Source organism: Arvicola amphibius, chromosome X, assembly GCF_903992535.2.
Source record: "Arvicola amphibius chromosome X, mArvAmp1.2, whole genome shotgun sequence".
In the NCBI taxonomy this organism is placed as follows: domain Eukaryota; kingdom Metazoa; phylum Chordata; class Mammalia; order Rodentia; family Cricetidae; genus Arvicola; species Arvicola amphibius.
Window position 1 is genome coordinate 20,984,361 of NC_052065.1, and position 72,089 is coordinate 21,056,449.

At 44.5% G+C, this 72,089-nt stretch overlaps 2 protein-coding genes across 5 annotated transcripts in view; one reads left to right on the forward strand and one right to left on the reverse strand.

The window, feature by feature from the left end:
- The window catches only part of Maged2 (MAGE family member D2), an 8,242-nt gene extending 6,233 nt beyond the window's left edge, over positions 1-2,009 (reverse strand). Inside the window, exons 1-2 of one of the 4 annotated variants that reach the window (XM_038316532.1) lie at positions 1,922-2,009; positions 366-438 (exon numbers count right to left, since the gene is read on the reverse strand). In XM_038316532.1, the coding sequence (XP_038172460.1) occupies positions 366-410 (45 nt within the window). In that variant the 5' untranslated portion in view covers positions 411-438; positions 1,922-2,009. Of the gene's footprint in view, positions 1-365; positions 439-768; positions 787-1,313; positions 1,398-1,913 lie in introns of those variants that run through there. The other 3 variants (XM_038316533.1, XM_038316530.1, XM_038316534.1) reach the window with 3 other exon arrangements.
- Positions 2,010-13,509: 11,500 nt separating this feature from the next.
- On the forward strand, positions 13,510-44,462 carry Itih6 (inter-alpha-trypsin inhibitor heavy chain family member 6). The gene is given in 14 exon segments (XM_038317536.1): positions 13,510-13,611; positions 14,686-14,840; positions 23,957-24,067; positions 26,820-27,067; positions 29,353-29,522; positions 33,130-33,246; positions 34,826-34,997; positions 35,735-37,608; positions 37,610-37,787; positions 39,600-39,692; positions 40,906-40,941; positions 41,220-41,333; positions 42,748-43,125; positions 44,251-44,462. Coding segments are annotated over 14 exon segments (3,960 nt in total).
- Positions 44,463-72,089: the final 27,627 nt, after the last annotated feature.

Genomic DNA, 72,089 nt, shown 5'->3' on the forward strand with positions numbered 1-72,089 from the left:
CTGCAAGGGAAAGCAGGAAAGTTCACTGACCTCGCCACTCTCAACTATGCAAATGGTCCCCAAATTTGGAGGCAACACTTCTCTGACCTGTAAAGACTCCTACCTGCAGTGTGCTCTGATCACCTCATCCTAAAAAGGCCTCCCCTTCCCCTTAGTCAAAAGTAATGACAGAACAAGGGCCCGCCCACCTCCCCCCCCCCTTCCTCCTGTCCTCCTGGCTTCCCCTCCACTGGGGAGAGGGGATGCACCCCGGCGAAGAAGTGGGTGGAGAATGACAATGATGGGAGGAGAAGCATCAAGGGTTTGGAGCAGAAGCGGCTGGAAAGGCAGAGCAGAAAGAAAGAGGGGACAAATGTCGGTCTTACCTGAAAGCGAGTTGGACCTGCACCACTCTCACTTGTTTCAGACATGTCTCAAGTTCACTCGGCAAAGCTGAGTCTGAAGAGAAGGCCTGGGTCAAGTGGGGAGCCCGCTGAACGTCTTATCCCTTGCTCTGCCTAGAAGCTGATTCTCACCTTCTCTAGGGCCCCAATGCCCAGCCCCTCCCCGAGCCCCAACCAGTATGCTCTCAGATACAGAAATGCAGTCTCTAGGTCTCAGTTCTCTGCAGCCGCACCCTCCCCTCCTCCAGGAAGATGTGCCAGCGCGGCAGCTCTGAGGACCCCGCCCCCTTTTCCCAGCGCACCCCCCCACCAGCCGCAGGCCGGGAATGCGCATGCGCGTCTGCTGCAGCGCCCTTTCAACCCCGCCTGCTTTCCCAGTACAAACCCGTTCTTTGAAGTCCACCGTGCACATGCGCATTCAGCAGCTGGCCCTGTCTCCGTGCGAGCCCTTCTCAACACGCCCCTTTTTAGCTATACATAAAGCGCCTGCGCAGTGGCCACGGTCTCAGTCCAGCACCCAGCCCCTACACACGCCCCTTTCTAGGTCCGCAATGCTGTTCGGCCCCGCCCCCTCCCCAACAAGTCTTCCTTCCAAATTGTCGCAGTGTCTGGTGGTCCCAGCCCCTCCCCTACTCACATCCACCCTATCAATTTCACAGAGCCTCCAAGTCCCGCCCTTTATCCTAACACGCCCCCCTCCAAACGGTAAAACCCAAATTGGTTTGGCTCCTTCCCTGTAACACCCCCTCCTCAACTCAGGACTGAACAAGTGATTCCATCTTGGGCCCAGCCTAACAGGGTCCAGTACCCTCCCTTCCTAGATGGATAGATTCGGTAAGATTTGGCTCTTAAGGCAGGTTTTCTCCAGATCCCAGAGGGTGGGGCCGACCCCTAACAGGCTCTCATCCAACGCTGGGGCCCATGGCTCACCTCCTCCTCCAATTCCCGAGTGCATCCACTTTCTTCAAGCCCCTCCGAAACTCAGATACTGCCCTCCCCACTAAAGGCCGGAAGTGGTCCCGCCCCTTTCCGCCTCCCTAGGGGGCCTCCGTCCCAGCCCGTCTGCCCTTCCCCCCCATCACTTCTTATCCCCCCCACCCCTTATTCACTCTGTCTAACTCCGGACTCCCTATTTCCCATCACGTTTCCTATTTACTCTACAAAAATCTCTTCCCATTCCTTACATCGTCCTCTGTATTACCTATGCACACACACCCCCAAATGTTCCTTAACCCGTCTCTGCATACCCTATTCTCTCTGGATCTCCTCTTCCTTCTCACATTGCCCCGTATTCCTCGTTCTCCTCCCAACATGCACAGTTCCCCTTTTTCTCTCCTCCACCTCCGCCAGTCTCTGCTGTCCAGTCCATACACAGCCTACTACTTTCTTGGTCGTTCTCTTTCCCACACCGCATTAAATGCAGCACCTCTGCTCCAGCTACAGTAGTGAAATAAGAATTGTCCACCTGCCCAGCTGTAGCTTTCAGGGGGTTAGAACCACCGTCTGGTCTCCAGGAAAGTCCAGTCTTACCCGCTCACCTTGTCCTCTAGGGAGTCTGGGATGCGTGTGACTGCTCTCAGTCCCTCTCGAGAAGTCTCAGCCTCCTGTACTAGAGCTGCAGACAGCCCAGCCCAGCCCAGCCCCTTTCCGCAGCCCCCTACCCCCGCCCTCGGGGGTGGGGCAATGGGGCCCTGCTCAATGCTGTCTGACGCCAAAGCCCATGTTTGTGCCTCTGTACCAGGCTCAGTCTGAAGCCCTTCCAACCCAAACTGCCCCACGAAAAAGATTCATTCATTGAATTTATTTATTTTATATCGCTGTTTTTTCTTACTACAAGTAGTATGTTGTGTAAAAATCAAAAAAAATGCGGAAATATGTAACGGACAATGAAAGACTGCCTTTAATCTCATTCCCCAGAAATAGTCATGATTAACGTTTTGATAGACATTCCTCCTATTTTTTTCTATTCATAGTCTGATTACTTGTGCTTTCTCTCCACACAGACTACATACTATACCTACTGTTATGTAACTCTTTTTTCAGTTATGGATTCAAACCTCTTTTCCTTGGTGCATATTTTTCTCAGTGGCGCACGTTTTCTTGTATAGGTGTCTTATAATTCATTTGTTTGATTCAGCTTGCATGTACTCCCTTTTTTCGCACCTTTACAAGCAATGCTACAAGAAACATCCTGGTATCTATATTGGACTCTTGCAGCTTTATAATATTTTGCTGTGTTGAATCATTTGGAAAAACGTCCATTTTCAGTGTAAGTTAATTATGCAAAGTAATGAGTTTTATTATGGCATTTTCATACTCACCCTCATTAACATTTCTAGTTTGAGATGGCACTTGTCACCTAATAAATTCACACAAAGAATTGGGTCTCTTCAAGAGAACAAGATAAAATATAAAAACAAAGAGAAGTAGACAAAATCATTATTAGGGATAGAGTATCTGAATGCTGACCCAGAAAACTGGAAAATGCAGACCTGGTAAAGTTTATTAGAGACTCTAATGTACTACGTGACAGAGAAGTAAAATTCAAGATCTTCCTCATGCATTGGTCTGCTTCATGAGGTCACCTTTACCTTTACTAAACAAAGCCCTGTGCTCCACAGACATTTGACTCACATCCATTTCACACACCACCAAGGCAGGCTTATGGACTCCTGTTTCATAGTTTGTGAACTGCTACTTCCCCAAAGTTTGTAATGTCGCACTACTGCTTTCTGGCCTCCTAGGCCCTCTCTCTGCTACTCACATTGGACCAGTCTCTCATCTTCTTCCAATTCTGGCACCCCAAATTCCTCTCCCTTCCAAATTATGACAAAGCTTCAATAACAAGATAATAAAGTTCCCAAACCTGACAGACAGTATCGACGGTCTTTTAAAGAGCCTTCCAGCTGGAAACAGCATGGGTGTTATAGGTGTGTTTTAGCGAGAAGGTCTTAGATGTTGTGTGGGGATTAAGTGTCTTCTTGGAAATAGAGAGCATAGCTATGACGTTGGAAGCCATCCAAGCAAGCAGTGCTTGTGGTTTGTCGTAGAGTGCTAGCAGGGAAGATAGTGGGGAGATGGGTGGGGTGGGGCTCACAGTAGGACTTGATGAGTCATTGGATTGTGTAGGGTTGGATTGGAAAGGAGAACATATTCAAATCTTAACAGATGGTGTGAATGGTGACCCCTTCACTAAGACATGGAGGAAATGAATGTTGGGTGTTTTTTTTTTTGAGGCACCCGTGGTACATCCAGGTGGAAAGGCAGTTGAATAAGCGTGTCTGAGACTCAAGAAAAAGACCTGAGTAGAGGCTGTCAATCTAGAAACTGTCATTATATAGATGGGTCTTTCATTCACAAGAAAGTGCACCCAGGAGGAAGAAATGCATCGAATTGGAAGATATTGTACACAGAAGTGAGTCCTGGAGTCCAGATCCATGTATGGATGGTATGGAGGAAGTAAAAGAAAAGCTGTAAGGAGTGACCAAGAAAAGACTGGATTTGAAAAGAATTTTTAAGATATGGTTCTCAACCTATGGGTCGAGAGGGTCGAAGGACCCCTTCACATGGGTCACCTATCAGATATCCTGCATATCAGATGTTTACGTTATGATTCATAACAGTAGCAAAATTACAGTTATAATATAGCAAGGAATATAGAATTGTGGTCGGGGTTACTACACCATGAGAAACTGTATTTAGGGTCACAACACTAAGAAGGCGGAGAACCACTGGTTTACGGGATAGAGAGGTTGGACTGGGGACAGTTTGAGTGTTAGAGCACTTGCCTAGCATGCATGGGGCCCTGGGGTTTCATCTCTATCACTGGTTTTTAAAAAATACATATATTGCTGATTTTTTAATAGCCAGGCGTGGTGTCATACAATGGTAATTCCAGAACGTAGGGGCCAAAGACAGTAGATTAACTAACCTGAGATACACAGGGGGAGAAGATGAGAAAAAGGGAGGGGGGGAATAAATGGGTTTATGATGTCAAATATTGCTGGAGTCTAGAAAAACAAAGCATAGAAAAAAGTCTGGGCATATTTACACGTAAATCTCTGGTGACCTTGGAAGGAATATCTTTTGCAGAGTCAATTGCTAAATGCATAACCTGATATCCACTCTCTTCATTTTCTCTAGTCATAAAACATCTCATTTTCGGACACATAAGCTCTGCCCCAGACAAAGGCCAAGAAGACTATGGTTCTACTTTAGGACGGCATCACAGTAAGTGAAAAGAACCTGGTTCCTGACAGCTTTGGGGAATGGACTCTGGCTTTCTTTTAATGAGATGAATGGTGTATATCTCATGTAGCCATTGTTTTCATATGTCTCATATAGCCATTGTTTCGTATGTATGTGTCATGTAGCTATTGTTATTTAGGAATCGATGTCGTGCAACAGTTCCCTGGTGTTTCTGAATGTCTGAATGTTTCATATACGGTATTCATGACAGTGAGTAAATTTTCAAGAAACACCTGAACTTGCCATCTATCCAATCTATTTGCCAGTCTTTTTTCTTCTGTTTTTTTTTAACTTCTGAAAAGTATATCCAGTTGCTTATATTCCAGTAAACAGAGCACTTCACTGTCAACTGACACTTTCTCTTGTCTGGGAACTTCTCATGTAACTGCTCCCCCATGCTCTGTCTACACTCTCGTTCAGTTTCCAACATTTCAAACTCCACATTGTCTCATCCATGATATCTAGAGGAACAGAATTAGAACCTTGCATGTTATTGAATTTAATGAAGTAAGCTAACTCTTGGTTCAAGTTCGTCAGAGAGGTAGGTAATGCCCTTCCTCAGTTTTACTGCTTTCCTAACACAATGCCATAAATGTCCTTATCTTAGGACATGGAGCTCAGAGAAGGGCGCTGGGGAGGGGGGCAAACTTAACTGAAGGGACAAAAAAAATTAGTTCCAAGTCTTTACCCTTTGACTAGGGAAGTTTCCTTCCATTTCCTTCTTATGTACTGTAGAATCTTCTGAGCATCACCATTGATCTATAAAATCTGAAGAACCTAAGTCATTATGCCCAAGGCCTGTTTCCAATACCTATAGACCATCAGAAAAATACCTGAGATTATGGTCAGCAGGCACACGCACTTGCCCTAAAGCGGATGACTCAAGTTTGATCCCAGGGTCCCACAAGGCAGAAAGAGAGAACAGATTCCAGAAAGTTGTCTTCTTACTTCCACATGTGCACCATGGTACACTCACATACACACACGCACAACACAATACACACATGCACACACTCTCACACACACTACAACACACTCTCACACACAACACACACACTCACACAGACCACAACATACACACAATGTGGAATAAAAATGTTTTAAAAGAAAAGAAAAAAATACCTGAGATTACATAGGGTCCCCCATACCAACTTGGGGGAAACATGAAAAGCTGATTTACCGTTAGACACTTCAATTGAGGAAATGCAGATGTCTGGCTCGATGAAACTGTCTTATGTCGGAACACTGAGGTTCCAGAGCCCTGAAACTGAAAGAGGGAATGCAAAATAGCCCTGCCGACAATCCTGCCTAGAAAACTCCTCTTCCCCTGAGCTGTAGGGAATCAGTGTTTATGAAGTTTGGAAAATTCAGAGACAATGCTGGAAAAGAGTGATAAAAATTCCTTCCAGAGCTACCTATTATTTCTACTGTCACCTAAGATGCACAGCAAACTATAAATTAGTGATCAGACATTCTCAGTCTTTGGACTCCACAGCGTCTTTCAGTACTGGGGAAAGCCATGCTTGGTGGGCCTTTTCTGTCCACTACCCTCATTGGCAGCTTACTCCTCTCCATTTCAAAGTCTCCCCCTCCCTCCCCCTCTCCCTCTGCCTCCCCTTGTCTCTCTTCCTCTCCCTATTCCCCAGTAAGGTTTCACTGTGTAGCACTAACTTTCCTGGCATTCAGTAAGTCGACCAGGCTGGTCTTGAACTCACAGACACCTCTGCCTGTATCTACTTCTAGAGTGCTGGGATTAAAGACATCACGACACCGCTGTTCTCTCTTTTGATCTCCTGGGCGAATCCTGTTGTAAGACAATTTAACTCACTCCGTGTTACTCTAAACTCTGAGGACTGTCTATGCAAAAGAAGAGAGAGGCAGACAGACTACCTTTTGTTAAATAAAAGGCAGATTACTCATATATAATGAAATCCTGATATCTACTTCTAGACTAATACCACTTCTCCCAGGTGCTTTATACAAAGAAGCCTCCTAAAAACAAACCTGTGAGAAAGGATTGGGCCATCGAAAAGAAAACGGGGACCAACTATCTACTAGGCACCATCACAAAGGTGACCCTTGCTCATAACAGGCTTACATTTGAGCAACTCGTTTTGAAGTCCTCTTCTGGCTACAGGGAGCTGTTTCTTTACTCCCCAGAAAACTTTGCAAAAGCATGAAGGCTTACATTTATACAGTGTGAGTACCAGCCTCATTGGATAGAGGACAGCATTGGGGGATGAGAAATATAACATACCAGAGGCAAATTATTATCTAATGGGTATGGAGCACAAAGGGGATATGGGCCCAGCTCAATGGATGTCAAATACCAGCATTTTAAGCATGACACTACATTGCCTGTGAGCTGTTAAGTCTCATATGCTTTCCAAGTACTGTGATTTGCTTTGTATGTTGTTTATCTCCCAAGGATTCATGTGCTGAAAGCTTGAGACTCGGTGGAATGATTTGATTAGTGGAATCTTTCAGAGATGGGGGCCCAGTAAAAAGCAACTATGTCACTGGGCTAATCCCTGTTGGGAGAAAATGGTGTCATTTTCTTGAGACTCAGATGAGTTTCTATAGTTGTGAATTGATATTAAAAGTCACACCTTACCATTTGACCGCTCCTTGTTTGTGCTTCCACCATGATGCTATTATTCGTGTTGAAATTCAGGCAAGGCTGCAAGAGATAGGTCCAACTCATCTTGGACTTTGAACGCGAAGCCTCAGGCACTTTGCTATAGCAATAGAAAACAAAATAAAACGCCAGCACCCTTCCTAAATATGTTAAAGGCATTACGGTATGATTTCCATATGTGGAGGCAAGTCTAACTGGATATTTCCATTTAGAAAGTGTCATGAGACATACTTTTCAAGCCAGGTTTGATGGTGGAAACCAGTAATCACCATGCTTGCGAGGCAGAGGCAGGATGATTCCTCACATTCCAGGCCAGCCTGGTTTACATAGTGAGTTCCAGGCCAGCCAAGGCCTACAGTGTGAGACCCTGATTCATGAGAGAAAATATTTTATTTCATTTATGAGGTCAACAATAATGTTTTTAACATTTTTATTCAATTCTGAGTGTAAATGGCAACAACTCAAACAAAAGAACGTTATAAAAAGGGTCCCACGCCTCAACCTTCCACATCTCCATTCTTTTGAAATGTTGTTTTCATACCAATGTATATTGTATTGTTGACCATATTTCCCTCCTCTTCTTATCCTCCTTTCCCTTAGCCCTCTTCGTTCTCCTAGGCACTTTCACTTCTGCTTATATATACATGATTTTATGTATCTATATAGAGTCTAAGAACCACAAGCAGGAGAAACTATATATGTCTTTCTGAGACAAGCTTAATTTGCGTAATAAAATATCATCTCCAGTTGAATCTGTTTTCCTAGAAACAATGTAACTTTGTTCTCAAAGCCACGTTTTTTTTGGTTTTATGTCCACCATTGGGTCTCTCTACAACTTTTGATAATGCTACTTCTTAGTTTATGAAATTGAGACAATATCCCCTTTACTCCCCAAGATGGTAATGAAGATACTCTTCGTGTACAGAGCTTACTTGTTTTTCTCTCTGCTCCTCTACAAGGGCTAGCATCAATACTTTTTGTTATTGTTTAATTTGTAGTCTAAAAAATATGTAGACCTCATTTTTCTATTTTGTATCTTTTACAATGATTTCAACTGCCTGCTTTTTATTTTAAAGTATTTTTTATTTTTTGAGATTATAATTACATCCTTCCCCCTTCCCTTTCCTCCATCCAATCCCCCCCACATACTCCTCCCTCACTTTCCTGTCAAATCCATTGCCTCTTTTTAAAAAATGTGGTTACATGTTTTCTATGAATGTATGTGTGTACATCTATATCCCTAAATATATAAATATAACCTGCTTAGTCATATTTCTATCTTCTAAAGGCTGACCATTGGTATGGAATAACCAGTGTGCTCTTCCTTGGTCAAGACTCTCTCCCAACCTTAGCATTCTTTAATTGCCTGCAGTCCTTTGACTAGGGTTAAGGTCTCATGACCTCTCCACCTTCTATGTTAGCATGTCTTTTGGGATCTTCCTTGTTCAGATCATGTTTAGGCAGCCATGTTGTTGAGAGCCTTTATGGGTCTAGCTTCTCTGACATTTCCAGGAGACACAAATCTTGCAACTTCTTGTCTGCAGTTTGGTTGATTGTGATCTTCTGGAATGATCTTTCTCTCCGTTGCAAGAAGTTTCCTTGAGGAAGGGTAAGAACTGTGCTTATCTATAAGTACCAGAAGGCACAATGCCAGCTTCAAAGGGAGGGAAGCAATCAGTACTACTACACATCCATGATGTCTGTGAACACACAGCTGACATGGCACTATAACGCATGCAATAGTAGCATGAACACATTAGCCGTCACCACCATCTCTCTGAGAAAACCATGCGTGGCACTGGAAACCTAGGTAGGGTCTTGTGAAGTCATGGATCTTGGAGGAGAACCTACAACCACCACTTTTCAAAGCCAGCGTTATTCCTAACTGCCTAAAAACGAAGATATTAGCCGCACATCACCCACCAGTGCCTTGCATTATCTCTTTGATCTTTCCTTTTACGTTATACATATTATTGACATTTGTGTTCTGTTCTGAAGTATTAACGAGATCTTCCTCTCTTTGTCTTCCAGGGTAGCTCTTAAACCTAAAAACCAATAAACAGTATTTACATTGTCTTGACTTTGTAAATATTTTTTTCCAAAATCCAGCTAAGTAGTGAGCCAAGAATACACTTCCTTCTTTACAAGTCCAGTGTCATAAACCATGGGCCTCTTAGAGGCGACTGTGTTCTAGCATTATGTTCTCTTATACTCCATTAGTTGCTTATAACCATATTTTATCTTATTTTATATTTGAATCACTACTTTCTTACACATATATAGACTTTGTAACAGGTTTTATTCTTCCATAAATGATGTGCTTTTATTATGTCAACTCATTGAACAAATATTTGTTGAGTGTCTGCTATGTGCTAGATGCTGTTCTGCGAGCTGGAGCCATAGCAGTGGAGAAGACAGACTCCAATACCTGCTTCTCATAGAGCTGCTATGGGAAAGAGAGGAAACAATCAGATCAAGAAATAAGATCTGAGCCAGACAGTGGTGGTGCATGCCTTTACTCCCAGCACTCGGGAGGCAGAAGCGGGAGGATCTCTGTGAGTCCAAGGCCAGCCTGGTCTACAAAAGCTAGTTCCAGGACAGGCTCCAATGCTACAGAGAAACCCTGTCTCAAAAAAAAACCATAAATAAAGAAAGAAAGAAAGAAAGAAAGAAAGAAAGAAAGAAAGAAAGAAAGAAAGAAAGAAAGAAAGAAATAAGATCTGTAACAACTTAAATAAAGTGCTATGGAGAAAATAAAATTCAGGTGTAATGGTGCACTCCTTAATTCCGGCATTCAGAAGCCTAAAGAAGGGAGAGCTGGAGTTTGAGACCAGGTTGAGTGCTATATGAGTTACATAGTAAAGCTCTATCGCATAGAAACAAGGAGCAGGGGGACAGGGAGGAACTAAAAAACCAGAGAGAGAGAGAGAGAGAGAGAGAGAGAGAGAGAGAGAGAGAGAGAGAGAGAGAGAGAGAGAGAGAGAGAGAGATCAGTGAAGAAATGAAGTTATTTCAGTTTTAAATAGGTTGGTCAAGAAGTTACTCCATGAAATGGCAAAATGTGAACAAATCTTACATAAAATGAGAGAGCTAAGTGGATATCTAGGAAAAGATTTTCCAAGCAGAAAGGTCAGTGCAAACACATACCCATGGCATCTTTGCCCATCCCTGGCATTTTGAAAGAACATGAAGCAATAGAAGGAGAAGGGAGAAAAGTAACAGGCTGAGTGATGAGAACGGAAATGAGGGCTTGCCTGCCTGGCCCCTCACATAGGCTCACTCAGTGAACCTTGGTGGCTTCCACCATTTTAACAGAGAGACAGAAGGATGCGGATTGGGTCTTAAGGGGACCTGGAAATACACTGGTGGAGGACAGAAGACGAGAACCAGCGTGGGAGCTGCTGCAGAGCTGAGACGGAGTCGCGGGCTTCTGGATTCACTGTTGGGCTGCCTACTCTAGACGTCCTTCTTCAGCTGTAGGAAATTAACGTCTAATACATTTTTATTTTGGTTTGGGGTAGAATTTCTCACTATGTAGTGCTGGCTAACTTGACACTCACTATGTAGACCAGACTGACCTCAGAGCTGCAGCAACCCTCCCCGGCCTTGCCAGTGCTGGGGTGGATGACAGCTATGCAGCACCATGCCCAGCTCCTGATACCTTTAAAAAACTTGTTTAAAATTTTTTCTACCCCTTTTCCTCATCCTGGGTCACCTTGTCCAGCCTTAATAGGAGGGGAGGTGTCTAGTACTACTGCAACTTAATATGCCAATTTGGTGGATAGCCATAGGAGACCTGCCCTTTCCTGAACAGAAACAGGAGGAGTGGATGCCGTAGGGGCAAAGGGAGGGGAGAGGGACTGGGAGGAAAGAAGGAAGGGGAAGTTGCAGTCTGGACATAAAAATAACAATTAAAAAACCCTTTTCCATACAATATATTTTGACTATATTCTTTCCCTTCCCCAAACTCCTTCCAGATCATCCCCACTCGGCTGCCCACCCAATTTCATGCTCTCTTTGTCTCTCTGTGTCTGTCTGTCTGTCTGTCTGTTTCTCCTCACAAAATCCAGGAAAAACAAAAAAATTAAGAAAACAGATTTTAAAAAAGGAAAAATCAATATGGAAAATATACCAAAACAAAATCAAAAACCACACACAATGTTTCATTAGTTTTCTTTTAGTCTGTAGCTCACTTCTCTGAACGTTATGTCTCTGCTATGTTGATCTGTGTCTTTGACATTTTTTCATATTTCCTGTTTGTTTTGTTGTTTCACTTTACATTCCAAGAGTTTTCCTCTATATTATTTTCCAATCTTTCTGTTGACATTTTTATTTCCAGCAACTTCTTTTCCATTTCTGAGGTGTATTTCTTTTCTCTGATCTTGTTTTGTAGTATCTAATTCTTGTTTCATACATGTCATATTTTCTTGAATGATTAGCAGGTATAATTTTTCTCCTGAAGTTCTCTTTTGTTAATCAAATTCCCGACTTTCTCTGAGTTCATTTGTTCTATTTGTTTGTTTTGGCTTCTTGCTTTTATGGTGCAGGTTTTCTTAATTTTCCTGGGAACCCTTGGCTATCTGTTTGTCTTTAAGAGAGAGTGGGCACCTGATGGAGTTTTCTCTGTTGCTATATAACAAAGCTTTTCTGAAGCTAGGACTGTCCCCTATGAGGAAAGTTTTTTCTTCTTCTGTTTTAAATAGATGGTCTCACATATTCTAGACTGTCCTTAAATTCCCTATGGGACTGAGGACGAACTTGAACTTCTGATCGTCCCGCCTCTACCTCTTGAGTGCTGAACTTAGAGATAAGCTACACTACATCCCATCTGCACAGGGCTGAAGACTGACCCAGCATTTCATGACTGTTAGGCAGGCATATTCTACTGACTGAGTTACATCCCTAATGCCTGCACCTGCACTGGGAAAACTGCAATGGGAAGCTTTGAGTGGGCTTGGATTAGGTGGCAACTAATAATATTTGGGACCCCCAAAGGCCAGAATGAGACTTTGTTGTGCAGTGTTGAATGTCATAGGGAAAATCCTGGTGTCTTTGTCATCTTTGTGCCAGTTTCTGAAAAGTCATCAAAGGCTTTTGCCCTTGTAGATAGATGCTGGATGTCTTGGGAATGTAATCTATGTTCATATAAGTGTAATAAAGGCTCTGATACATACTGATGGCCTCTGTACGGGGGACACTACTCAATCAGCTCTGCTTCGTTCTGCGCTTTCATGTCCCCAATGGGACAAGGAGCTTCCCATGCTCTTTTGTTGGTATTTTTGAGACAGGATCTCACTGTGTAGGCCAACTTGGCATGGAACTCACCATGCAGCATAGGCTGGCGTCAAATTCGTAGTTTTTCTGGAAAAGTTCCCCAAATGCTGGGCTTATAAATGTGTGGCACTATACCTAGCAGCTGTACTTCAATTTTTGCCATTCCTCATCCCAGCATGCACTCACTGAATACGTACCAGATTTCAAACATTTCCAAAGTGCCTGCTCAATGCTGACACTTTAGGAAATGACACTGTTATCCTCATTTCACAGATTAGGGGACTGAGGTAGCAGAGTGGTTAAGTTTCCTCACTGAATATTATGCAGCCAGGAAGCAGCCGAACTGCAATTCCAACCCAGATGTTGTCAGTCCCGAGCCTCTATTTTAAATGACGGAATGCTCTTCTTTCTCTTCTCCAGTGCAGCCCATCTTGACCTCTGGCTGTTCTTGAGATTGGAAATCGCATGTCTGGAACTCCTACACCGTTATAGTCCCTCCTGTGTCAAGACTAAAGTGAGCAACAGAAAAGACCAACATCGGGTACTTGTCTTTCCAACCCTTTTAAAAGGTTGCTACCTTTTTAAGATGATCAGTGCTCAGTGACCTTTCTCTGGCTCCAGTTATTGAGCTCCAGTGGATGTTTATAGGAAAGAAAAACCCCACCCTGAGCCAACATAGCAAACAGACAGACCCAGCACTCTGGTATGCTTAGTTTCCATTCATCTTACAGCTGGATGAAGGGGAAAAAGGAGGCACCGAGCTGGCCCTTCTCCAGGCAAGATGCCAGCCTAAGCTCTTGGACAATCCTGGTTTGTGTAGGCCTCAATGCCACATTCAGAGACTTCCCCACCCTTCAGCATGGTCCCTCCCTCTCAAGAGAAGGCTACCTGCAGATTTAAAAGAGGAAGGCCTTGGGATTCAGACATTCTGGATGAGAACAGCAGGCCCAGGCCAGAAGTGGCACCATGTCTGAATGGAGGTGCCTCGGCCGTGCCAGTGTTTTGCTGACCATTCTCCTAGACCTAACACACCAGGGACCCCATGGCTCTGCCTCGCCAACCAGCAAGGTCAGTTCTAGCATGAGACGACAGCGCTCTGGAGTGTGTGAGAAAGGTAGCTCCTTAGGGTGGGAGGAGCCGAAGTTTCACAGTCTGTTTCTGCAGGCTTGAGAAGCTAGGGCCAGAGAAAAGAGGTACTGATTGCTAAGTGCAGTGCAGGTGATGTGCCAGGAGGCTCGGTTGTTGCCGTGAGCCTTCGCAGCATCCCTGTGAGCCACACTCTCTTATCCCCATTAGAGAGAGGAGGAAACATAGGCTCAGGGCCCAAGACATAGGAAGCAGCGGAGCCAGAGCTTAAGCCTCGCCCAACTGATTCCAGATTACCTCTCTGATCCACTTCCCGGCTCTCAGAACAGACAAGACATACGTGATGTGTGGGTGGACAGAGGGATCATAACTTCAGGGAAGATAGGAAAGAAGATAATTACCTCACTGCTCGGTGACCTCAGTGTCTGAGCCTCAGTTATCATGTCTGCAAGATGTGGAAGATACTAGAACTTAACTCCTCAGACCGTGAGGATTAAATAGGATCATGGGTGCTGAACACTTACCATGATTGCAGTATATTACTGTACTTAAAAGGCTTAATCTTTATAGCTGAAATCATAAAAAACTAAATATTTATCACATTGCCTTGTAATAATGTAGGGCCTGGTGAATACATCTATTCTGTTAGATTCTAATGCTTTGCTAAGATGTTCTGTTCATTCTAAAGTGAAATCCATGAACCAGCAGTAGCCTCAGCAGTGGGGGCTTCCAGGAAATTTGGAAGCAAGGAGGACATGAGCCTCTTCCTGCTCCAGGGTTGCTAAGTTAGAATCCATATTTAGCAAGATCTGGAATCAGAGAAGTGCTTGTCCAGAGGTGCTTTGATTTGGGACCATCTGGGAGCCTTTAGTTCTGAGACTCACTTACTGGTAGTCTCAGGCAGGTCCATGCATGACAGCTCACTTTCCCTCAAGGTACCTCAGTTTCTCCTCCTCCACCCTGAAACCAGTTCAGGAACCTTGAGCTCTCAAGTACCTGGCCATCTTGGCCAATAAAGAACTCTCTCTAACCCAGGTCTCTTGTATTCTCTCTCAGTTGTTGATGACAAGCTATTCCATACGTTCCACGGTGGTGTCTCGTTATGCACACACTCTGGTCACCTCTGTTCTCTTCAATCCACATGATGAAGCCCATGAAGCCACCTTTGACCTGGATCTACCTCGCATCGCCTTTATCTCCAATTTCACAATGTAAGTCCACTTCCAAACTAACTGCCTCATTCATTTGTTCCTACATTCATTCCGCCTGCTTTCTGCTTCACTGGTGCAGAGCAGTTAAGAGGATAAATTTTTAAAATCAGACTCCTTGATTTTGATTTCTTCCTCTGCCTGCTGTGGAATCCAGGACAAGCTACCTAACTTTGAGTCTCATTTTATATATCTGTAAAATGCAGATAAAATTAGAAACCACTTGCAAGGATTAAATAAGTTAAGACATGTGGAGATCTATGCTAACATAAGTGCCTGGTGTATGATAAATACTTGATGAAGTTAGCTTTAAAAAAAACCTTTTCCTGATACTGAGGGCATGCCTGACATGGTTCTGGCTAGATATGATGGACAGATGGACGACACACAGTTCCTGCCTCAGTCCTACTGTCTAATGGGGAACACACAAAATGAGTCAGCTGATTTAAATAAAATACCTTAGGAGGAAGTAGAAATCTGAATGCAAAATGGTGGGGACTCCAAGGTCCAGCAGGAGACAGGGATCAGTTCTGAACTCCCATCAGTGGAAGAAAACCTTGGATAAATGACACTCAAACTGAACTTCAATCATGAGATGGTCACTAGCCAAGCACTATGGAAGTAAGCCTCAAAAATTAAGGCAATAGAATTAAGACACAAATGTTCCCAGATGAGGAGAAAGTGTGTGTACCTCTACGTCACTGAAGTGCAGGCGATAGGCAGAGAATAAAAGAGTGGTCAGAAGTGCGAGTTGAAAGGTAGGCAGAGACTTGGCTCTTGGGGGCTACACTGCGAAACCAAGTCCATGGGACACACACAGATTAAATATACTATAGAACAGATGCATATCGTGAGGAATGTACATATAAGTCATCAAAGAATAATGGAAAGCTCTAGAAATAGACTGTTAATATTCTCCCATTCCCTTTCATTTGTCCCCAGCATCCCAGGGACCTATGCAGCCCATGTTAGAGATAGTTGGGCTCTTTTTTTGGGGGGGGGGGTTTCGAGACAGGGTTTCCCTGTAGTTTCTAGAGCCTGTCCTGGAACTAGCTCTTGTAGACCAGGCTGGCCTCGAACTCACAGAGATCCACCCGCCTCTGCCTCCCGAGTGCTGGGATTAAAGGCGTGCGCCACCACCGCCCGGTGATAGTTGGGCTCTTTAGTGAAGAGACATGGCGCTGTGGTAAGCAAGGAGTGGCCATAGTGATGCAAGGCTGAGCTGGAAGAGGCAGCCAAGAAGCTGGGAGGTTGAAGAGAGTCCTGTGCTAAAACATGGAAGGAGAACATGACAGTGGACCTTGAGAGACGGTTGGAGGGAGAAGCAGCCTGTTCATGATGGGAGCATGATTGGTGATTGCCTTTTTCTGTTTTTTTTTATTAGATAGTATGAGATGAAGAATGAGGGAAGAGGAGTGGATGAAAGGAAGGCTTTGTGGGGTTGCATTAACCCACATATATCATAGTGTGAGTTATGAAGAGGCTTCTGGATTTGGGGTGTAGCTAGGATGTAGATGTTGTCCTAGTGTACCAAAACCTTGGATTCAGTTCCCATCACTGGGTAAAACATGGTATGACATGGTGGCACACACCTGTCATACAAGCACTTGGGAAGTGAAGCAGGAATATCAGGAGTTCAAGGTTATCATACACAACTATGTATAGTGTGCTCAAGTTCAGTGCCAGCCTTAGTTACAAGCAAGTCTGCTTCAAAAGGAGGAAATGAAAGAGGACTTCTGTCTTTGAGTGGAGCCACTCTCAGAGTTAGTAGATCAGGGAATTCAAGTCAAACAGAATTTCTGCCCTAGCTTGGTCACTTTCGCCCCATGACTGGGAGCAGGTTCATGTGCTATAAACATTCTTTACAGCCTTAAGCCCTTGTCTTGCCATCAAGAACCTCCGGGCTGCACGTTGGAGAGTGGCTAGGTTGGAAGAGGTGATTGGTGTGAAGTCAGTATAGGGAAGAAGAACAGAGATAAAGAGGGGGGACTTCCCTGCAACAGGACTTTCAAGTGGGTAAGACTTGAAGCAACCAAGATTGCTGCAAAGTAGAGGACCAATGAACCAAATACAAGAATAAAAGTGGTCCCCCAAATAAGCAAAGAAACCCTAGGCGTGATAGCAAGTGTGGGGGCCGACCTGAGAGGTTGGCAGTCAGCTGATGTAAAGACCCAGCAACAGGCAGAATGGGGGTTCGTTTCAATAGAAAAAAAAAACAGCGAAAGGATTTTTTAAAAAGTTTAGCAAAGCAGGCTGGAGAAATGTTCCTGGGCAGACTCTGTGGAAAGTATGCTGGCTGGAGGCAGCACACACACAGAGGCCCCAGTGTGCTACTGCCAGAGTCGCTCCACCCTACTACCCCAGCCCCCAGGAGACCTTGAGGCCCAGCCAGCTCTGTCCACCCCCACACTAGCCCAGCCTCAGCAATACTGTTTCAGCTGCCTTGAAACACTCCTTGCCTAAGTAGCCTCTTCTGCCAGTGGCATATCTGCCCTTAGCATTCCTGGAAGCTGCGACTATCTGTGCCCTAGTTACTCCACTTGAGAAATGGAGACAGCTGTTCTTGCCTCCCACAGAGGTATATTAATGTTCTCCAGGACATCAAATTCTCATGGCTCAAAGGTAGCTCTGACCCCATCCCTTTCTTCCCAGATTGAGATTTATCCAACACTTCACATTCCTCCTTGCTGCAATATGAGCCCTTTGAGTCTTGAGTTCAAAGCCCTGGATTCTCTAACCTTCTTTCTCTAGCTCCCTTCTCTTTGATCCACTAGTCCATGAGACCTACAGGGACTTTTCTTACTGTCATTCTGGGGCGCTCAGTAGGAAGGGATGGAGTGAGTATTGCATGCCAGGCATTAGCAGCAAACCAGGAAGACGTTTCTATGCCCTTAAGGAGCTCATAGTCTCCTAGAGAAGACAAGACCCAAAAGACATAAACTAATACACATCCGTTTGTCTAGGAGAAGGGCTTCCAGAAAAGAAGAGTAGCAAATAGAGCAAAGGAGACAGAGACTGAGTAGAGGTACCGATCTAGAGTGGTCAAAGACCAAGTGACATTGAGCAGAGACCTGAAGAGAGTGCAGACTTACAAAGATCTGGAAGAGGAACGACGTTCTAAGCCAAAGGAAGAATAATTATAGAGGCTCTAAGACAACAGTGTGCTGAACAAGTTCAAAGAAAGAGCAAGGGACACTATACAGAACAGCTAAAAGTACAGACCACCTAAGGGTCTAATTTGTGAGTGGATACCTAAATGCATAATAAAAAGAAGTGAAGTCCTGTTACTTGTGACAACATAAACGGGCTAGGCGTGGTGGTCCGTGCCTCTAATTTCAGCATAAGGAAGGCTGTGGATAGACTATTGGGAGCTCTAACCAGCTTAGACTGCATACCAAAACCCTGTTCCAAAACAGTTGTTTGTCTTTTGTTTTGGGGTTTTTGTCAATCGTTTGTTGGTTTGTTTTTAATCTGGTTTTGAGCTGGGTGCAGTTGCTCATGCCTATAATACCAGCATTTTGGAAAACTGAGGCAGAAGGACTGGGAGTTCAAGGCCAGCCTAAGGTAGAGCAAAACTCTGTCTCAAAAACAACAACAACAGACCCCCCTCAAATTTGGGTTTGAAAGATGACGTGTCAGCTAAGACCACTGTCTGCTCTTCCAGAAGTCTGGGTCCAAATTGCAAGTACCCACAGGGCCAAACACAACAACCTGTACCTCTAGTTCCAGGAGATTCAACACCCTTCCTGGTCTCTACAAGTACCAAGCATGTACAAAGTGTACAGTTATATATGCAGGCAAAATATCCATGAACTTAAAATAAAATAATAAATATAACTTTTTCAAACTCTCAAACCCTGCCAAGTGGACAGAAGGGGAGATCTTTATGGTAAGTGAAGTATGCCAGGCATGGAAGGCCAATGCCCATGCTGTCATGCACAGGTGGAATCGGGATGGCTAATTTCTTAGAATTTGAGGGTGGAATGATGGTTTCTCAAGACTGGTAGGAGTAAGGGGTTGGAAGAGTTGGAGAAATCTGATCACTCTTAGATAAGGACCACAGCCCTAAGACATTGTTGTACAGTGTAGGTGACCATTGTGCACTACCCTTCAAAGGGTCAAAAGAGGATTTTGAAAGTTTGAGCACCAGTGATAAATGTTTGAGGAAATACATGGTTATTCTGATTTAAACAAGGCATACATGTATGATATGGGTATCAAACATTAAATACTCTTTAGCACATACAACTTTTTATGGGGTTTTGTATGTATGTATATGAGTTTATATGCATATTTGCATATGTTATGAAGTCTAGAGGTTAACTTGAAGTGTCTCTCAGGCACCATCTAACATTTTTTGTGAAACAAGCTCTCTCACTCACCTGGAACCAGCCAGTAAGCTAGGCTGGTTAGCCAGTGAACCCCAAGAATCTACTTCTCTCTATCTCCCAAAAGCTGGTAGTCCAATAATACCCTATTATACATTCCCTGTCTTTTTTAGCATGGGTTTTGGGATTTTACTCGGGTCTTTGTACTTACAAGGTAAACATTTTATTAACTAAGCTATCTCCTGGCTACTATCATATACTTTTAAGTATAAGTTAAAAATAATTTTTATGGTTTATTTTTTTATATTTAAAAATTTCCATCTCCTCCCCTCCTCCTCCCCTTCCCTCCCCTCCCCTCCACCCATACCCCCCTCCCTCCCTCTCCAGGCCAAGGAGCCATCAGGGTTCCCTACTCTATGTTAAGACCAAGGTCCTCCCAACTCCCCTCAGGTCCAGGAAGGTTATCAACCAAGCTGACAAGGCTCCCACAGAGCCCGTCCATGTAGAATAATTTTAACTTTTAAAATTATCAAGAGACAGAGGCAAGAATATTAAGTTCAAGGCCTTTTAAGCTGCAGAGTAAGCCCTGTTAAAACAAAATAAAACCCCCAAAAATGAAGGAAAAAAAGGCAAGAAGATCATGCTACATAGTGAGTTCAAGGCTAGCCTAAACTACATAGTGAAGCACTGGCTCAACAATATGATGATATAGTTTGGTTACATAGAACCTATATACCATGTGCAAGAACTTAAGTTCCATGCCAAGCTTTGCCAAAAGAGAGAGGGAGGAGGAGAAGAGGAAAGATGGAGAGAGGAAGAGAGAGAGAAGGAAGGAGAGGAAAGAATAAAAAGAAAGAAGAAAGGAAGGAAGGAAGGAAGGAAGGAAGGAAGGAAGGAAGGAAGGAAGACAGAGGAAGGGAGGGAGGGAGGAAGGAAGGAAGGGAGGAAGAAAGAGGAAGGGAGGAAGGGAGAGAAGGAGGAAAGAAGGAAGGGAGGGAGGGAGGGAGGGAGGGAGGGAGGGAGGAAGAAAGAGGAAGGGATGAAGGAAGGGAGGAAGAGGAGGGAGGAAGGGAGGGAGGGAGGAAGGAAGGAAGGAAGGAAGGAAGGAAGGAAGGAAGGAAGGAAGGAAGAAAGGGAAACAGCATGACTAGGGCAGGATGAGTGGCCGAAAGAGTAGGAAGCCATGGGGTTGAAGAGGTAACAGTCAGCCATAATGTGTAGACTACAAAGTGCCTAGTGAAGAGTTTTGCTTCTATTCTTTGTTGAGATGAAAGCCTCAGAGAATTTGAGCAGTGAAGATAAATTGCCTTGATTTAAGATTAATGTGATATGCTAGGCATCATGGTGAATGCCTTACATCTCAGCACTCTGGATGCAGATGCAGGTAAATTCCTGTTGCTCTAGGCCAGCCTGGTCTACACAGTGAGTTCAGGCCAACCAGTTGTATGTAGTAAGACCCTGTCTCAAATAAACAAAAGATTAATAGATGTTTCTACTGAAGTGAATGCAATGAATAAAGAGCTAGGGTTTAAAGAGGAAGACCAGTTTAAAGAGGTAGGTGTGATGATTAGTTTTTTGTCAACTTGAGATAAGCTAGACTCATCTGGGAAGAGGGAACCTCAACTGAGAAAATGTCTCATCAGATTGGCCTATCAGAAAGTATGTGGGTCCTTGTCTTGATTCATGATTGATTTAGAAGGACCCAGCCCTCTGTGGATGGTCCCACCCCTGGGCTGTTGGTCCTGGGTTGTATAAGGAAGCAGGCTGAGCGCACTTCGTGCGGAGCAACCCAGTAAGCAGCTACCCTTTGTGACCTCTGTATCAGCTCCTGCCTTAGGGTTTCTGCCTTGCATTCCTGTCCTGGCTTCCCTTCATGGCGCATTGTGAGCTTTAAGCTGAAATAAACCCTTATTATTCCCAGGTTGCTTTTGGTCATGGTACATATCACAAAATCAAAAGGCAAACTAGGACAGCAATGGGGTATTGGTGACAGACTGGTATTGGGGAGGACTGTAGGAGATTTTGAAACTTTGGCCTGGAAAAGCCGTTGAGTGATCAGATAGGCTATCCTGTGGGAGTGGGAGTTGGGAAGAGAAGAATCCTGAGAGCAATATAGATGATACAAACCTGGACCGTCAAGTTTCCTAGGGAAGCAAAGTCTCTATCAGGCTGTTCCTATATTTCAAATTAAGAGTCTTTGTATTTTGGTCAGCTGGGGCTGAAAAACCAACTGTGATTAACAAGAGACCAGCATCATTGAGGTGAAATCCTGTGGGAAGTGTTTCCTTGGGGTTAGCTTACAGAAACTGGGGTCCAGGAATGCCAAGGCTGCATCTCAAGCTGGTAGCTGAACTTTGTAATGTGTAAGGGTCTCCTGCATAATGCCGTTTTTGAAATTGTGAACGAGTCATGGAGAAGAGCTAAGGCTCAGCACTGTGCGAGCCGGGAGAGGCCATTGGCGAAGATGAAACCTCAGTTGCAGTGCAGCCCCAGCATGCAGATGCCAGACTATGGCATGGCAAGCAGAGACAGTAGCAAGTGTAGTGTGTAGCCGGCCTGAGCCTAAGAGGCTAGCTGTGGGTACCGTGGATGGCAGAGCTGGCGAGAAGGAGCTGCTCGAGCACTCTGGAGCCCAGGAGATTGTGAGTAAATCCCCGGCACTGGATTTTTTACACTGTTGGAGTCTTGTTTTGCTTTGATTGTAGCTGTGCCCTGGTTCTTCCCTCTTGGGATAAGAAGAAATATGTAACTTTTTTTTTTAATTTTACAAGCGCTCATAGTTAGGGGCTTTGGATTTGTAGAGACTTCAGATATCTTAAAAAGGCTGAACTTTTTAAAAAGTGTTTGGATGTTTTAAAGAATGTGAGTGAGACTTTTAAAGTTGTTCTGTTTTATATTATGATATTAACATGAGATCTTGGAGATAAACAAGATCTTGGAAAGAAATGTTACAGTTTAATAGTGATGTATTTGTGTGTAATGTTGACAAGGGATCCTTGTGGTGATGTTTTTTGTCAACTTGATTCAGACTACAGCCACCTGGGAAGAGGCAGCTCATCTGATAAAATGCCTCCGTAAGACTGGCCTACAGGCAAGTCTGTAAGGGCATTTTCTCAATTAGTGATTGATGGAGGGAGGGGCTGCACATTGTGGTTGGTGCCATCCCTGGGCTGGTGGTTCTGGGTTCTCTAAGAAAGCAGGCTGAACAAGCCATGGGGAGCAAGCCAGTGAGCAGCACCCCTCTATGGCCTCTGCATCAGCTCCTGCCTCCAGGTTCCTGCCCTTCTTGAATTCTTGCCCTGGCTTCCTTCACTCATTAATAAAATACAAACTAAGAGTTGTAAGGTGAAATAAGCCCTTTCTCTCTTCCGCTTTCAGCATTCCTTAGTTGTATTTCTTTGTATAGGGTGGAGGCCTCATGACCTTTCCTTCCATGTTAAAATATCTATTGATGTCTTCCTTGTTCAGGTCATGTTTAGGCAGGCATATTGTTGAGACTTCATGGGTATAGCTTCTCTGGCATTCTAGGAGACTTATGGCAAACTTCATGTTCCTCTGGCTCTTACAATCTTTCCATCTCCTCTTCTGCCATGGCCCCTGAGCTTTAGGTGCAGGTATCATATTGTAGATGTACTAGATGGAAGTGGACTGCAACAACTCAGCATTTTCATCGGTTGTCATTTTCTGTAATGAGCTCTGTTTGTTACTAGGAGACGTTTACTTGGTTAGGGAATAGAACTACACGTATATGTGAGTGTAAGAATAAATATTTAGAACATAGTTAGAGATTCTGCTGGCTTAGTAAAGTGGCAGTTGAAGGTTCTCCTCCAAAATCCATGATCATTGGCTAGGTTTCTAGTATCAGGCATGACTTCTCTCTGTTTAAGAAGATCTTAAGTCCAATTAGAGAGCTGTAGGTTAACACCAAGGTATGTATGCCACTACTGCACTGTTAGGGTTATTGTGTCATACTGGTCATTGTTGTGGTTCACAGGAGTCACAGGTAGGACTGTTGGTTGCTTCCCTACTTTGGAAGTTTGTAGGCTGCATTATGGTACTATGAACACTAGTCCTCAGGGAGAGGCCATTCAGGTCAGAGCCAGCTCAAGTTATTTAGGACCTGTGTCACTGACAATTTTAACCACTTACACCACTCACATTATTTTTCTAATGTGTTTTCTTTAAAAAGACACACTTTTAGGTTGTTTATAACCCGAGCAGCAGTGCCTGTGAGTTGTTGGAGTAAATAGTGTGTGTGTGTGTGTGTGTGTGTGTGCGTGTGCGTGTGTGTGGGGTGTGTGTGTGTGTATGAAATTTGAGATGGAACCTCACTAAGTTGCGTAGCTTGTCCTGGAACTCACTAAATACACCAGAGTGGCCTTGAATTTGTGATTCCTCTGCCTCAGATTCCTGAGTACTGGGATTATAGGTTTGCACCACCATGCTTAGCTTGATGTTGCAGCAAATATACAATTACAGTAAAAATGTTCAGCTATGTTACAACTAAAAATATTACTGTGTGTTAAAAGGCAAGCATGATTCAATACTTGGAGAAACACAAAACTCCAACATGTCTACAATATTTTGTGGTGTGGTCTCTCTTTCCCCAGTGGACAAATAGATTTCAGGAGACTATTTCCCTCTCTCCCTCTCTCATTCACATTCATTCTTCCCACTCAGTCTTGAGGTTTTGTTTTGTTCTTTCTTGTTCCTCTTATTTGTATCTATGTTTTTGACCATCTATTTTCTTTCTCTGTATCTGTTACCCCTTCTTTCTTTCTGCCCCATCAGGACCATCGACAATAAAGTCTATGTTGCAGAAATCAAGGAAAAACACCAGGCAAAGAAAATTTATGAGAAAGCCTATCAGCAAGGAAAGACATCTGCTCATGTAGGCTTGAGGTAAGGCTCTAGCTGGTCTGAAATGTGATTTAGCCATCCTAGGTGTGTGACCAAGAAAGATATTCCTTCTCTCTGGACCTCATTCTCTACTTCTGTAAAATAAAAACAATTATTTCTACTTCATAGGATTACACTAAGATTATGTGAGTCCCTAAATATCAATGCCTATAACAGTAGATGTTTAACAACTGGGAGTTTACTTCCCTAATTCCAGCTGTCTTCTGCTAGAAAGATGTGGCTTATTTAATAATTGGTACTTTGTGGAAAGATTATGAACAAGTGAGTTTTTTCTCTTCTTTTCTTATTTTTTTGTTTTTAATGTGGTATCTTATTTATTCTTTGAAAATTTCATATATTTATACAATGTATTTTGATCATATCCACCTCTCATCCTCCATCCAAGCCCTCATATACCCCTTCAATGCATCTCTCTTCCAACTTCATATCCTCTTCTTTTGTTCTTTATAATGCTCCGAATCCAATTAGTGCTTCCCACATGCAAATGGGTGTGGCCCATTCACTGGAGCGTGGGCAGCCTACTAGTGACTACATCTTCCCAATAAAGATGACTTTCCCTCCCCCCACAGAAGCCACCAACTAAGTCTTTGGTTAAAAAAAAAAAGAGTGGGATCTCATGGGTTCTTTCCCCATTCATGCTGGGATTTTGGTTGGCTTCATCTCGTGCAGGTCTTGTGCATGCTGTCACAGCTGCTGTGAGTTGTTCATGAATACAAAAGCCATGCCATATGCAGAAAGCATTGTTTCATAGGATTTCTTCAAATTCTTCAGCTTTTGCACTCTTTCTGCCCCCTATTCCATGATGTTACCTGGACATCAGAGGCAATGATATGAACATCTTATTTAGGACTGGGTCACTTACTCTGAGCATTTGACCAGTTATGGATCTCTTAACTAATCATTATTGAATGCAAAAGGAAGCTTCCTGATCAAGGTGGAGAGCATTTTAACAATATGACCATTTAGTAAGACAACAATAGTGGGTTCTGTTTTGTGGCCTATGGCCTCCCCAGCTGTAGACTTTTGACAAGGTTTTTAGTACCAAGCATAAAATTCCTCTTGTGAAGCGTGCCTCAAATCCAATCAGAGAGAAGTTGGTTACTCCAGAACAGTACTACTCCCATTCCATATCTTGCCTAGTACTCTGATACTATAGTGCACTAGACACAGCTCTGGGAAAGACCACTGGTCAATCTTCTCCCCGGAGCAGCCTACATAAAACCTTCCAGCACTAGGGAAGCTAGCTAGCAGAGAGGAAGTTTCCTGGTCACTTCAAGATTGATTTATCTATTCCCTGCCACGAAAGTGTGTGGTGTCTTCAGCAATAAGGTTTTACCATCTTTCTATAGTGAGAAACTCAGAAAAATGGTAATGGTCTATAGTATTTGGGGGCTTCTGGACCTTTTTGAATAAAAACTCATACAGAGGTATCCCCCCACCTCACATTAGGATTTTAGTTTAATAACCCTTGGCTTCTGAGAGTAGCATTTCTACCTATGTAGGGCACCTCCATTAAAACTACTTTTTAAAATGTTATTTTAATTTAGCTGGCAAAGTATTGGGTTTTCATACATTCTTAATTTTGGTTAACCCGTCTGCCATATCCTCATCTCCTCCATACATCAACTCTCACCAGTATTAAAATTTTAGACTCGCAGCACACATAGTATGATTTCTGTCCATCTTTGCTTTCCTCTGTGGGCCCTGGCCATGGCCAAACCTTGCTTCTGAAGTTCTTTTAATTGGGTTCCAATTTCCCATTAGCTTTGCTTCCTTCCAGTGTCATCATAGTGAGTGCGGCTAAATGCAGCCACAGGGGTCCTCAGCTCCCCCTGTCACTGTAGTGGTTTCCCATATGCAAATGATGTCCTTCAGAAACAAGACCAGCAATTATCCCTCCTGTGCAACATTCTTCTATCCATCCACAAAAAAGAAAACAACAACTTTAGACTCTGCTCTCCCCCACTTCCTTCGTACTACATATGTGCTACTCATCCCATTAAGGCCTCTTACCCCTTCCCCCACATTTATGGACCCTTTCTGGCTTCCTGACTTGTACAGACACTCCAAGGTAAACATGGATCTCTAAAATTTTGAAGTTAGGATCCGCATGTCAGAGCTAAAATGTAGTATTTGTCTTTCTGGCCTGAATTAACAAGTGATACTTGCCTGAATTGACCCTTATTTCTTAAATGGGTCCCCTTTGTCTGGTATACATATTATGTTTTTAATGGATTCCCCTCAGCTTCTAAGAGATTTTCGTCTTGCAGGAATACTTCAGATTTTGCTGCTAAAAACTGAGTCGTTGCCATATAAACAAGCTCGGTTTAACACAAGGATCAGGCAGATTTGAGAGACTATTTAAAGGGAGAGAGGCATTGTTTGTGTACATTGAAAACTTTTTTGTTAAACAAAATATTAGCCCTGAATTGTTCTGTTCAGAAAAATATCCGTTCAGATTTTTATCAACCATGTTTCCCCATAAGGGGGAGAGCTACCTTTGAGATCATTTTCCAGGTAGAATGTTCAAGGGGGGTGGGGAGATGAGGGAGGAAAGGAGGTTGCTGAGTAAATACCTGGATGATGGACTGTGGTCTGGGGACTTAATAGAGACAGAAGCCTGATCAGGTCAAGTTGGTTAAGGATGAGGCTTAGCAGAAGCATGCCATCTAATGATTCTGCTATGCCACAGGAAATCCAACACTCCTCCCATCCATTTCTACTTCTTGCCCAGGGACCGGGAATCAGAGAAATTTCAAATCGCCACTAGGCTGGCAGCAGGCACAGAGGTAACTTTTGTCCTGGCCTATGAGGAACTTCTACAACGACATCAGGGCCGGTACCAGCTGGTGGTAAGCCTGAGACCTGGACAGCTGGTGAGGAAGCTGACTGTAGAAATCACTGTGTCTGAGAGGACAGGCATTGCCTATGTGCATATACCTCCCCTGAGGAGCGGCCGAGCGAGCACCAACAACCAAACAAGTATGTAGGCGGGGCAAGGAGACACTAAAAATATTTGCATTCTTTGAATGGAAACCTTGGACATTCTATGGAACAATCTTTCAGTAATGTCCCTATACCAATTTCCTTCCCAAATCAGAAAGAAGGGGGCTGGCTTAGAGTTCAAGATTTTTAGAGTTTACTATCTGCCCAATTCCTGAAGTCAGTATGAAATTGACATGAAATAGAAGCTTCTGAAAGTATAGATTCAATTACTAAAAATAATTAATGGGCCAAGGTTGGTGGCACATGTCTTTATCCCTGCTATCATGAGGTACTGCTATCAGCAGGTGCTACTGTGAGTTCAAGGCCAGCGTAGCATACATAGTGACTTCCAGGTCTAAGCGGTGAGACCCTATCAAAAAAAAAAAACCTTATCACCACACAAGTATTAACAAACTTGACGACTACAGGAATCATGGAGGATGAATCCTGTTTTTCCCTAAATGACCACAAAGAACAGGAGGAAAGCAGAAAGGCAGTACAAAGAAGGATCTTGACTAATAGGCTTAAAAGCAGGTGCATCTGTAGGGTTATGATAGATATGGCTGTAGTGCAATCAGGATATAATCTTAAGGAAAAAAAGAATGTAGGACCTCACCCTACTGGAACCTGGTGTAGTAGGCTTGAGTTAGGACCACAAATCTCCATGTTTAACCAGTGCACGAACAAGTTCATATCTAACCAAGCTGGGAGAATCACTAAACAAACTGAAGACTTCCCTGGGAGTTGAGTAGACAGAAACAGGGAAATTACATAGCTCAAGAGGCTAGATACCCTGGCAGAGATTTTCAGCACAGGTCTGACTGATGGGAACCTGCTCAGCCAGAAAGACAACACGGTGCACTTGGGGCAAGTTGGGTTCCAAGCCAAGATTGACTTTGTCATAAGAGAGAGCCATGTGAGCAAGGCTTCAGTTTGTTGATCTGTCGAATGAAAGAGACAACTATGACCCAAGACCACATGAAGAGGTTTATTTTCCAGAGCTGAGAATGCATCCCAGGGCCGTGTTGATGCAGGAGGTCATTTTCCCACAGAGCTACTTCCTAAGACCCACTGCAGAATGCGGGCCAATCCTCCCTCCACGGGATTTAATGAATGCTGGCTGTGGTGCTATCCTTCAGCTTCATTTGACACTCAAGGAGGTCCAGGTGTACTTCCAAATGTCCTGCCCCTGAGCTCACATCTGACCCTCCAGTAACCCCTTCTGATCAAAGAGCTACTGTCCCCGCTGTGCTGTTCCTAAGGAGACTGGAGCTCAGAAAACGAACAAGTGGAGGAGAAAGGGAACAAGTGGCCCCGGGCAGACAGGGCACTATCAGGGACCTGGGCCCATGGGCCAGCTGAGTCCAGCAGCCTGAATGCTTAAGCCCCAGCTATAAATGGCAGCTCCCTCCCCCTTCTCCTTAAAGGTTAAAACAGAGGATAGAAGTAGTCCTGTGGGGATAAAACAAAACAAAGAGCCCTGAAAGGAAGGAAGCCCAGGGAATGTATGTGAGCAGGCTTCTCAGAGCATGGGAGCTCGGTTTGCCCCTAAGCTTCCTGACGGCTGTAGCAGGAAGGAGGGGGAGCAGAAGTCCCAGGTCTCCATTTTCTGGAGAAAAGGAGACATCTCTAAATGGACACTTGTCTTGAAAGAAAATTCCAGAGGAGTTGATCTTGCAGTCGGTTCAGAGAATGTCCAGAAGCAAAAGGCATGAGTGGTTTCAGGAGACCCTACAAGGCTCATTCACATGGGGATTCTGGGTGGCAGGGGCAGAGGGAGAAGAAGAGCCAGGCCATTGTGTCCCAGAGGAGATCCCTGCTAGCCTGCCCTGTCTCACAGCAGGAAGGACAGGAGAGGAGCCCAGCCCTGCCACTGTGTCTGTCTCTGTCCTCCCCACCCACTACACTGTCCCTCTAGAGGAGGACACTGAGCTCCTGGTGGAGCTGGGAACAAGAGAGTCCTCCAGAGACAGGCCTTGGGTTGGGTGAGAAGTGAGGCAGGGGAGTTATGAGTGAAGGACAGACCCTCCACCTCCGGTGCTGGAGCTGGGGGAGGGCTGGGTCTGACGGGCAGGGTGTGATGAGGGAGAAGGGCAGGAGCTGGCCACAGGGCTTGTGACAGAGTGGCAATGGGGCAGCTGGAAGGGCACGCTAGGGAAGTGGAGCAGCTGCGGGAGCAAGGGATGGCCTCCCCACCCTCCCCAGACATTGTCCCTCTCACTGTCCCCATCCATGGCTTTTCTCTCCACTGAGCCCTCCATGCCACCTCAATGCCCATACAGGTGAGGGTGACTTGCCCCCATCTACCAGGATACAGAGGGCAGAGACCTGTGTCCACATCACCTTCGCCCCAACACTGCAAGACCAGTCTGCCTTCTCCAGCTCAGGCATCATGGCTGACTTCACCGTCCACTATGATGTGATCATGGAGGACATCATTGGAGACGTGCAGGTACCTGGACCCGGGACATGCAGAGTTCTTTCGTAAACAGTCACTTGGGTCAGGGTCATGCTCTGGACTACAGGAAATGTCCCTCTGAGCTTTACAAGGTATCTGTGAGAGCCAGTCATCAGGGACAAGGTGAGTGACCTCATTCCTTGGGAATCCTGTAAGCAGGCCACAGGGACACAGAACTGGAGGACTTAAAGCAGGGCCCGAATGGACTCCCCTAGCTGTGTCCTTCATTAGCCAGCTCTGAAGCAGGCAAGGCATTGTTGAGTATTGGCTTTACATGCTTTCTGTAGCTCTCAGACTGTCCTGTTGTCCTTGGCTTTCTTGCTGTGGTTGGCTTCTGAACACTTGTTCCCCATCATGAGGCCCTTTCCTGCACAGGAAGTGTGTCAACTCTGAGCCTGAACACCCCTGGAGAGAGGGGAGCTCTGGTGTTACAGCTGAGCAGGGCAGGTCTGACCCAAGACTTCACCCTTTCCCCACCCCAGGCTTGCTGGAGAGGTTGGCCAATGACTGGGAAGTCAGTTCCCGAGGCCTTTCCTGCCTTTCCTCCTTCCAAGCACAACCCCACCCTGCTGAAAGGTTCCAGGGCACCAAGCACCTTTCTCTACCACTACATGAGCTAGTCCTGCAGAGCACAGGAGCAATGATTTGTTCAGGCTCACTGCTGCCCTGGGTGGGATTCCTCTATATCCTCCACTGCTCAGCATCTGGTTCTTTACCCTGAGTTCCTGGTAAACTCCTTCCTATCTATATCCCCTCCTCATCTCAGCATCTCCATCCCCTCCTCATCTCAGCATCTCCATCTCCTCCTCATCTCAGCATCTCCATCCCCTCCTCATCTCACCATCTTCATCCCTCTTCATCTAAGCATCTCCATCCCCTCCTCATCTCAGCATCTCCATCCCCTCCTCATCTCAGCATCTCCATCTCCTCCTCATCTCAGCATCTCCATCCCCTCCTCATCTCACCATCTTCATCCCTCTTCATCTAAGCATCTCCATCCCCTCCTCATCTCAGCATCTCCATCCCCTCCTCATCTCAGCATCTCCATCTCCACCTCATCTCACCATCTTCATCCCTCTTCATCTCAGCATCTCCATCCCCTCCTCATCTCAGCATCTCCATCCCCTCCTCATCTCACCATCTCCATCTCCTCCTCATCTCAGCATCTCTATTCCCTCCACATCTCAGCCACAGTTGAACTCCCCAACCACATACAGTGCAGGGGACAAGCCTGCTCCTTCATCTCTCTATTGATACCCTGCAGCAGAACTACTCCAGCCTAGGGCACAACTCATTGACGCTGGACACTCAGAAATGATTGGACTGAACTCCCTATCTCTCCCTTGGCTAGCTCCCGGTAGTGTAGCAGACAGATCCATGTTGACATCAGAGATAAATACCCTGTAGGTGCCATGCTATTCTGTATTTCAGGCCTGGAGGCTCAGGACAGTCTGCCTGAGAGAGCTAACAATCACAGTTCTATGGCTAAAGTGAGCAGATCTTGCTCAGAGTACAGGAAAAGGCTCAAGGGTGGGGTGGGGCATGAGAGCAGATGCAGGCTATGGTAGAGTCACATATGGAGACTCATGGAAGTCATGGCCATTGCAAAGAGGCAGAGATGGAAGGACTCTGACAAAGGTCAGTCCCCACTGTATGTCTCGGGGTGCCCAGATCCAAATTCGAAGGGCCTGCTCAGAGCCACCTGAACCCAGCAGCTTCTTTCACTCTCTTAAGCTTTCCCTGTGCTAGGAAACTACATGGAAACTTGGGAGCGCTGTATAGGCACTCTCTCTCTCTCTCTCTCTCTCTCTCTCTCTCTCTCTCTCTCTCTCTCTCTCTCTCTGTGTGTGTGTGTGTGTGTGTGTGTGTGTGTGTGTGTGTGTGTTTGTGTGTGTGAAGGAACCCAGAGAAAGAGCTCTGAAGAAGTGGTCTGTGATGGCAGGAGAGAGCTCAGGGTCTCAGAATCCCGAGGTTACAGGTGGGCAGCACATCAGTGAGGTGGGGTCTGCTCAGAGCCCAAAGGCATCTACTGGCTCTGGAAACCAGCTTGTCCTATGTGCCATTGGTGTCAGAAGCATGAGTCCAGGGTGGGAGTAGCACATGCTGTGGGTTCAGCAGGAATGAATTATTGGTAGGGGACTCTTGAGGCTACCCTGTCTTCAGCTTGGGATGCTCCCAGTGGGAAAGAAGAGGGTTAGCAGTCTGAGTGAGGGTAACTGGGAGCAAGGGCTTGTGTCAATGTGTGGAAAGCACTCACTTGCCCACACTCTGAGGAAGACCTAGTGAGCTGCATGCCCGGAGAGCAGCTGACACAGAAATGAGATGGTTGGCCTCATGCAGGGTCCATGGCAAGAAGGCATGGCCCTTATCAGTAGGCATGTGACCTCCCACGGTCCAGGTGGGCTGTGCACGTGCTTATGACACGGTGTCCTTCAGACTTCTCAGGGCCTGGGAGCATGGCCTGCTTTACTAAAAGGGCTGTGGGAGTTGCTGGGCAGTTTGTTGCACCCAGGCTACAAGCTAGCTACAGGAGATCTGGTTAGAAGGCAGGCCAGCATGGTGGGCACACAAGCATCCCCCATGTATGCCAGGTACATAGGAGCCCCCAAGGATTCTGCCCAGAGCTTGACAGCGACAGGGTGGTGAGTGACAGAATTTTGGGGGAAATGGGACAGGGAGCCGGGACTGTGGGAAACAGGCCTCCATTTGCCTGTGAATTAATTCAGAGGCAGGGATGGAAGGGCAAAGAATTTCCTCTTCCCATTCCCCTGTCCTCTGGAAAAGAAGGGAGCTCTCAGGCTGACTGAAGGAAGACAGGAGCAAATCCTGCTTTCCCTGGGAGGCCTCAAGCCTTAGGCCTAGAGCTGTAGGCTCCGGAATAGCTCAGACCCGACCCCCTAGGCAGCCTAGGCCTCCCTGGCTGGAGAGGACACTGGTCCTGAGGGGCCTCCAGGCCCATCTCCTTCCCTTCCCCTCCACTGACCCAGCCCTCAGGCTCTGCAGAGGGAAAGATGGAGTGTGGGGGCAGGGGCCAGGCAGCCAATCACATCAGGACAGCCCAAGGCATCTGTACCTGGTGCTAACCAATCCCCTCTGCACAGACAGCTCTGCTGGCCTCTGCTTCCTCCTCCCTCCCTGCTCTGCCCAGCAACAGCAGAAAGGAGTGTTTAGGAGGAGAAGGAGGCCCTGCAAGCTCCCAGCCCTTGGCAGCAATGAGCTGGGCCCCCGGCTCACTGTGTTGAGGGAGGTTAAAACAATACTTTCCATTCCTGGAGCCCAGACAAATGTCCCCGGGGACTCTCAAGCCTCTGCAAGTCCGGCTGTCTCAGGGACAGGAACTCACATAGTACAGAGATGCTGACCCTCATAGGCCTGGGCCCCAAGCTTGTCTTCTCCCCTCTGCTGCTCTGGACAAGGCCTGGGATGAAGGGCTCAAGAGCAGAGGCTCAGTTCTAGTGTGCAGACAAAGGTTGAGCCAACTGACAACCAGGGAGAGGGAGCTGGCCTGGGAAGGAGAGAGCAGGATGTTATGCAGGAGGGTGAGGGGGCCTGATTCGGCCTAGCTTTCACCCTTCTTCTTGGCTCCTTTCTTTTTGTCCAGATCTATGGTGGCTATTTTATTCACTACTTTGCCCCCAGAGGCCTCCCGCCAGTGGAGAAGAATGTGGTATTTGTTATAGATGTCAGCGGCTCCATGTTTGGAACTAAGTTGCAGCAGGTAACAAGGATTTTCCCTGCAGCCTCTGAAATCTATAACTCTCTCCCCTTTTGATAGCTTCCAATGACTGTTATTTTTCCTTTTTTAACACCTGCTGCTCTTTTTCTGAATTGGGTTTCTTGTACTAGCCCATGTTGCCCTCAATCTCCTTATGTAGCTAAGGATGACCTTCAAATTTCATCCTCTGGCCTCTACATTTTCTAGTGCTGGAATTAAAGGCGCGCATGCCCAGTTTATGTGCTGCTGCAATAGGATATAGGGTTTCATGCCTGCTAAGAAGCACAATATTAACTGAGCTGTATTTCCGGCCCTCTACCCCTTCAATGTTTGTTTTATGTCTCTAATCCATAAACTACTAATTGTTTGACTCTGAGCTACTAACTACTTATGTCTTTGTGAGCCTCAGTGCCATTACCTGGAAATAGGAATAATATTAGTGCCTTCTTCACTATCCTTCTGTAAAACTTAAATGAACTGATAGAGCTAAAATATTCAGCAATGTCTGGAACATAGGAAGTGTCCTATTAGTGGTGCATAATACTAGAATCTACTTTCTATGGAACCTCCTATATGCCTAGCTCTCTGTTAAGTGTTGTCATGGGGAAAAGACAGAGGAAGAAGCAGCATTACATGGCCTGTTTGCAGAGTATTGGATATGAGACTGGAGAGTACAAATATTTCCATGTCAGAGTCTTGGTGAACAGTCTAGAGTAGAGACTCTCTGGGTGAGAAAGATGAAGGCAGATCGCTCAAGAAAATGCTTCCCTGAGAAAGGGTAAGTGGAAGATCATTGAAGATATGGATACATAAAGAGAAATGACGTGCTATCTAAAGGGCACCAGGCAGAGTTATGCTGTTGAAATAGAATGTGGGCTCTCCAGGGTCTGATGAGAATGTAGGCATGGAGGAGACAGAGGCGTTGAAGATCAGAAGCAGATCTGAACAGAAGTAAAGCAACCCAAAGCCCAGCAGCCAGATGCATGGCTCCATAATCATAAGGTCCTCCTACTTGAAAGGGTTAACTCATTCAGCCCAAGAGCACAGCCTCAGAATCCATTGACTACAGAGACTGTAGAGCTCTGGGAAGAACAGACCTGGGAACTTTGAGAGGGAAGCTGTCCAGTAGACCTTTCTTCTGTTCATTCGTTTTGCTTTGCTTTCTGAAACAGTCTTTATATCACAGGCTACGTTGGAACTTGTAATCCCTCAACTTCAGCCTTCCGAATGCTGTTTACCGTCATGCACCACCATGCATGTCTCCATTGGAACTTGCTTGATGATAATCTCAAACTCTGTACTGTCTAAAACAATAACCACTGGCCACATGTGGTCATTGAACACTTGAAATATGACTCTTACAAGTTAAGAACTGATTTTTTTCTCTATTGGAGAGTGAACTTTGAAGCCTACCATAAAGCCTTGCAAACATTTTGACCTAATATCCTCAACTCACAAAAGGAGAGGTCAAATCGGGTTAAAACCGTGAAGCACCCAGAGAGCGCTAAGTGTCACGTGAACAGAGCCTTTCAAATTTGTGGTTCTCAAGTTTTCTCTCATCTCCTTCATCCTTATCCCACAGACTAAAAAGGCCATGAACACGATCCTCAGTGACATGCAAGCCAGCGACTACTTTAACATCATTTCCTTTTCTGACAAAGTTAACATCTGGAAAGCTGAAGGCTCAATCCAGGCCACTGCCGAAAACATTCATAGTGCAAGGAACTACCTGAGTCGCATGGAAGCAGATGGCTGTAAGTGTTTTACCCGCCTCCCCAAATGGACAGGCTGTGGTGACAGAAGAAATTTTTGAGCCCTTCTCTTCATTCCCCATGCTTCTCATTTCTCATGCTGCCAGAAATATCACTTTCACGTTTTGCATAAAAACTATAGCTTTTCCTCCTTTTGGTTTCCCGCCTATCTCCCTCTCCTGATGGAAGGAACATGGTTGATTTCCCCTGTATCTTAGCCTCTTTCTCTTTGGACCTCAGTGTCCTCTTCCTTAAAACAAACAGGAAAATTGCTAAGACTTTTAAAATCAGCATTGTGGGCTTTATTTCCAAGCTTTTGCTCCAGTTGTGACTTTTGTTCTCAAATAATTACTCCATTCTCCCAGATCTACTGCCTCTGTCATCTAAGCCATCTCTTCCCCTGTATCAAGAAGGTGGTGGTGCTCTCTTTGGGTGGTTGTCATCTGACTAGAAAATGAAATGATCCTGTCCCCCCACATAGACACACACCCTGGGGAATAATCAAAGAATGGTCTGAGATAGGGAGCAATAAGGACAAGCACATACGGGCTCCACTATCAAGTCACATGAGCCAGGGTGAGAGTGATGGAGTTCGGAGCGATAGGCATCAGGAGCCGTGTGAGAAAAGATCAAGTGGGGAGGATGAGCCTGGGAGCATGGTGCATGCAGTACCAGTGTGTCTGGCAGTGGGGGTAAGAAATGGCCTGAGAAAGTGATCTCACAGTCTGCTCCCCAATTAGGGACCGACATCAACGCAGCTCTGCTGGCAGCTGCTTCAGTGCTGAACCATAGCAACCAGGAGCCTGGAAAGGGCCGTGGTGTGGGGCAGATTCCTCTTATCATGTTCCTGACAGACGGGGAGCCCACAGCCGGCGTGACAACTCCCAGTGCGATCCTTTCCAACATCCGTCAGGCATTGGGCCACAGGGTATCTCTTTTCAGCTTGGCCTTTGGGGATGATGCTGATTTCTCACTACTGCGCCGGTTGTCCCTGGAGAACCGGGGAGAAGCAAGACGCATACCCGAGGACGCCGACGCAGCTCTGCAGCTAGAGGGTCTCTATGAGGAGATTTCCAAGCCTCTACTGGCAGATGTGCGCCTGGACTATCTGGGTGGTTTGGTTGGGACCTCCCCTAGGGCCCATTTCCCTAACTATTTTTGTGGTTCAGAGCTGGTGGTGGCTGGCAAGGTGCAACAAGATGAGCAGGAACTGGGCGTCCACCTAGCAGCCCGTGGCCCCAATGGTCAACTTCTTGTGGCCCGCCATAGTGAAGAAGCCACCAACAGCAGCCAGAAGGCCTTTGGTTGCCCGGGGCAACCTGCCCTCAATGTGGCTCACTTTATCCGTCGCCTGTGGGCCTATATTACTATTGGGGAGCTGCTGGAGGCACGCTTCCAAGCCCGGGACCCTACCACACGCCGACTGCTGGCTGCCAAAGCCCTCAACCTATCCCTTGAATATAACTTTGTCTCACCTCTGACCTCACTGGTTGTGGTACACCTCGAGAAGACCAGTGAGGGATCCAGGAGCCAGCCATGCACGACAGCTGAGGCAAGCAGAGTCACACCCTCACCCAGCAAAAGCCTTGGCCTGGGATCAGGCACAACTCAACCAGCCTCGGTCCTCAAGGTCTCTCCCAAATCAAGGCCCATGAAGCCCACCTCAACTGTTACTGCCCCTAAAAGGAAGGTTCCCAGTTCCAAGGAGCTGGGGGCACTGAGCCAGTCCTCTAATGGCCTGCCAACATCAGTACAACCAAAGCCCCAAATTCCAACCCAAGATTCCAGTACCTTGGCACTGCCAACTTTGAAGATGAAACCTATTGCCCCTATGCCTTCAAGTTCTAATGCCCCATTACCTCTGAAGCCCAGCACTCCATCACATCAGAATCCTGGTGTGACATCACTTGTTAATTCTAGGACACATGTCCTACCTCTGAATCCTGTCAGCCCCACCCAGCCCAAAGGTGACACTATGAGGCATTTTAATCCGTTTACTCCTTCTGAATTTCCGGCTTCATCAGATACTCAGCCTACACCTGATGCCCCATCATACCCTCAACCTGGGGAACCCATAGCACAGTCACCCCAAAGCCTGCCACAGCCCAAGTCTGTCTCCACATTTCAGATAGCCAAACACCCATTATACCTCAGCTCCAAAGGTCTTGCTCCCAAGACTCCCCCAAATTTATCACACCCTAGATCTGGGATCATCTTGCCCAAGTCTCCTAAAATCCCTTCATCTCTTAAACCTAATATCTCATCTCACCAAACCTCTACTAGCTTACTACTTTCCAAGTCCAGAACCCCACCTCCCCATAACACCCAAATTCCACTACCCGCCAGGCCCAGGGCAGTAGTTCCTCAAAGCCTCGGCACATTCTCAAGCACACTCTCAACTTCCACAAGTCCCAGCAGTACTGTGGCCATGTCTCTTCCTGGGGAACCTCTCCCTTCTCCCTTTACCCCTACTCTGACCTCTCTGCTTCCTGCTGCAAGACTCTGGCATCAGCAAGACTCGCTGCTGGGACCCAAGAGCACAAGGCAAGTTCTGGGACCATCCCTGCCAGGGATTCTACTAATGGCCCTAAACCACAGCTCTGGTCCTAATCTAGGAGGCATCTCCCTGAAACCTCCCGATCTTGCTGCCTTCCAGCACTCTCCCTGAGGCTATCAGTCTTCATCTTCTCCCGGAGAAGCTCCAGCTGCTGCCAGAGTCGGTGGTAGAGTCCAAGTTCGTGGAGTCCTTGAACCCACCAGTCTTCTATAGCTTCCTCACTCCTGACAAAGACGGTGAGTGCTGAGTGCTGCTGGCAAAAGGCCAAGGTGGAGCAGGGGAGGTGTGGATGGAGAGAGCAGAGCGTGGAGGAGGTATGTCCCGAGTAATGCTCCAGAAACTTCCTCGGTTGCTTTGGAACTTTGGACTAGTTAACATTTCTAGACCTCAGTACATAGGCAGAGAATCGGAGGCCTTGGCAGATAAGGCTGGAGAGGCTAAACAGAAGCAAACGGGCTAAACCAGAGTTGACATTTGTCTTGTTGAAAAAAAAAAAAAGAAAGAATGGTGGCTGACTCCCAAGCAGGGGAGGAATGTGGTGGTAGAAATTGAAACATCACTGGGTAAGGCAGGTTTGCTTGGTTGTTCTGGGCTCTGTGAACAGTCCCCTTAATAAAAAGGGATATACATTTTACAGAAAATAATGGCACTTACCATTACATTTCCCGAAGACTTGAAACATTAATTTCTAGCTCTCCCTATGTGCAGGTACTTCTCTTCATAGCATGTTTCTAATCTAGCATTTCATTCTCCATGAGAAACTATTGATATATGTATTTTATACACAGAAAGGTAAAGCAACTTGTTTAATTTCACACAGCTAGTTAGAGACTAGAACCCATACATTCTGGTACCCAAAAAATGTGTCTCACCACTCCATTATTTATGTTATTTTTAATTTTTAGAAGAATTTCTTGAATTACATTATAGCAGAGGATTCGAAAGGGTTAGGGGTAGCAATAATTCACAGGATCACAAATTTGGGTAACATCTTTGACATTACCATGCCCTCTCTTCCCCAATATCCCACCTGCCTTTCCATCTTAGTGATGTTACCTCTAATCTATTTTCCAAATTTATGGACTTCTCGCGATCCCAACCACCACAATCACGAATCAGACAAACTGCCATCCCATCTAAAACAGCTCTTCTTGCCTGCTTACCAGGTCCTCATGCCCTCTTGCAGTCTAAGGCATTTTTTTCAAAGAACCAAAATCAATTCATGTTCCTTTCCTACATAATGCTTCTCAAGGATTTTCCACCATGCCTAGAATAGAGTTCAAAGTCTTCTGTATGGTCTGCAAGGCCTTGCAATGCTGTGCTCTGTATGCCCACACCACACTGACTTCATCTTCTCCCATTCCCCCATTTATCCTCAACTCTAGACCCCTAGTTTCTTCCCTACTCCCCACACTGGCCCTCCGCAATCATCACCCAGGGACGTCTTTCTTTCTACTGCTTCTCTTGTTTCACCTGGCCCGCCCTTTCCTATAGTTTCCATCCTTCTCGTGCCCCTAAAACTCCAGCTGGTGCCTTGGATCTCAGACCAGCTTTCTTACCTACCTTCCTCCACAGGCCACTTTAGGCCTTCCCTTCCTTGATCAGTCCAAGGGAGTAAAGCCCTTTTTTTTGTATAGCATCCACCAACATTGATAATCTTGACTCTGATATTCCACTAGGTGAGAAAACACATGTCTTTGTCACCATCATAGCCTGATTCCTATCTAAGCAGTGCCTGGAAGAATAAGTGAGTGAACGCACACAAATGAGAATATAGGTGTTAGGAGAAAGGAATTTGAGTGTCTCTGAGCTTGTGAGGGGCTGTGGCAAGTATAGACGTGAGCAGGTTAGTTTGGGTAGCCAGTGAGGACTCTCCCAGTCAGAAGGAAGAAGGGACCAGACATGGAGGTCACATAGAATCCTGGCACTCGGGAGACTGTAGCATTAGGATCAGTAGCTGGAAGCAAGCCTGGACTGCACAGTGAGACCCTGTCTTCTCTTCGACCCAGGCGTGGGAAGGATTCCTTTTATTTCTCTGTGTTTGGCAGGAAGTCCACACTGGGAAGGCAATTCTGAGAGAATCCCGGAAGGAGCCGAACGTGATATGGACTCTAAGGAAAGTTCCATGGAGCTAGCAAAAGGTAAACCAGGGGCTCCTCTGGCAAAGACTCCTCTAAGCCCCCATGTCTAGTCAGTATCATTCGAAGCTCTCATTGACAGTATGGGAGCCCAGAGGAGGGGCAATATATTCCTTTCCATCACCGTATAACAAATTATAGATTGAGCAGTTTAAAGCAACACATTGCAGAATTAGTTTTCTCCAATGGAGTCTTATTAAGTTTATCAGCCACACACATCAGGGCAGGTCCTATGCCCATGTTAGCCAACAGAATGAATTCAATGGTGTTTTTGTAGACTTTTGTTTCATATTGCTTTGTTTGGACAGTTTTGTATCTTATTGGTCTTTTGATTGTTTTTTAATTTTCATTTTGTATTTTTCTGTTTCTTTTTGTTTTTGTTTGTTTTGAAAGAGAAAAAACATAAAATTGGATATGTAGGGAAGTGAGGTGGATCTGGGAGGAATTGGGGGAGAGGGAAACATGATCATAGCATATTACATGAAAAAAGTGTTTCCAATAAAAAATAAAACAACCCCCATTCCCTTCACCCATGTTCTCCTGCTGTAACAGAATGCTACAGCATGGGTAATTTCTAAAGAAGAGACATTCATTCATCTCACAATTCTGGATTCTGAGAGGTCCAAAGTTGAGTGGCTGCATCTCCTGAGAATATCCTTGATGGTAGGAACTCTACAGAATCTCAAAGCAGTGCAAGTCATCACTCAGCAAGACAGAGCAAGACAGCCCAAAGAGGCTGCATTTAGAACAATCATTGGCTAATAATCAATTAATCCCTCAATTAGTCTGACCTTGAAGGATAACTAGAAATTGACTTTGATTGGCAAAAGAAAAAAAATTCCAAATGGCAAGAAAAACAGGAAGCAGCAAAAAAAAAAATGAAAAAGGTCATAACAACTGTCAGTTCAGGGTCGAGTGTGACAGTCATGTGTGATCCCAGAACTCTAGAGGCTGAGGGAAGGAGGATCAAGAGTTCAAGTCCAGCCTGGGCTATACAGTGAGACCCTGACTTAAAGAAAAAACAATAAAATAAGTCAATTTGACTAGTATAGAATAAAGCATAAAGAAAATATTGAGGAAATAAATTCCAGAAAAAGTTGAAATACTGAGCTCAGGAATTTGCCCTTACCTAGGACTCAGAAGCCGGAGGGTCCCAGGGTTGTTAGGAATGTGTTAGACCAATTGCTTATCAGTGTATGTCCTCTATCCTTTGCAGGCGCATTGCCAGGCATCTTCACCTTCTGGTCTTTTGGTAATCCACTCACATCCCCCCACCACTTTGTACACTGGTACTGACACTGGGCTCTTTCTCCCTCTCTCTTTCCTTCTCTCTCTCCCCCTCTTCCTCTTCTTCTCCCTCTCTGCCCCTCCCGCTCCCTCCCTTTCCCTTCTTCCCCCTCTTCTTCTCCCCACTCCAGTACCTCTGTCTTGGGAAATAGACATCCTTCCGTTCTCCTCTTCTCCTTGCCTTCTCCTTTCTCCCATTCCTTCAAAACTCAGAACTTCAGAGTTTCTTCTCCTGCCTTTCAGTGGATGGGGATCCCCACTTCGTGGTCCGCATTCCTCACTCAGGAGAGAAGATCTGCTTCACACTGGATGGGCGCCCAGGGGACCTACTTCAACTCATAGAGGACCCTAAGGCAGGTGAGAGCGCCAAGGACTCCATTCTCAAACAACCACAACTGAGTGTTCTCTTGTTAGTAACCCTAGATATTTAGCATTTATTATATATATCTTATAGTAAAGTATATAAAATAATGGCATAATTTATATACTGGGGTATTACTTCATAAAGAGAGTTTTATTAGCTTACAGTTCAAGAGGTCTAGAGTATGTACATACATATAATATTGTTCTAGATAATGTAATGTTTATAATACATATATGCATAAGTATTGTGTGCTCTCCATATTTATATACCTTATGTTTTATAACATAAAATAATTATATATAATACCTTGTAATATGCAAGCATACATATGAAAACAAATATATGACTCACAAATATCCGCTACTCCAGTTCCAGGAGATCTAACACCCTCTTCTGACATCCACAGGCACCAGGCATGCACATGGTACACATACATACATGCTGGCAAAGCATTCACACGCATAAATAATACATAAATAAATCTAAAGCTAGGTGTAGTGGTGCACACCTTAAATCCCAGTTCTCAGGAGGCACAGGCAGAAGGATTCTCTGTGAGTTCAAGGCCAGCCTGAGCCACATAGTGAGTACCAGGACAACCAGAGCTACATGGTGAGATGCTGTCTCAAAAATACATAAATCAAAAATTAAATAAATAAATAAATTTTAAAAAGTACCCCTCCCCAAAAGAAAACAAGCACATTCGTAAAAATCACTAAGAGAGTCAGAGATACATACCAGGGCATATGGTAAATTATTTTGACATTCTGCATACCCATAAATATGTAAATATGTATCACATAGTAACCCATACACATCAACACATTCTGACTTAGAAGTCCTGATGCTTCCAGATTGAGCCCAATTCCCGGGAATCAAATGCCAGAAGCAGCACATATTCTCTGCCACATCAGACACATGAAATAGACTAGTGCACAGAAACAGTCACCTGGCGCACAGTGATATACATCCAGATGCGTGCATACTGACACTTTATACTTATTAGCGTATCTTACAAACAGCCAAGACATAGAACACCAACACATCCAGAGGTACATATAATGGTACAAGCAAAGATACACATTGTAACATGCCATCTTCTTCAAACATGTCCATGTACTGATATTCCCAGAGATCCTCATTGGAATATAACCACAGATTTATAGAGCAATAGGCGAGCATGCGAATAACCACATAAGGGTGAGCATGTGTACATGCTCCTCTTACCCACAGCTCAGGGTGGACCATAGTGGAAGCATTCCCACAGGAAAGATAGCATTGTAGCCACAAATCTGAATTATGTCGTCTAAACCCTGGGACCTGAGACCTCAGCCCTGCCTGTGCAGTGGTTCACCATGTGCATGCTAGGGTGACAGCCTGTGCTCTGTGCCTGCATTTTCCCCTTAACAGGGTTGCATGTGAGTGGCAAGTTGCTTGGAGCACCGCCAAGACCAGGCCACGAGGACCAGGCCCGTACATACTTCCAGATCATCACAATCACTTCAGATAAACCCCGGGCCTACACTATTACAGTAAACCGCAGTTCCATATCTGTGCAAGGTGAGGGCACCTTGATCTTACCCTGGAACAAGCCTGTCCTGGTGAAGAAGCCCCAGCTGAAGCTCCGTGTGGCTTCTGCAACCCATCTCACCCTCCAACTTGGGCTCCACCTCAACTTCCTCATCCTTCGTCACCACTACAGACACCCCAGCATACTACAGCTACCCCATTTGGGGTTTTATGTGGCCAATGGCTCAGGCCTCAGCCCCTCAGCCCGTGGCCTGATAGGTAAGTACTGCTGAGGTTGAGAGGAACCACAATATACCAGTCCTAATAGGAACCTCTTTTTTTCCTTTTTCTTTCTTTTCTTTCCTTCTTTCCTTCTTTCCTTCCTTCCTTCCTTCCTTTATTTCTTTTTATTTGTGTGTATGTTGATGTTTTGCATGTGTGTGTGTGTGTGTGTGTGTGTGTGTGTGTGTGTGTGTGTGTGTGCTGGATAGCCCCAGAGGCCAATAGAGGGCCTCAGATTCCCTGGAACGAGAGTTAAAGTAGTTTGTGAGCCCATGTGGGTGCTGGCAACCAAACTCAGGACTTCTACAGGAGCAGCAAGTGCTCTTAACTTCTGAGTCTTTTCTTCAGTCAAGAAACCTTTTTTAGGATGACGGTCTAGTGGGTTCCCAACTGTGCAGAGAAATGAAAGCCAGGCTCTGCCTTTAGGAAGCCGCTGGCTGATACAGGAAAAGAAAAGAGTTGGCCATAGAACAGGGATCACGAGGAGGGGTGGGTGTGAAGGGAGCTGCCCAGGAACCTTCAGTGACCCAAAGTAGGAAAATTTCCCCAGCCTCAGAGTTCAAGAAAAGGCTCTCAAAAGAGGGAGGGCATTGCATTGGGAAGGCTGAGGAGAAGTGTGGGGACAAGGGACAGAGACTTGGAGGAGCTAGTGCTGGCATGATCCCGCTGAATGTCAGCCTGAGGAATAGGATTTTATCTCAAAACCATGGTGGGGGAGCCGTGAAAGGTTCTAAACAGAGAAAGACACAGCAAGGTCTTAGTATTATAAAGCACCATCTGCGTATTTAGCCTTCTGTGAAAGCCGACTGTAGACTATAAGAAGTCAGAAGACCCTGGCAGCACCCGAGGCCAGCGATGATAGGTCGAACAGATAGCTTCACCTCCCTAAGGCTCTTTGAACCTCTTTCTCCCCCTGTATCTTCCTGTCTTCTCCAAGCCCAGCTGCTCTCTTTCTCTCTGCGATCTTGACTCTTCACTTCCACGCCACACCCCGTCCCATCTGGCTTTCTTCAGTGTCTAGCCTCTCCCCTCCTGAGCCTCTACCCTGCCTCTTTCCTCCTAGATTCCCTGCTTTCAGACCTCCCCAGAGCTCTAATTGGTGTTGCATCTTCTCTTCCACAGGACAGTTTCAGCACCCAGGCATCCGGCTGGTAACAGGACCTACTGGATCTTATTTACAGAAGCACCATGGCCCAGATGTGCCAGTGGTACTAGGCAAGAAGCTGCTGAAAGAGTCATCAAGGCTTCGTCCACACTGGACTTCATGCTGGCTGGTGAAACGCTCTCGTGTCGAACAGCTGCTGGGCCAGCCCTACCTTGCCTATGTTCTGTGATGACTCTTATACCTAGAGCCAGGAGATATAAAATTTGGAGATCCAGTGGCCAGGGCATGGAGTCAACCAGGACACCGGCCTGGGTACATGGAGGTGCACATAAAGACTGTATATGCATGTGCTAAGGGACGAATCCGCCAGGAAGCACAGAGATAAAAGCTTTAGTAGTCTCACCTCATTGTTCTTGTTTATACTCTGTGCTCCCTCCAAATTCACATCAGCCCTGGGAGCGACTTTCTTTTTTATTCATTATTGGAGAATTTCACACATGTATACAATGGACTTTGATCTCATCAACCCCCCACATCCCCATCTGTTCCTCCCAGAATCCACCATCCCACCTCTGCCTCACACTCCCATTTATTTTCTCTTTTCCTAGGTCCCAGACTGTCTTTCTTTTTTTTTTTTTCATGGTTTATTTTTTTATATTTAAAATATTCCATCTCCTCCCCTCCTCCTCCCCCTTCCCTCCCCTCCTCCTCCCCCTTCCCTCCCCTCCTCCTCCCCCTTCCCTCCCCTCCTCCCCCTTCCCTCCCCTCCTCCTCCCCCTTCCCTCCCCTCCCCTCCACCCATACTTCCCTTCCCTCCCTCTCCAGGCCAAGGAGCCATCAGGGTTCCCCACTCTATGCTAAGACCAAGGTTCTCCCAACTCCCCCCAGGTCCAGGAAGGTGATCGACCAAGCTGAGAAGGCTCCCACAGAGCCCGTCCATGCAGAAGAATCAGAGCCCAGCGCCATTGTCCTTTGCTTCTCAGTCAGCCCCCACTGTTGGCCACATTCAGAGAGACGGGTTTGGTCGCATGATCCATCAGTCCCATTCCAACTGGAGTTGGTGATCTCCCATTAGTTCTGTCCCACTGTCTCCATGAGTGAACGCACCCTTCACGTTCCTGACTTTCTTTCTCATGTTCTCTCTCCTTCTGCTCCTCATCAGGACCTTGGGAGCTCAGTCCAGTGCTCCAATGTGGGGCTCAGTCATTTTCTTCATCTATTGCCAGGTGGAGGTTCCCTCACGGTCCAGACTGTCTTTCTTACAAGCAAAGCCTCGCTGGGTTACCAGTACCGCTCATAACATTCTCATATTTCTACAGTGTACTCATAGCTCTTGGATTTACCTAATAAGCTATGATCGACCCTGCCATTGGACTTCTATATGTATTCACCTTTTCTGTGTGGGATACTCTTCCTTTTTCTAGATAAACTTGATTCATCTTTCAAGTCTTAGTTGTTCCTTCTCCTAGAAGACATTCCCTGGGCCTTCCATGAGGTTGAGTTTGGGACCTGCGTTACATCCCGTCCAATCTCAGCACTTTTCATACTGTGTAATAATCATCTGGATTCTGGCTAAGCCTATAAGCTCTCTGAGAACAAGAATCTGTTCTGAATCCCCCAGGTAGCCACAGTTCGTGGCAATGGTAGGTGCTAAATAAATATTTGCAGAATAAATGAATGAACAAGAATAACCATTAAATAGCAGTAGGCATGCAGCCAAAGACATGGGTCACATGCAGAAAAATAGCCACAAAGTCACGAATATGGAGACACGGTGACAGAGGAGACATAGCAGCACAAAGGACAGGGAACTCAGAACACAACGAAACATGGACAGCTGGGTGTGGGGCCATACGCCTGGAATCTCAGCATTTGCAAGACTGACACAGGAATATGGCCACAAGTTCAAGGCCAGTCTGAGCTACATAGTGAGTTTAAGGCCATCTTGAGCTATAAGACAGGGACTTGTCTCCAAACAACAGCAGCAACAATAAAATGAAAACCATGAACATATGGACACAAAGACATTAAGAGGACAGAGTGCCAGAGTGACTATATCAGAGACAGAAACATATGTTTTCTTGTTGGAGTTCAATGTTCCCATGGCTTGAGTTACTGTCCCTTCACAGTAACTTTAAAGAGATCAAAACAAGATGACTTTGGGCCAAACACACAATGACGAATGTGAAAAATGAGACATAACAAGATACAAACCAGTAGACACAGAGATTCAGCCTGGAGCTGAGATATTAAGATCACAGACACATAAAGGTACGAAGATAGCCAGGAAGATACTGGTCAGGATCACAGTCCAAAAAACCAACCAAGCATGAAAAAAGTAGAAACGTGGGAGTATACTGACCCTCTGATCCGCAGACATAGGTGGGGATGGAGTGATAACATAGAGACACACAGCCAGAAACATGCGAGGGGTGGAAACAGACATTGCATGGCAAAGATTCAGTGACGCCAGCACATGCAGAAGAAGGCTGAGCCAACAGCAGAGATCCGCATACTCCAAGATCTAGAAACAAAGAAGGGAAAGCCCTGAACAGTGAAAACCACCAAAAAAGATAGAAATCAGACCAGATAGCACAGACATAAGGAAAAGTAGGGTGCCAGCACCGTGATGAAATGACAGAGAGGCATAGAAACTCAGAGAAAGAGAAGTAGTAAACATGGGCATGCGAACCCACAAATGTAGTCACATAAACATAGGGTAGATTTGGAAAAGAAGTCGATATGCCTGGAAAGGTAGAGAAAGAAAGAAAGAAAGAAAGAAAGAAAGAAAGAAAGAAAGAAAGAAAGAAAGAAAGAAAGAGGGAGGGAGGGAGGGAGGGAGGGAGGGAGGGAGGGAGAGAGAGAGAGAGAGAGAGAGAGAGAAAGAAAGAAGGAAAGAAAGAAAGAAAGAAAGAAAGAAAGAAAGAAAGAAAGAAAGAAAGAAAGAAAGAAAGCAAGCTAACTAGACACAGAATATGCCAGGAGGCAAACGACGATGAGAAAGGTAGGGCTGCAAAGACATTAAATCAGAATATACTTGAGGACACCTTCATCAGTGACATATAGCAGGCACCGAACCAAGGCTACAAGTAAAGGGATAAGAGCAGCGGTTTCAACCTAAGGACAAAAAGGTAGTGGGTTATGTTTAAAAAGCATGGCTCCAGGCCAAAATAAGGAGGCAAAGACATAAAACCAAGGGCAATGAGACAGAAAGAAACAGATGCAGAGAAATAGTCAGACAAATAAATTCCCAGAAACAGTAATACCATCATGTGGAACCCAAAACAAAGAATCGGGGACTAGGAGAGTATAGGTTCAGTCCTATAAGTAGTCACGCAGAGACACTGAAAAAAATGCGGGAGAGACAGAGAAGGGAACTAGCAAAACACAATGATTTAGATATGAGAAAGCAAGTTCTGGAGATGCACAGACTTGGGCTTTGATAGTGGGCACACAGAGGACAGCATACGCAAGCCATTAGCATGCAGACGCTACCTGGAACAAAGGAACTCAGGGACAGAGACACAAAAATGCAGGAACACATGGCTGGATCCCAGAGTGTCCAGTATGTGCAAAGAGTTAGGGTCATGCAGAAATAAGAGCAAATTGAGAGTGAAATACAGAGGTTATCTTGTGTGCAAACACACTCAAAGTCATGTAAAGATTCTGCATATACAGACCCAGGGATGTACAAAGATTCAAAGACATATAAAGAATTACAAATATACAAAAACTGAGAAACATGTAAAGAATCAATTGCTGGTAGATAATCAGGAATGCACAAAAACTAAGAGCTACACAGGAAAGGGGACACACACACACACATGTACTCAATGCCAACTCACTAGATAAGCAGGTAGTGAAACACAGAGCTACATGGGCACATAGAGACAGGAGAAAAGAAGCTCGGGACATTCTAAACCTCAGACACATACAAGGGTAAGGATACATAGGCATTTAGAAATACAGCCAAGACACATAAACATAAGGTCGGAAGTAAATAATGCAGTGTCATAGGGATACCCAGAGATAGGGCTATGTTGGTACTGAAACACAGACTGATAGAATTTATGGCATAGAAAAGTACTAAGAGTTGGAAACAGACACTCATAGACTTACTGACAACAAAGAGCATTCAAACACTGGATGACAGCATACCAGAGAAACTACAGACACCAGGACACAGAAACCTTGGTATACAGAAATCTTGGGAAACTGAATTATGTAGACATAACTCAAGTGCTCACCACACAGATTTTATGATTCATACAGACAAAGGAAAACATACATGGCCACTAAAACACACAGACACACTGGCATGAATAAATATTTAACACACACATAAGCTCTATTACAGATATCAGATACACAGAAATGCAGAGGCAATAGTACCAAATACTGGTACACAGAGACACTGGTATACATACACAAAGGAGCACACAGATATTAGAACATGAAGAACTGGCACAGAAAAATGAAGCATATGGAAAACTAATCTCAGAGACAGAACAAAGTACTAACACCAAAGCAAATAAATGCTGAGGTGAATAGTCGGGGGCTGTAAGATACCAGCGAGACACAAGGATACAGAGACTGGCGAACATTGGGGAAAGTAAACACTGCGATACACATGCCAAGGTAAACTGGCAGTGAGGCACAGGAAAACTGGCACGTTGTTCTGGGGAGTGGAGTCCATGATGAGGCATGCACATACAGACATAGAATTAAATAGAGCTGGTATTTACAGACAATGTGACAATGGCACTGGAACACAGATACACAGGTGTAGAAATGGTAAAAACTAAGAAGCACACGCTGGTCAGGAAAACACATGAGCTAACTGTAAATCTTCCCCTCTCCCTTTGCTCCTCCAAGTCCAATCCTTCAGTCTCATCCCCAGATCTGCCACAGAATACCCGTGGCAGCCTCCCTTCTCCTCCTGCACCCATCTCCAGGGCATCACACATATCTTCACCTCCAAACCTCCTTACTCCCACTCATTGCTTTGTCCCAGACTCCAAGGTCAGCTGGAACTCCCTTGAAAACCAGATGCCACTCCAAATAGGAAAGCAACTAGGCTAATTGCAGATCTTCCCCAAGTGTCATGCCCTGATCTCCTCCCCAGCTCTGGAGCAGACCTTCTGCGGTAGCCTCTGCACACTCTGTGCCCTTATTCCCAGGGGACTGACTAAGCAGATCCTGGTGGAGCACCGTGCCTTCTTCCCTTCACAAACCCTCAGCCCATCCCTATTCCTTTTTTTGGGGTTTTATGGTTTTTTGAGACAGGACTTCTCTGTAGTTTTGGAGCCTATACTGGAACTAACTCTTGTAGACCATGCTGACCTCAAACTCACAGAGATCCGCCTGTCTCTGCCTCCCGAGTGCTAGGATTAAAGGCATGTGCCACCAATACCCAGACCATCTCCATTACTAAGTCTCAGGTCCCCATATCCAGAAACACATTTTAATTGGAACCCTAAGTTCCAATACCTATCAGGACACAGGAAGCATATGGAAAACTAATCTGAGACAGAACACAGGAAGATTTTTTTATAGGCAACACACAGCCACCACTCTCTTCCTAAAAACTAGGGAGGACAACAGAAACCAGAGAATGAAATACCCACCCAACAAAGACAAGACCAGATATTAGCACCTAGAATCACAATCTTCACAATCCTGAATGCCTAAAGGCCAGCATAAAAACACAGTCAATTGCAGCCAGGACAATATGTCTCCACTAGAGCTCAGCAACCCTGCCATAGCAGGTCCTGTGTATTCCAAAATAGCTGAAGCACAAAAAGAGACCTTACATACCCTTTATACCTATTATAAAGGTCCTAAAAGAGGAAATGAGTAAATCCCTTATAGAAGTCTGTGAAAACACAAAAGCAGTGGCAGAAAAATGAATAAACACATTTAAGACTGAAGGTGGAAGTAGAGTCAATAATGGAAACCCAAAATGAGGGAATTCCGGAAAATGAAAATTTTAGGAACTCCAAGCAAATGGACCAAAAAAAAAAAAAAAAAAACCAAGATGGTGTTGCTATTGTGATATCTGACAAAACAGACTTCAAAACAAAACTAATCAGAAGAGTTAGGGAAACTACACTACATACTCATCAAAGGAAAAATCAAGAGCACATTTCAATTCTTTTTTGGTTTTCACCTTTATTGAAAACAAATTCTTTTCTCATACAATATATCCTGATTGCAGTTTCTCCTCCCTCTTCTTCCAGTTCCTCCCTACTCCCTACCTCCCACCGTCTAGATCCACCCCCTTTCTGTCTCTCATTAAAAAAGAATAGACTTCTAAGAGATAACAACGAAATGTAGCAAAATAAAATATAATCAGATAAAACAGAAACCACCACATTGAAATTGGACAAGGCAAACAAACAGAACGGAAAAAGTCCAAGAGAAGGCAAAAGCATCAGAGACCCATGAGCTCATACATTTAGGTGTCTAATACAAACACTAAACTGAAAGCTATAGTTTATAAGCAGAGGGCCTGGTGCAGACCCGTGAAGGCCCTGTGCTTGCTGCTTCAGTCTCTGTGAGTTCATATGAACCTTGCTCAGTTGATTCAGAGGACCGTGTTCTCTCCATCCCCTCTGGCTCTTATACTCTTTCTGCCTCCTCTTCCCTGGGGATCCCTGAATTCTGAAGGGAGGGATTTGATGGAGACATCCTAGTTAGAGCTGAGTGTTCCAAAGTGTGTGTCTATCTCCCCCCGCCCACTCACCGTGTCTGCATCTGCTCCTATCTGCTGCATGAAGAAGCTTCTCTGATGATGCCTGCTGAGTAAGGTACTGATCCATGAGTACAGCAGAATGTCATTATGCTATTGCTCTGTTCCTTTAGTGGTATTTGGTTTTACCCTGAATCCCTGGGCTATCTAGTCTCTAGCTCTTGGTGACCCAAGCACTGGGAGGTGTGGATTCCATTTTAGGAAGTTGGCCTTAAGTCAGAGGATATCACAATTTTTAACATCTATGCTCCCGAAACAAGTATCCCTACGTTTGTAAAAGGAACGCTACTACAGGTTCAATCACACATTGACCCTCACACAGTGATAGTGGGAGACTTCAGTACCCTACTCTCACCAAAACAGGTCATCCCGACAAAAACTAACCAGAGAAATGCTGGACCTAACAGATATTTGCAGAACATTTCACCCAAACAAAAAGAACCTTCTTCTTAGCACTTCATAGAACTTTCTCCAAAATTGACCACATATGTGGGCACAAAGAAAGTCTCAACAGATACAAGAAAATTGAAATAATACTGTGGTTATTTTGAAAGAAAATGCCCCCCAAAGGGAGTGGCACTATTAGGTGTTTGTCTTTTTGTTTGATCTTACTGTATTTTGTTATATTTCAGAAAAGAGAATGAATCAATGAACCAATGAATTAAAGAATCAATGAAAACTTAGCTAACTGTCACTTGTACCTGCTGGGAGAGGCAAAATCAGTTTTATCCAATAGAAATGACGGTGGGTATGTCAACCACTCCAGGACAGGCCTCGTGTTCAGGAATAATTGACCAACATATAATGGCCTGAACAGTTGTGTGTGTGCTTTTATGTGGCAACATTTTGGTTGATTATTTTGTTTTGTTTTTGAGGGGCTGTAGTTTTGTTTTTCTTGGTTTGGAGATTTTTGTTGTTGGGTTGGATTTTGTTTGTTTTGTGAGAAAGAACTTAAAGTTGGGTGGATAGGGAAGGGAGATCACCTGAAGGAGGGAAAAATATGATCAAAATATATTTAAATTTAAAAATTGTTTTAAATAATAAAAATGCAATAAAGAGAAAAATAAATGAAAAGAAAAATATATTCCACCTGTATGAGGTATGAATAAAGAGCTATTTTCTGAATTAATTAGGTAACCTATGAAGGATATTTCATTAATTTATTGCTTAATATTAATAAAACTCATATAACACAACTTCCCAACTATCCTATCATTTTTTTGAAAATACTTATTGTCTTTTTAATTATGTATCTCTGTGTATGTCAATGAATGTGAGTAAAGGTGCCCTTGAAAGGCAGAAGAAGATGTCAGATCCTCTGGAACTAGAGCTACAAATGGTTGTGAGCCCCGTGATGTAAGTCCTAGAAACAGAATGAAGGCTCTTCATACGAGCAAAGGGTGGTCTGAATGAGAACGGCGCACATAGGCTTATATGTATGACTACTGCGTATCCGGTTGGAGGAACTGTTTGGGTTTTAGGTGGTGTAGTCTTAGAGGCAGGCTTAGAGTTTTCAAAAAACTGGTGCCATTCCCAGTGTGCCCTCTCTCTGCACCCTGCTTGGGAATCTACATGTAAGCTCTCAGCTGCTGCTTCAGCTGCCTGCTGCTGCCTGCTATGTCTTCTCCACCATCATGGGTTCTAATCCTATGAAACTATAACACCCAAATAAACTCTTGCTTTTATGTTAAAAAAAAAATCAACTCGGAGACACAATGCAACACGCAAATAGCCACCAGAGTCTACAGACACTAATCTACAGAGACTCGGGAACCTATGGTAATTAGGACATGAGCGATTACAGAGTCATGAAGACATACACTACAGAGAGGCTTTATAATCTACAGATGATGGGAAACAGACACTGTGCCATACAATCTTTGGGTTACATAGACAACAAGAACAGATTCTGCAACTGTCGGGACACACCGACATTAGCTCATAGTCATAGGCAAAGACAGTCATTTGAGCTTAGAGTGCACAGAACATTAGAGTGCGTAGACACTGGAATACAGAAATGTTGTTATTCATAAATGCTGAGATGTAGCCCTGACATAGATACTTGAATGTGCAGACATTCTAGGGAATATAGCCAATAGAGTACTCAGACACTAGGAAACAAAGATACTAGCTGACAGAAACCAAGACCAGCAAATGCTGGGGCACACACGGATTAAGATAAAAGTAGCAAAATACAGACATTGTGGCACTCAGATAAAGGAACACACAAACTGAGTTCTCAGAAACTGAAATATTCCATACAGACACTGGGACATATAATCATTGAAACACACAATCGTGGGAACATATAGAAATAAGCACAAATAAACAAAGGCACACCAAAATACCAAAAAGTCATTCTGGGATATATCAGTGGAGCAAACAGGAAAGGGATATGCAGAATCCGAGAAACAGACACTTGGACACAGAGGTATCAAGATAAACATATCTGGTTTTCCACACACTGAGATGTGCAGACACACTGACGCAAAAATTGTGTAAGTAGATACTGGAGCCTACAGGCATTTGGTCACCGATTTACGTATACATGCAACACAGATACAAGTCCATAGAGACAGAGATGTAGGCAAAGGGACAGCAAACTACTAAAAACTAGAGACACAGTGCAATATCCTGCTGAAACAGACAGTGGGACACAGTGACACTGAAAACCAAGGAAACATATGCAGACCCAAAGATACACAGACCCTGGGACATAAAAAAGACATGCTTAAACATGGACACTGGGGTACACAGACATTAATACATAGAAACTCTGCTTTACAAAGATACTATGTCTAATCCCAGCGCTCAGGAGGCAGAGGAAGGTAGATCTCTAAGTTCAAGGCCAACTGATCTACAGAGTGAGTTGCAGGACAGCCAGGACTACACAGAGAAATCCTGTCTTAAAAGCCAAGAAAAAAGATATTAAGTCACACCGAGAGTGAGCATCATCAACACAACACATTCGAAGACATGTGACACAGGAGCTCTGGGGATACACGATGCTACTTAAAGATATATAGTCACATCAATATGGAGAGACACATATCTGAGGCGCGTTAGGTCCTGAGACACAGCGCTATTAGGGTGCTCAGGACAGAGGTACATAGAAAGTGAAGGTGGAAAGTACAAAGCAGCATGTCAACACAGGACCATGCTGGTGATGAAAACCATAAATATATGACACAAAGAGATACAAAAAAAACACAAATCTTGTGTTTGACCCAGGCATAAATGGTCAATAAAAATGTTCAGTGTGGTTCTAAGCCAATAGTACACCCAGTCAATGAGACATACAGAATCAGAGGAAGACAGACACTTTGACATAAATACACCAAGAAATATAGGCACAGGGATGTGCATTCATTAACACACATACACACACACACACACACACACACTGTGGGACATAAATACACTGTCATATTCACACAAGCATCAAGAGACTACTGAACATAGATACGCTAGGACACACAGACACTAGGGCAAATAGGCAATGGCTTACACTGTCACTGATAAATAAAACTGAAATACACACATGTAGACACAACTTGCATCCATAAAAACCTCAAAACACAGGGAAATACACAGCTCTGGGACAGACAGACCATACATACACAAGACATAAAGACCCTGGGAAACAGGCATTGGGCTATATAGACAAGGAGACACAATTCAAGCATTAGTAGTCAATAGACACAGACACCTGCAACACACAAAAAATAGGGCACACAGACACTGGAACACACAAATTGAGGCAAATAAATATTGGAGTGTACACAGACCATATGTCATGCAGACTCTAGAAAACAGACATTGAGGTGCATAGCCACAATCTGAAACAGGAAAATCAAAGACACCATGATCTACACCATTAAGTTAATGCCTAATATACTACTAAGGCAGGTGCAGTCACTGGGATACAAAGAGAATAGTACCTACACATAAAGGCAAATACCAGTGCCGGAAATCATAGACGCCAGGATGTGCAGACATTGACTGGAAGATTCCCAACTTGTATATAGAGGTCAACAGGACACATAGTCACTGGAATACTGAGACACTGAAATAAATACAAAGCCACTAGGATGTAAGGACAGCAAGGCTCTCCGAGGCTAAAACATACGATTCTTAGATACATAGTTACTGGGATATACACAAACATTGTAACACTCAAGCCACTGGGACAGACACAGCAATGGGACACACAAGTAGTAAGGGGTGAAGACAATGGAACCCAAAGCAAGTGAGCTGTTCCTGACTCTACACACTGAGGAGCCTGAGGAAGAAGTGAATTGAATTAATGAGGAAAGGGCTTCATGATAGCTCCAGAGATAGGAAGGGGTGTGCCAATGTGTGAAGATGTGACTAATGTCACAGCAGGGGAAAGAAAGTGACGGAAAGAAGAGAGTGGGCGGGGAAGTCTAACCTTTCTCCTATGGCCAATAGAAGCACTGTAGCCTGGGATGGGGAATAGCAGTGTTTAAAAGCAGATGGCAAAAAGGAGGAGGGAGGGCAGAAAAGAGCAGGCCGCTCTGAGATATCAGCAGACTCCATCTTCCGCTCACATGCATACCTTGAATTCATTCATTCAACAAACATTCATTGCAGGCTTTCTCTGTGCCCAAATCTGTGCTGGGCCTTATGAATCAAACAGAGATGAGACATGGGCCCGTTGTCCCAGAAATGCTAATCACACTTGGGGATGTGCACACTGCAACAGATAGTGATGACACAGTATAACCAGTAGGGCAGCCCTTCTAGAAGAGACCAGATCAAGGTCTAGTCTAAAAGAGTAAAGAAGAATTAGTCAAGGAACGCGGGAAAGAAGAGCAGTCAACACAGAGGTTGTCTAGAGAATAGGCAGAAAGACTCATTCTTGTAGTCACTCATTCATTTCACATTAGTAAAATGTAGTGAGTGTGTGCCACATGCTAAGAATTTGGAAGGGAAGCTCTGTGTCTGACCATGTGCTTAGGGGAGTTTATTGTCTGCAAGAGAACGGATGAAGCTGCCGCTTTTTGTATGGCTAACAATTTACTGTGACGGGAACAGAGAAAGCAAGGGTGGAAGGAGAGGGTGAATCAATGAAAGAGGAGATGGAGTCAAGTCAGGATGCTCTTGTGGCCCATGGAATTTGGACTAGGGCAGAGGCCGTAGGTTTGAAAGATGAGGGAGAGCTGCAGAGATAATAAGATAATAAGCTATTGTGGTGGACGATTTGATTGGCAGTCAGGAAGAAAAGGGAGTCCAGTGTGGTTGCCATGGTTATTTGTAGTTTACTCAAGTGGGCAATGTTGGAGCCATTTCCTGACACACAGGAGCACAGATGTAGACCTTAATAAAGAGAGCACTTCACAGTATCTGAGGGTTTCTCACCTCTTCCCCTAAACCTTCTGAGATTTCATAGCTCTCTTAGAATCATTGTAGTTGCAAACGGCAGAAAAGCCTATTCAAACTGTTTTAATAAAAGGAATTTATTGGTCCTATAACTGGAAAGGAATTCAAAACTATATGGATCCTAAATGAAAGCTGAGCCAGTCTATCTGCTTAGTGTCCCCAGGGATCCAGCTTCTTGCATCCTCTCTCCCTTCTGCCTTGCACAGAGCTCTGCACCCTATGCGCAGCTCTTCTAATCTAGTGATGACTGTCACTGGAACAACCACTGATCAAAAGTCCTGAGCGGCACTGTTATTTTAGCACCCCCACCACAGAAATCAATCCTTGTCTCCTGAAATATGGGATTGTACCAATTAGCCGAAAGCAAATCTGGGAGCATTTTTGGATGGATCCAAGGACATTGCCAACAGCACCCAACCATATGGTTGCATCCGCTCTCAAAACCAATTTCTCCATGTCAACTTCCTAACATAGCAAGCTAGTAAAAATAGAAAGGAAATGGGGTTTAAATAAAAAGGGGGGAGGTATTTTCCCTTTCCTCCTCCGAGGCTGGAATGCTTTACCTACATAGGAGCTTTTTGAAAACGAGCACCAAATTCTCTAAAACAAGGTTTCAGATTGGGAGGGCTTACAACAGAAGTGACCTTAGAAGATAAGGAGACTTCGGAAAACAAGAGAAGGGGAAGAAAGCATTGCATTGTAGTTGATATCTGCCCTAGTCAGCTTTCCTCTCTCCCTCTCCACACCCCCCACCTTTCATATCTTTTTTTTTAGTTCTTTAAGAATGTCATGCTGGACAGTAGAGGCACACGCCTTTAATCCCAGCACTTTAGGAGGAAGAGGCAGGCGAATCTCTGAGTTCGAGACCAATCTGGTTTACAGAGTGTGTTTCCGGGCAGCCAGGGCTACACAGAGAAATCCTGTCTTGAAAAAAACAAAAAAAGACCTGAAAAACAGAGAATTTCACACATACAACATATCTTGATTGTATTCACCCTCCACTCCTCCCCCACCTCTTCCCAAATCCAACCGCTCCCCAATTTCATGTCCTTTTTGTTGTTGCTGTTAGAAGAGACTTTATTGCTGCAGAGGTCCTGCTCCTGGTCCTCAGGGTCTTAAATCTCCCCACCTCGTGTCTGGAAAGTTTCCCAAACCTAATATCATGCAGTGTATTTTGATCATATCCACCCCTCCTGGAACTCCTAGCTCCATTCCTATTCTCTATCCACTGAACTTTGGGTCCTCATTATTTATTTGTTTGTTTGTTTGTTTGTTTGTTTATTTTAATAATTGCTTTTCTTTTATTTTTTTAAAAGAAAAACTATCTTTTTTCATTTTACATACCAATCCCAGTTCCTACTCCCTCCGCGCCTTACATTCCCTCCACCTACAGGACGGTTCAACATACAAAAATCTATCAATGTAATCCACCATATAAATAAACTGAAAAAATGATATGATCATCCCATTAGATTCTGAAAAAGCATTCAACAAAATCCAACACCTCTTCGTGATAAAGGTCTTGGAGAGATCAGGAATACAAGGATCATATCTAAACATAATAAGAGCAATATACAACAATCCGACAGCCAACATCAAATTAAATGGAGAGAAACTCAAAGCGATTCCACTAAAATCAGGAACACGACAAGGCTGTCCACTCTCTCCATATCTCTTCAACATAGTGCTTGAAGTTCCTGCTAGAGCAATAAGACAATAAAAGATCAAGGGGATTTAAATTGGAAAGGAAGAAGTCAAACTTTTGCTATTCGTAGATGATATGATAGTGTACGTAAGTGACCCTAAGAATTCTACCAGGGAACTCCTACAGCTGATAAATACCTTCAGTAATATGGCAGGTTATGAGATCAACTCAAAAATATCAATAATCCTCCTATACATAAATGACAAAGAAGTGCCCTCATTTTTTAAATGAACAAACAAAACCATCATGTCCGATTTGTACTGCCCATATACTCTTGGATATGTGACCAAACACTGGAGCATGGTGGACCTGACTTAAAGAAAACTGTGCCTCTCCCTCTCCTGCCAACCATCAAATGCCAATAGCTCCTCGGCTAGAGGCTCAGATTCATTGCCAACTCTCCCTCCTTGCCGGGATTCTGGCTTGAGCTTGTTCCAGTCATATGCATGTGCATACTGTTGTGAGTTTGTGCGTGCCTTTGCCCTGCTTTGTCTGGAACACTGCTTCCTTGTAATCCTCTGGCTCTTGCAATCTTTCTGCCCCATCCTTCATAATGATCCTTGAGGAGAAGTGGGGCTGAACATTCCAGTCTCTTATTCACTGCACTTTGACTAGTGGGTCGCTGTGTTGCTCATCATCTGCTGCAAACAGAAACTTTTATGATAAGTATTGAGAATGTGCTAATAAGTCATTAGAAATCTATTTAATATTATATCCGTTTAGCAGAATAACAAAAATTATAGTTCTCCCCTAGGGTCTATGACCAGTCTAGCCACCATTTCTTGGCCCCAATTATGGATTCATCTTGGGTTTCATCTTGTGAATCAGGTATGCTGTCCTAGTTAGCTCTAATTGTCAACTTGGCATGTCCCACAGTCATCTGAGAGGAGAGGTTTAATTGAAGGATTGCCTACATTAGATTGCCTGTGGGCATGTCTGGCTGGGGGTGGCTCTCTCAATCACTGATTGATGCAGAAGGGCCCATCCTACTATGGTCAGCATCATCTCTAGGCAGGTAGTCTTAAGACATTTTAGAAAGCTATGTGAGCCAGTCGGTTAGTGAACTGGCAAACAGTGGTCCTCCCAGTTCTTGCATCCAGTTTCCTGCTTGAGTTCCTGTCCTGACTTTCATCAATGATGGACTGTGACCTAGAAACATAAACCAAATAAACCCATTCCTCACAAACTTGCTTTTAGTCAGAGTATTTTATCACAGCAACACAAAGCAAAGTAGGTTGTGTGCAACACCTAGGACAGAAAAAACATGAAGTAGATTTTAAAACTATCTAAACTTTAAATTCACTTCTACCACATACACAGGTCCATAGCAGAAAAAGGGAGCTATACTGACTCATCAATAGGTGATGCAGCCGGGTGGTGGTGGCGCACGCCTTTAATGCCAGCACTTGGGAGGCAGAGGTAGGCAGATCTCTGTGAGTTCGAGGCCAGCCTGGTCTACAAGAGCTAGTTCCAGGACAGCTAGGGCTGATACACAAAGAAACCCTGTCTCAACACCTTCCCCCAAAAATAGGTGATGCAGAAACAAGCAAAGCTGCTAGGAAGCCAATACTTTCCTTTAAAAACAAATGGCATGGTGGTGCACACCTTTAATTCCAGCACTCAGGAGACAGAGACAGGAGGAACTTTGTGAGTTCGAAGTCAACCTGATCTACAAAATGAGTTCCAGGACATCCAGGACTGTTACACAGAGAAACCCTGTCAAGAGAGAGAATATGCAACATAAACGTCATTTTAAATATTGGTTTTTATGATTTTGAATTATGTGTACTTGTGGGACAGGTATATATGCACATGAGTGTAGGTGCCTGAATAGGCTAGATCCATGGGTTCCACCTGGAGCCAGAGTCACGGGCAGTTGTGTGCTGGGAATGTGACTCGAGTCCTCTACAAGAACAGTAAGTACCTTTAATCACTGAGCAGCCTATTCAGCCACTAAAGATACAAATTACTAAGACAGCAAAGCAAGGACCAAAGGTGTAGGCCAGTTGGGTAGAGTTATTGCTTGGTATGTATAAAGTTCTGAGTTCAATCATTAACCCTGCATAACCAAATGTGGTGGCACATGCCAGTAACCCCAGGACTTGGAAGGTGTGGGCAATATGGTCAGGGTCATCACCCTTGGCTACATAAGGATTTAAGGCCAGCCTGGATTATGTGAAACTTTGTCTCAAAAAAAAATATTTAAGAAGGTACAACATACTTGAGTGGCCATGAACCTGAGACTAGATAGGCCATGGGCCTAGAGAAAAACCAAATACTTTGTTCTGCTAAAGCAGCTGTTCCCAACTTGTGGGTCAAGACTCCTTGAGAGTCGAATGACCCTTTCACGGGGTCACCTAAGACCATCAGAAAACACAGATATTTACAATACAATTCATAACAGTAGCAAAACTACAGTTATAAAGTAGCAATGAAAACCACTTTGTGGTTGGGGGTCACCATAACATGAGGGACTGTATTAAAGGGTCGTAGCATTATGAAGGTCGAGAACTGTGCTGAAGGAATAGAGCAGTAAAATGACTCTTAATGGCATTCTTCTATCCCCATAGATCCACGTCTCACAACCGTCATTAGAGAAGCTTCCTTCTACAGTAGACAGGAGCTAATACAGAGACCCACAGCTGGAGAGTGTGCATAGAGTGAAAGACTAAATCAGATGTCCTCATCCTTCCCCCTCAGGGCTCAGGGAGCTGCGCAGAAGAGGAGGTGGAAAGGTTGTAAAAGCCAGATGGGATCGGTGACACCAAGGAAACCATGCCTTCCAGACACACAGTACTGACGCACATGTGAAGTCATAGAGTCTGTGATAGCACGCACAGGGCCTGCACAGTTTCAAGTAGACACGTCCCAGCAGGGGAGAGAAAAACAGACAGGGGCTCTCACCTCTATTCAAGAAGCTACCTCCAATTGGTACCTGCTTGCAAAAGAAAAATTAAGTTTTCTCCAATGGAGTCTCACTGGGTATATAAGGCACGTTTAAGGGTAGGCTCCATGCCTAGTAGTAAATAGCAAACACAAAACAAATAAAATGGGATTTGTAGATTTCTTTTTATGTCTCATGTTGCTTTGATTGGGCATTTTTTACACTGCAGGTCTTTTGCTTATATAGTATGTTTTCTGACTTTACCTGGGAGGAGATGAGAAAAGGCGTGGAGTTAAGTGGGCGGGGAAGTTGGAAGTACCTGGGAGGAGATGAGGGAGGGCAAATAAAATCATGATCAGAAGAATATATTGTAAGAAAAAATATTCTCAACAAAAAAGTGGAAAAAATAAAATAGGGTAAAAAAAAAAAGCATGATTTGTATAGCTTCCTGGGAAGCTATAGGATCCAGGAGAGCTACCCTGAGAAGGCAGCATTTCAGCTGAGATCAGAGTATAAATATGGGCCCAACCATGGGCATATCTGGATTCAGAATGTTCTAGGCAAGAGAGAAAGACTAAAGCATAACTGTAAGCTGGGAGCATATTGGACTATGAGAAGTTTGATTTGTTGTCAGAGTCAATGCTCAGTCAACGCTCAGTCAGCACCAACTGGTCTACACAGTGAGGTCCAGGACAGCCAGGCCTGCTACACAGGAAGCCTGTCTCAAAAACAAAAAGAAAGAAAGAAACAAAAAAGAATCAGGGCTGCAATGTGATAATGCCTGATCTAGGGTGAGAGCAGTGGGTGTTGAGGAAGAAATGAAATCCTAGGGATTTTAAGGATAAACAACAGCTCTAAAACTACACAATAGATTTTAAGCCAGTTGTAACTAAGGAACCAACAAAAGACCATTCATAGGCTACCTTGGAGAGTAAGAGGATCATGTGTGACTCTTGCAGGGAGTAAGTTCTGCCCTAGCAGTTTGGGGATGAAATTAAATAACTTCAAGCATTCTAGAAGCAACACTTATGAATCTCATGTAAAAATAAGTATGGATTGCTTTATATAGGTCAGGTACTGGCCTATGTGTCGCTTTATATAGGTTAGGTTCTGTCTTCTGTGTTGGAAGCGACAGCAGTAACAAGACCCCCTCAAAAAAATGCCACCTCTAACCAAGAAGGTATTTGCAATCGATACCTGCTGGAAAAGGAAACATAAGTTTTATCCAATAGAGTGTTGCTGGGAATATCAACCATAAATTTGTGTCCATAGATCTACGTCTTCACTTTGCTGGTTCTTTCCAGAATGCCAGGGTTACACTGTTGGCAATGACTCATTGTTGAACAGTTCTGAGCAGAGGCAGGCTATGGTGTTGGGGTGGGGCTTTAAGAAATAAGGTAGTGTTATAGAGGACAGGAAGGAAGAAGTTAAGGTTTTGAGATGACGAGTCAACTATGAAGATCTATGGGAAGGAGTTCTCTGTTCACAGTTTGGATTCTGAAAACTAAGTCTCTGTCAACGTGGGGCTTTGTGCCCTAGAATGATGGAGCTTGAGAAGAGACTCTCCGTACCTACCAAGCTGAAAGGAAACCTACCAAGCTGAAGTTTCATAGGTGCTTCTGCCTTCTACCCATAACTCCACCTAGTACCCACTCATTCCTTCCTCCTGGGAAAGAATCATGTGAGAAACTAAGCTCACTAGGATGCTGATGAGTCTTAGTGGTACTGTGTCCATGAGAAATTAGTCTCTCATCCACAAAAATGCTTCTCATGAATGGTGAAATTTTAAACACCAGGAAAAAAGACAGTAAGAGAAAATTTTATTTTAGGTCGAGGGCTTGGTTGTCAACCCACCAAATTAGAATGCATTCTCCAAACATGGAGTTATCCAACGTATGTATTCTTCCTTGACAAGCATTCTGAAGAGTGGGAAATGATGTTTCTTGTAGTGAACGTTGATTTCAGATGAATTCCAATGTCTTTTCCAGTCCTGATATACTAGGTTAAGGATGGCAGTAATGAGTCTTCCCTCTTGATTACCTCCAAAAATCGTTGGAATTTCTATTCTTTTTGTTGGTGGCACATATGAACCTATAGGAGTTGACTCAGGCTCATTACTTCCCTGGGCAATACCCTCCCTAGACCTCTGAATCGTCTTATGACATTATCTGCTTCCATTCCAGCTTCTGATGCTGCCTGTCTGCCTTGAGCAGAGCCTAGAGAAGACGAGGAATGCGGCTATATTGTTGTTGGATGCCCAGAAAACTGCTAGGATGCACCACTAGAGCACTGGAACAGAGAAGGCTAGGCCAGGGGTGGAGCGCTGATCTACTTGGAGCTTGATTTACCTGCCACCTGATCTAGAATAATTGACCTTAGACATAAATAATGTACCATTTCTTAGGTTCCAGTTGAGTCCATGTCTTGACTGGAGAAGATGACAATATTTAGCTACCTAAGAAATGGTAGGTTATTTATGTCTAAAGTCAATCAAAGATTAGATACAGTTACATAACACATCTGTTTGGTAAAAACTGGAGGTGATTCTCATCTATAAACAAGAATCGGTATAAGGGATACATAATTTACTGGACCTATCTACATCATTACTCACTACAATAATGTAGTGAGGGGCTGCGGGCTGCGTTGCCGCCTCCCGGCTTTCGGCCGCCGGCTAGCTTAAAACCCGAAATAACAGCACACAAATTGTATTCTTTTAAACACTGCCTGGCCCATTAATTTCAGCCTCTTACTCACATCTTGACTAACCCATATCTAATAATCTGTGTAACACCATGAATGGTGTTTTACCTGGAAAGATTCAGCATGTCTGACCTGGCGGCTGGCTTCATCGCATCTGTCTCCCTGAGGAGAGGCATGGCGGTCTGCCCCAGAGAGGAGAGGCGGGGCAACTGTCTGAGCCATCTACCTCACTTCCTTTTTTCTGTTCTGTCTACTCCACCTATCTAAATTTTGCCCTATCAAAAAGCCAAGGCAGTTTGTTTATTAGCCAATGAGAATCCTCCATCACAATAACCTACTTGCAATACTCACAGAATCTGTGGTTAGTCAACTGTCATATATTCCCCCCAGGTTGGTATCATATACTCCTTCAGCTAGCTCTCTCTCTCTCTCTCTCTCTCTCTCTCTCTCTCTCTCTCTCTCTCTCTCTCACACACACACACACACACACACACACACACACTCTTACATGCTACCCACACCTACTGAAATGTCACACACATTCATTCAGATTTAGTCATCAAGTCTCATGTCTCCCTTATCCAGCTGTCAGTTCTGATCACCTAAATGTCGCACATTCATACTTACTCAGAGGCTACACAATCTTCAGACAATGCTATTGCACACACTGCATGTACTATCCATGCTCCTTGGTACATGATGCATGGAGGCATCTTCAGATATCCTGCTATTTAAAGTGTGGTCTCTATATCAACAGCATTAAAATTACTTGTGAGACTGAAAAAAAATGCAAAATCTCATGTCCCACTTAGCTACGATGAACTAAAATCTGCATTTCAACAAGACTCCTAGGTGATTCATGTTATGCACATTAGAAGTAAATCTCATTAACCATCATATTTCAAGTGCCTATCAGGTGCTCAATAGATGACTTTTAAATAAATTAGTGACACCATGCTCATCAAAATGTCAACCATGCTCATCAAAATGTTCCTTCTTGTAATTACCCTCTGAAGTACATTTCTGAAAGAAATTCTTGCTCATGTGTATATAAGGAGAAATGCAAAGGAATTCTCACCAGGAAAAATAAGAAACCAGAGCAATGACAAATAAAGTATTTATTATCTGCTCTGTGATCGTAATTAGTGAAAAAAACAGGCATATTATAGATGAAAGTATAATTGAGCGAAAAACAATTAAGTTATAGGATGATAAATTTACATAAGACTATTCATACTTCATTGCAGAACAATACACAGTATTACTTATGGATACATTAATATGCAATGAAAATATAAAACTTATGAGAAAATAAAAAAACAAGTTCAGGGTAAAAAAAAAGAATTAGGAGCATCAGGGGTTTAAACATGTTATTTTCTAAAAAGGACAATATCTGAAGCAACTTAGGTACACTATTAAAATTTGGCAAAAGCCTGGCAGTGGTGGTGCACACCTTTAATCCCAGTATTTGAGAGACAGAGGCAAGTGGATCTCTGTGAGTTCAAGGTCAGCAAGGTCTACATACTGAGTTCCAGTATATCCAGGGTTGTTACACAAAGAAACCCAGTCTCAAAAAACCACAAAGAAGTAAAATTGGTGAATCTGAGGGTAGGAGTGGGTGCAGTATTATTCCCTGGTTTGTGAATATTTAATTGAATAAGGCAAAAACATGAATGAGAAGAAAAGAAGACTCTCTGCTAATCTTTCATTTTTCATCTCCTCAAAAATTCAGCATTTCTTCTTTCACTGTATTTCCCAGAAAATTTTCACTTTCTCAAGTCAGTTGATCACTCTTCATTCATAGACCAGCACCAGCTCCCACAAAAATTTGATTCATGTGGCTTTGCTCTTAACCCCAGGCAGGGCTTCTTACAGGCCTCTTGTGGGATAGCATCAACCAGGACACTTAATAATGACTACAGGAAAGAGACTCCAGAGGCTGCTCTTTCCCAGACCACTCTTGCCTCACTAATAATTCATATTCACACTCGGGTTTCATGTTCATTCAGAAGGCAATGCCCAAATGCTTTACTGAATTCCTCTCTAATTCACATGCCTCTAGTCCCAAGCCTGTTCAACACTACTTTCTTCTGGTAGTTGTCTTATAGTGTCACAAAACTGCATCCTGGCAACTCTGTGCTTCTTCCACAGTGGCATGCCACATGCCTCTAGTCACACAACTTCTTCTCCCACATACGTTCACATGCATTTTATTGAACAGGCAACTTTCACTTGTCCTTAAAAATTGTTGGAGAACCCCAGCTAAGAATCTAGAAAATCCCAGCTAGTAATCTAAGCAACACAAGCAATAGTGGAGCGGGTGCCTTAACTGCCCTTCCCCTGCAAGTAGATTGATGACTACCTTAATTGCCACCATAGAACCTTCATCCAGTAACTGATGGAAGCAGATACAGACATCCACAGCTAGCACTGGGCCGAGCTCCTGGAGTCCAGTCGAAGAGAGGGAGGGACGATAATATGAGCAAAGGAGTCTCGACCATGATGGGGATGCCCACAGAAAACAGCTGACCCGAGCTAGTGGAAGATCACTGACTCCAGACTGACAGTTGGGGAACTAGCATCAGACCAAACTAGACCCTCTGAAAGTGGGTGACAATTATGTGTCTTGGGCAGTTTGTGGGGATACTGGCTGTGAAACCAGTATTTATCCCTAGAACATGAACTGGCTTTTTGGAGCCCATTTCCTATGGAAGGATACCTTGCTCAGCCTAGATACAGAGAGGAGGACATTGGCCCTGCCTCAAGTGATGTGACAGACTCTGTTTACTCCCCATGGGAGGCCTCACCCTCTCTGAGGAGTAGATGGAGGTGGAGGGAAGGCGATGGGAGGTGGAGAGGGAAGGGAGAAGGAGAAGGAACTGGGATTGGTATGTAAAATAAAAAATTGTTTTAAAAAATAAAACAAAAATATTTTTAAAATTGTTGGAGGAAGCATCTACCCCATCCGTGACCTGCTAGAGCTCAACAGTGGAGCAGGCATTAGTCTTGTGGACCCAGGTTTCAAGATCTCCCTGACCCAGGGCATCAATGGATGTCTAGGAAGATCGTCTAGCAATGATGGTGCAACAGAAACCAGGGGCCTCGCACCACACCAGTGATTCTTGTCAATAAATGCCTGCGTGTAAAATATGGATAAAGGGGTTACTGTGTGACTCACTGTGTCACACTGCAGCTTCCATGGCGAGATTTTCCCCTTCTTTTTTCTTCCTTTTTTCCTATCTTTTCCTATTGAATTTTCTTTTGTTTTATTTTGGGGTGGGGAGGAGATGGGTGGGACTGGGAGGCATGCTGTGAAAGACACAAAGAATAAATAAAACATTAAACAATGTTGGAGGCTAGTGAGATGGTCCAGTGGCTGAGCATTGCTGCTCCTGCAGAGAACCCACGTAAAATTCCCGGCACCTACATGATGGCTCACAATTATCTGTAACTCCAATCCCAGGGGATCTGAATGGCCTCCCCAGGCTTTGCAAGCATAGGTGCACAAACCTACATGCAGGCAAAACATCCCTATACATAATGTAAAAATGAAAGAAATAATTTATTTTTATCATATTCATAGCTGTTAATATACCTTTATGCCAATGCATCTTATTTTCATGCTTCCTGGATTTAACTTCTCTATGTTAGTCAACATAATAATATCTAGTATTTGCAGATTAGTAGAAAAAGTGAAATTTTCTACCTAGGGTCTTTGTTTTTATTGACTAGGTTTAGATTTTGACCCAAAAGCTCATACATACATAGTTAACCCTAAATTAGAAATATGTTCACTTTTACATAATGGTCAAGATATTAGATTGACCTTGGTACCCATCAACAGATAAATGAATAAAAAATATAGTGCATACTCACGGTGGAGTATTATTTTAGCCGTAAAGAGTGAAAGCCTGTCATTTGCAGAAAAATGCATGGAGCTAGAGAGAGAGGGCATCACACAAAGTGAGCTAAGTCAGACTTAGAAAGACATGTGGACATATTTTGTTTCACATGTGGAAAATAAAAACAGAAAAATGACCTGAAACAAGAGGCAAGACTAGTAAGGACAGGGAAGAATTCAAGAGGCAGCAAGGGATCCAAGGATAGCACAGATGGAAGAGTGAACATTCAATGTGTGATCCATACATGTATTTAAATGACACAGTCGAGGCCATCAATTTGTAAAATGAACATGTGTCAAATAATAAAAATGGAAAATGGACATATGTATTTTTAGATTAACATCTAGATAGTTTCACATTGCTCAAACAGTATGTCAGCATCATTCTAGAGGCTAGATCTTGGATTGTCTCCAAAGCTCTATGGTATTCAGAGTTACTGTCATACAATTGTGGTATGCTTAGTAGAGCAATGTATCTAGTATCAGGGACAAGTCTGAACATTATTTTCTCTGAACCTTTGATTGCTTTAAGCATAAGTTTCCATCTTGAATGTGTCTTCTGTATCTTTGGTGTTCCACATTGATAGTATTCAGTTCTCTTACCTTATGTACTCTCTCCTGCTTGGGCCAATTGAGCAATCTTATACAGATCATCATTAGGCTATGAACACTGAGAACGGGAATCCTAAAGTGTGTGGCATAGGGGTTCTCCCAGGACTGCTGGAGCAAGCCTGAAATGCCTGCCACTGCTGCTTTTTCTCCCCTTGTCTGTCATCTTCTCTAATTGACACAGAAAGGTTTTATGTGATGTTTTTTAATGCTGAACGTGTGCACATAGGGAATCTGCAGAGTAAAGGGCCAAGTTATGACTTAATCTACCGAAACAACAACAGCAACGCCAGACTGTAATCCTAACTCCTCCAGAGTCCTCGGAGGCAGGTTATGTGGGCCTCTCAATCCAGTTGTGCGCCATTACATTTGGACCCTATGTGGGCTTAAGTCATGGTGCAAATCTACGTAGCCACCATGCAATACAGAAATGGAAGTGATATTTAAAACTTTCTGAAATTTTTCATGTTAAAGATTTTAAAAAGCCCCTTTTATGGGCAACTTACTTTAGGTTATGTCGGGTTTCTACTTATTCGAAACTGTTAGGTCACTGGGTATTGCAGACCGTGAACTAGGTTCATCTCAAAAAAAAAAAAAAAAAGAGTAACAACTAACAAATCACTTAGGTGACAACCAAATTGCCCTTCCCTTAAAAAGAGCAATCCAGAGCAATCCATTTCTGTAGGATAAGAGCAGCAGCAACAATTGAGTTCAACTGAGAATTATACAGTTGTGCTGATACTACATTAATCCAAAAGCAGTTTGTAAGGAAATGTAAGTACGGCTTCCAATAGGCCTGTGATTCCTGGTCTTGGTACCAAGCTTACAGATTTGAGTTTGCAAAGAAAAACATGCTTTCAAGTTAAATCCTTGACCACCAGAACTTTAAGCCCAAAGATTCTCTCATACATTACAAATGACAGCATGGAGAGGGCAGGAGAAGCCTGTATACTACCTAACAAAATCAGCTCCACAATGACCCTCAGATTGGCGTTTGACAGAGATGTCTTCCATAGGCTCATGTATTTGAATACCCGGACCCTAGTTGGTGGTGCTTTCCAGGGACATTTAGGAGGAGGTGTGGCCTTGCTGGGTAAAGTACCATAGCTTGGGGCAGAACAAAAAGCCTCTTGTCCCTTCCAGTTTACTCTCTCCACTTACGCTTGCCCTTCAAGATAAGAACTCCTGGCTTTCTGCTCCAGCAGTCCTGCTTGCTGGCTGCTGCTTCCCCACCATGATGGAATAGTACCCTTCTGGAACCATGTATAAGACAGTGTTCTTTTGCTGTGAAGAGACGTCTTGACCACAGTAACTCTTATAAAAAGAAAGCAGGCGGTCTGAGGAGCTGTGCAGTCTGAAGTCAGTCTGAGGACAGGATCGCCCTTTTGGTCTGAGCAATGGTAGAGGTCAAGGCTTCTGGAGAATTCCCTGGTGGGACACATCACTGAAACTCCCTCCTATCTTCCCCGGCACCGACCTCTGGCCTCCTCATCCTCTTCATGCATTTCCTGGGGCTCCTGCTCCTCCAGCTGTGGGATAAGCTTCTGGACATGGAGGTGGAGGTCTGAAAATGAGATGTTGTGCCACAGGTAGACCAAAAGCTTCTTCAGGATGACGCAGTCTGGAGACTTCCTAAAATCTTGTTGCATTTTTTTGCCTCCAGAGTGCCAGAAAGAATTGTATGGCGCTGCAGAAGGAGCAGGTCAGTGGAAACTAGAGTCAGAATCCCAGCCTCCCTTCTCCAGCAAGCAGCGGTCCCTCTGATGAGGAAAAGGCTCCTCAGTCCATGTGCTTCTGGGTATAGTGGTCAGGAGTGAGGGGCTCTATGGAGAGGGCTCCAGACACTTTCCGGCCCTTGGAGGACAGAATGGGCAAACTGGGTTGGGCTGTGGTGGGGATGAATTCCTCTAGGGCCTTTTAGCTTCATCCTCTCCTCTGCTCCTCAGAACCAAGGAGATCACTGGAGATCTCTATTTTTCTCTACCTGCACATGAAGTTTCTGGTACCAACCTATATGGGAATCCTAAGAGGAGGGTGACTGGTAAGGGCTTAGTCCTCAACCATAGCCAGCCTAAACATCCCACTGAGTACAGATGGACTCTTACCACCCTCTTTACCCAAGCCCACTCACGTCTTTGTATGATGATCCTCTATACAGTCAGCCTGGAAAGATCCGTACCTGTGGCATTTCATGACGGTGTCAACACTAAGGCCATGTGTCCCCAACTCACTCAGAGATCTAGAGGGAGCTGCTTGAATCTGGTATAGGAATAGAGCAAGCTAGGGAGGGCATTGGAATGCAGGGGGCTCTTTGTACTCCTCTGATTTCCATGCTGAGGGCCCGGGAATGAGCCTCTGGTCATGGATGTTCAAGGGCATGAATGCAATGGGAGGAAGCCAAGCTGCTCCTTTTCAGGTTTTCTGAGGTTTACAGGGCTTCCTGGGGCCCCTGTAGGGATCTCGTCTGGCTCTACTGATCCCATATAACCCAGATAGGGTCTAGAACTTCTTTCCAAATGGGAAGTAGGCTTTGCTCAAGGCATAAAAAGGAGTAGTGTTTGACACTTCTTGGGCAAAAGTAAATATCACAAACTAGATTCATCTCCCCACCCTCAATCCCTGGTCATGTAAATCTGAAGGAGCAGGCAGGAGACCAGCACTGCCAGAGTACAGTGGTACTTTTCCTATGAGAACACACAATCCCAGAGAAGAGCAGTGTCTTCCTAAATCCAAACCAGGAGGCTAGAGGGCCCGAACTCAGGTGTAGACACTCACGTTTTCATTATTAGATCAAGCACCTCCCAGGTTGTGGCAAAAACTGGGTAGACATTAAGGGAAGTAATGACGAAGGCATGGTCCCCAGTTTTCACAGCAGTCGGGAGGTACTTCACCACATCTTCTATGAAGTCTGGCTGTTTGTGACCAAACCTGAGGGGCTTAAATAGGGAGTCTGGGTCCTTGTTACCCTGTGGAAGCACAAAGGAAAGAAGAAGCTTTAAGTGTGGAAAGTCTGAGAGACATCAACAACCCATTACCACACACTGAAGTGGGAAGTAGGCATGAAGAATGTTCCTCAGTGTTCTCGCAGGAACCTACCCCCAGGCATGGACTGCAGTGAGTTAGGGGGACCAGGAAGGATCCCTGCTACAGGCTGGCCTGACTTACCTTGGTCTTGCTTTTGGTAAGTGGCCAGAGGTCTGTGAGAAGGCACATCCAATGTCTCCAAAAACAGCCAAGGAGACCACCCTTGCCTTTTCTGCAGCCTGAGCCACCAGATTTCTGGAACGAGAACATCCTCAATGTTCGAGTGCCTCCAGACAAGTGAGTTAGTTGAGGCTGTTGCTGGCCTCTGGCTACCTGGTAACCAGATGCCAAGTTCCATCTGGACCATTGTTAAGAAAGTGAGGCCACTTCCTGGGATCCTGCAGCTGATGCCTCCTCCATATAGGCTTTCTCTAGGGCTGACCAGGGCTGCCAACTTCTCTCCTTCTGCCTCTGCATGTGTACAACGGGTCACAGTGGCGTCATTTGCTCATGCCACTCACTGACCTGGGAAAGTTGGCTTCAAGCAGACCCTCAGCTTTGAGAAGGAAGAAGATGTTCCCAAACATTTCCTCTGTAAAACATGGGTTCCAGGAAAGAGTAATTTCCTCTTAGGGTCTTCCCACTGTCCTGACATGTTTGCTGTCGATCATTGTAGTGTCGATTTCCTAGTATGTCATCATGTGGATGTGCTCACACATACCCTGTAGCTGGGAAATCTATACTAGTGTTACAAGAGGCAAAGGCACAGAAAAGACAGGTGCCCACGGACTCACACATACACTCTCGCAAGGGCACACATAGGACCCACATACAAGTGTCCAGGAATATGTCAGTGTACAAAGGACCATGCTTAGG